Below are 72089 nucleotides of genomic sequence, written 5' to 3' on the forward strand. Positions count from 1 at the left end.
CTGGATTTGGAAACAGTAGTGGCAATCCTAGCCATTGGAATTTTTTTTTTTATCTGGTCAGATAATTCATAGAGATATTGGGTAATCTGATGCAGCACCATCTCCTGATTGGTTACAGCTAGTTCAGATATGATGTCTGCCCATTGGGTAATCCCTCGGCCAAATCAAAAGGGTCTTAACAAACTGTCATGGTTCTAGTATTCTATAGATCTGACATGGGGCCCAGGGTATTAACTGAGGAGTGCAGGAAACAGGGAGGCTTCAAGATACCATGACTCATAGGTAATAAAGGTACTGGCAGACCAGAGAAACTAGGCAACTGGAGCAATGTAAGAACAGGAATTCAAGCCACTGGGCAGCCTCTCACCTAATGGTCCAAAGAACCAATTAGACCAGGGAACTACTCCAGTGACAAGAAGAACCTGAAATCAAATAGTATAGTACTGACAGCCAATTAGTTGCGGTGCGGCCTTTGGGCCGGTAGCAGCCTGTGGGCTGGGTGAGGCCTTTGAGCCTATTAATGGAGATGCGGCCATTAGGCTGGTAGCAGTCTTTGGGCTGGATGAGGCCTGTGGGCGTATTTGTTGAGAAACAGACTTTGGACCGGTAGCAGCCTCTGGGCTGAATGAGACCTGTGGGCGTATTTGTTGTGATAAAGCCTTTGAACCGGATGCAGCTTCTGAGCTGGATGAGGCCTGTGGGCCTATTTGTTGTGATGCGGCCTTTGGGCTGGATGCAGCCTCTGGGCTGGATGCTGCCTTGAGGGCAAAGAAACTTGGCAAGAAGACACTGTGGTGCACCAGTGCTGCCGGGATGACACCAGGATTGCGTACTCCAAAACACCCAGGTGCGCTAAATGCCGCCAGGATGACACAAACAGCAGGTAGTGCAGGTGCGACCTGTGCTGCCTGGATGACACAAACGGCAGGAACAATGGAGCTGGCTGGATACTGGAACTTGACTGAAACAGGAGACCAACACAAACCGGAAACGTGATTATGCTATCACTGGCATAGAGAGAAGGGCGGGCTGGAATTTATCAGAAACAGGGCCCAAACAGAGCCAGCCTCCCTTGATGACTGACCAGTTTGCACCTGGGTTGTGAACACACAGGAGAATCACTTAGTGAAACCTGACACTGCATACAGAAAGGCAGTAATTAGTGCATAGGCTCAGCAGCAACCAAGACTGGAACTGCAAACAATATGCTGCTAAGCATAGATCCAAACAGGAGGAAAGAGGAGATTTCAGCGAACACTTGCCCGGCATTTGCAGTGCGACGACTTGTGACAGGGAAGAACTAATGAAGCTATAGCCCTAGTACAGCTCTGACACAAGACCTGGACCATAATCCGGAAGAGGAACTCAGGATAGAGAGACACTTCAGGCACACAAAGTACTGAACACCTAAATGCTAAAAGACTGGGGCCTGATCATGCCCTCCAGACCTGGAACCCCAATGCTGACTGTCAGCCCTAGCCTAGATTATGCAGTAACCCACTATAGCCACAGAGTGTAGTGATACTTGCAGCACAGTCCAGATGATGCCCGCAAGAGTGGAACATAGAGTGGAATCCACACAAGTGATAAGATGTGTGACAACAGCAGATGGTATGCACCACAGGTACACTGTCAAAACTGGAGCTGGAGTTGGAAGCGGTCTCTGTGCAGCGTGGGAGCCACAGCGCTGAAAGATGGTAAGCAGTGATAGATGGAATGCAGATGATGAGCAGTCTGTGTGTGGTGTGGAAGCCTCAGCGCTGAGATGGTGTACAGCTGCGATGGTAAAAAGGAAAACAGATATAGCCACAAGCGCTAGAAGATGAATATATAATATACAGTATACCACTATAAAATAAAAAAATGAAAATATTAGTGTTCCACGCTGCTGTTTAAAGGTAGCCAATGACAAGAATAACAAAAGAAAAAAGATAACAGCGCTGTGGGCAACAAAGATAAATAAATGAATAAATAACCATGAACCAAATAAATAATTAAAAAGAAAGACAGAAAAAGAAAATCAGTTATGCCATAAAAAATTATTTCAATTTATTAATAGATACACTGAATATATATATATATATATATATATATATAACCAAACATTGATGCATATAAGAAATACACTTGTGTGAGATCACCAAAAAGATGTTAAATAGTATCTGCAGTCACATATACTGAGTGGTAAATCAGTATCACTCAATATTGCAGAACTGACACAGATAATAAACAAATTGAATGAATGTTTAACCCTGTATGGACTGCTAAGACCATGATTCGTGACACTGGCCAGGTTTTAAGTGGGTTAGAGTCCCTGTCGGACCTCCCGCTGGTGTTTGCTGGGCAGAACTTTGGCTCCGGGAGCCTGTTCTGGGCTTTTTACTGGATGGATTTGGATGAAAACTTCACAGAGTGGTAAATTGGATCCCAGAAAACATACTAGAGGGTTAAGACCCCGGTCAGACCTCCCATTGGTGTACACTGGGCAGAACTTTGACCCCTGGGAGCCTGTTCTGGGCCTTCCATCTGATGATTTGGAGGAAAAGGGTTGGCAATTGCCTGGGATGCCTAATGGAGTGGTTGGGGTTCTGGTCAGACCTCACAGCGGAGTGCAGCGGGCAGAACTTTGACCAGGGAACCTGTTTGGACCCAGGGAGCCTGTTCTGGGCCTTCCACTGGATGGATTTAGATGACATCACATAATAAAACTTGGAGATCTAAATTTGAGCAATGCCGGGTACTTCTACTAGTATATATGTGTCAGATGGCCGGTGATATCTCCATAAACCTAATCTGTAACATATATATATATATATATTGTGATAGAAGCACTGGAGAAGTGTGGAATGGTTTCAATATTTATCCCAGATGCCTGTCTTAGAAGTCTGTTAGAAAAGCAGACTAGTAATGTCGGCTTTTGGAAAAGTCAGTTTGGGTCCTGGGGGTGTGGATGTGAGGAGAGGGAGGGCTCCATCCACAGGCCACTCCAGGTTTTGGGCCTTTTAGCCTGGTAGCAGGCTCATTAGGGCTTCCACCAGGAACTGGCTGATTTAAGCTGGGTTTGCTTGTGGCTGAGTGTCTCATACTTGGGGGAGCTGGCAGTCTAGCCTGTTCAGAGACACTTGGTTAAAACCCTCTAAGTACTGTGCACTTGTTTTATTGATGGTAAGGGCAATAGGCCCTACCATTGTTGTGGCAAGGGAATCTGCTGTGTAGTTAGTGCCCAGCCGGGCTAGGACTTAAGTTTATGCTTTTGTTTATATTTTTGTGTGTGGCACAATAAAGACTGGCACTTACCAGTTTGTATGAGATTCCCAGACTTGTCTCCTGTTTCTATGGCTGCTGTGTGTAAAGAGGGAGTCCATCTACCCCTGGAGAGGGACCCCTATCACAACTGTGTCACAATATATATATATATATATATATATATATATATACATTTGAGATTAGGTGTATGGAGACATCAATAGTACTGGCACAAGCATCAACATTGAACAAGCGGCAGTGAGAGGCGAGACCAGGCAAAGGACAGAAGCCTGGTATGGAAAGCAGAGTGCCCTATTTTATATCCAGTGACACAGTAAGACCACTGTATGGTTGAGTTTACCTAACCAATGACTCTACAGAGCCTAATTTTTGTGGGGGTTTTTTGTCTATCAACCTTTCGAGCTTTGACTGAGAAAACATATACCTCAAGTCAGGAGCATTTTAAGAGAAGAAAGGGCAGTGTGCCACCATTTTCCATGTGACTTTTGCTGCCCATGTATAGCGATATATTATTATTGTTATTTATTACCAGTTATTTATATAGCGCACACATATTCCACAGCGCTTTACAGAGAATACTTGACGATTTACATCAGTCCCTTCCCTAGTGGAGCTTACAATCTATGGCCCTCATTCAGACCTGGATGCAAGTGGCCGTTCGTACGTTGGGCGAACGTAAAAAAATATTTAAATTCAGGCACACGCTCGTATGTTCGTTCGCATCAAAATATCCTCCCCAAACTCAGGCGACCCCTCCTCTAACTAACGAGCGTGCCAAATAGCGAGCGTACATCCCCGAAGTGGTTTGAAGGGAACGCACGCACTAGTACTACCCGGAAGTTGGACTGTCACATTTCGATTAACTGCTCGTTTATTCTGCCTACCTCCCTCAATCGTAACATGCCAATCAATATATCAATTAGCTTAATTGTTTTTTTGTTTTTTTACACAATGCAATAAACTTTATTTATGTCCGTGTTTGTGTTTACCCGCAGAATACGTACGGCTTAAACATTCGCTTTTAATTGTCAAAATACATGTTAGCCCCTATTAAATAATTGTTCTATTTGTTTTTATACCCGCATATTTCGTGGAGTTCATTTCTTTATGTAAATTTGCTTACGCATGTCACTGCATCAAGCCTATCATAAGTCTCCACAGATTTCTGGCCCTGTCGAACACATGACTCATACACTAACCAATAGAATTGCTCCTGTTAATTTCCAAAATACATTAGCCAATCATAAAATTTGGGAGCACTTTATCAAAAATGATTTTTAGGAAAAACTCCATTGCCATCATGAGAGCCTCCGCATTCACCAGGCGCGAGCTGCTGGTGCTTACGGAGGTGATGGATAGGCGGATCACCGGCCAGCCTCCACCCATCACCAACCGCGAGAAGCGATCCGCATATGCGGAGGTTCGGGCCCGCCTGCGCTCCTTCGGCTCACGCCGCCATATCGGGCAGCTGGAGCGCAGGAGGTCGGACCTACAACGGCGGACGCCCCGCTTGCTGGCATGCTTTCGCATGCAGATCGCTGAAAGTAAGTTTAATGGATTGTGGTTTTCATGTTTGTCTTTGTGGCCCTAACTGCATGGCCCTGTTTTCCCTGTATTTCATATTTATTAATTCTCCTCATATCTGCATGGCCATGTTTTCCCTGTATTTCATATTTATTAATTCTCCTCATATCTGCATGGCCCTGTTTTCCCTGTATTTCATATTTATTCATTCTCCTCATATCTGCATGGCCCTGTTTTCCCTGTATTTCATATTTATTCATTCTCCTCATATCTGCATGGCCATGTTTTCCCTGTATTTCATGTTTATTCATTCTCCTCATATCTGCATGGCCATGTTTTCCCTGTATTTCATATTTATTCATTCTCCTCATATCTGCATGGCCATGTTTTCCCTGTATTTCATATGTATTCATTCTCCTCATATATTTTTTTTTTTTGGGGGTGCATTTGAAATTGTTTTTGTGCGCGGATTTGTGTGGGAACTAACCCCAATTTGTTTCCCATCTTTAAGGGGCCCAGCGAAGACTACGCCATCAGCGTCCGGCCAGACGACGATCACGGCCACTCTCCCCAACCCCCAGCCAACACTCCAACTCCACTCCTTCCCCTATTCCCCACTCCTCCCCAGCCTTCCTACACCCTCAGCCAGATTTTTCTGGCCTCCTTCCCCTCCGTCCCAATTCCCCCTCTCCTCCAACCACCCCTCTTAGAATGACCCCCTCCCCGGAGTCGGTCATTACCCCGCCCCGATCTTTGGGGAATGGACCCACCTCCGAGGAGGACGATGGAGGGCCTTCTGTAGCTGGCGTTGGGTCTTCCGGTATGTTTTTTTTGTGGTTTTTTATCGTCACAAACTGTTTGTATGTAATCATGTTTTTTTTTTGTTTGAGTTTTTTTTTTCAGAAATTTTTTGGTTTTGGGCGATTGCCGTAACCTGTTACTGCTGTTTTCAACATACACATAGCACACCTGTCGGAATTTGGACATAGGCCTTGTATTTTTGCCCTACACCATTTTAGTTTGATGAGTTTTAATGCAGTTTTTTTAAAATGTTTTTTGTGGAGTTTTTTTTTTAAATATTTTTTAATGTGGTTTCACTATTGTTGTATTAATCCCCACACTTTTCTCACCCACAGAGGAACAGAGGCTTCGGGCCAATTTATCCACCTGTGTGGCCCAGATGCACTCCAATATCATCGGGGTGCTGGTGGTCCTTGACTGTATGTCGGTCCTCCTTAGGGAGTAGTTTTTTATTTTTTGCCCATTCTGTAAATAAATTGTTTTGTTTGAAGTTACGTTCTGGCTCATTCGTTTTTTCAAAACCACATATTGTTTACCCTGACATAAGTAGAGTGTTCCTGCAAGGATTTCAAATTTTTGACAATAAGAGTGTGTGTTGTATTTTTATGTCCAACAGCCACAAGAAACACCTAACAGTACCAATCTGATTTCCCTTTTTTGGTGTAGTCACAATTAGATATTTCTACATTTTACAGGTTCCTAGTTGGTGTGCAAGCAGCTTAGGGCAATATTACGAAGCAAAAGAATTGTACAGGCTTCCTTTTGGTGTTGGTTTGGACCCTGAATAAAGAAAACATATTTTCTCAAATGGCGTCAGTACTGGATTACCCCTTAGTCAAATGTGATGTGTGTGAACCTGGTTACACTTGGTGGTAACGTTCCCAAAAAGGGACAACATTTCACTCTCAAAACATTTATTATCAACATAACTGAAAAATCAAAGTGGTTACTCACAAACAAAACACACAGTGATAATCTCAAATACAACACATACCAAAAAAACCACATCACATCAAAAAAATCAAGAACTGGTTGACGAAGGACCATGCCAACATGATTCCACATATATGGCGTTGCAATAAGGGTTCCAGAATATATCCCCAAAATATCCACATACAGGTTTTGTAAGGGTAGCAGGAAGTAGTCATCGTTGGAGTGCCAAAGATTATGTAAAAAACAGAAGATGGAGCAAAAAATTAGCCAAAAATTAGATGTTCTCAAACAAACCCAACCACATTAGGTATCAACACTGTTTTTTTTTTAAATAATTACCTAAAAAATCTGGCCACCACATCATCGCGTATGGCCCCCCCACATACTGACCTCCGACCAACCTCGGGGGGGCCATCCTCAGGTAAGGCATCCTCTGGCTGCATTGGGACCCCACTCCTTATGGCGATGTTGTGAAATATCCCACACAGGACCACAATTTTCGAAACCATATCCGGCAAATACATGAGTTCGCCACCAGAGCGGTGGAGGCATCTGAATCAGCCTTTTAAAAGGCCGATACAGCGCTCCACCACTTGCCTGGTGGCTGTAAGTGCGGAATTATACTCACTTTGTGGCCCCTGGTGTGGGAGCCAAATAAGGAGTGAGCAGCCAGGGCGTGCAAGGGTAGCCACTGTCTCCTGTGAAAATGAAAAGTCAACATCAGGCTCACTCTGTATGAAGCTTAACATTGTTATGTACTAAAGGTCTCCACTTACCCAGAAGCCATGCATCACCAGCTTGTAGGTTGGTTAATTTGTGCCATATCCCTGATTGCCAGATGACGAAGGAGTCATGTGCACTTCCTGGTAATTTTGCATTCAGGGACAGGATCTGGAGGGAGGCATCACATACCATCATTACATTGAGGGAGTGATAGTGTTTCCGGTTTCTAAATATTGCCTCCAGCCATGCTGGAGGCTGAAGTGGTATGTGAGTACCATCCACAACCCCTATGATGTGTGGGAAGCCAGCTATTTGGTAAAAATTGGCCTTGGCCACACTAAGGGCACCCATATCCAAAGGCATTTGAATAAAATGATGGAGGTGCTTGAAAAGTCCCTTCATCACTGCCCTCAGGATCCGTGAAAAGGAGGACTGTGAGATGCCCGCCACTATTCCCACCGTTGTTTGGAACGATCCTGAGGCACAGAAATGTAACACCGCCATAAATTGCGTAAGTGGTGGAATTGCTTTAGGACTGTCAATTTGCCGCTCAAGATCACTCTCTATTAATGAGAGAGTGTCTATGATGATTTTTGGAGGAAGACGGTATCGTCTTAAAACCTCATCATCTGGCATGCCAAAAAGGGTGACACGTGTTCAAAATATCTGGGGCCTTGCACGCCTACGATGCCTACGCCAGGGAAGAGATTGAGGTTGGTCGGCTTCCGGGAACAGGGCCAGAACAATCCGACCCATATCAACCTGAAATGACAACATTGGAATGTCAGCCTTTTTACCCCACCCATTAAAAATACATGTAACTTTGCCTGAAAATACCATCCATTGATGCTTACATGCCGGGGTATTGTCATGATATGTTGTAACTGCAAATAATAACTACAAAAATATGCATCATTTTATGCTGGCCATGTCATTATCACAAATTTAAGCAAGACAAAACATAAAAGGGGACACACACACATTTGGGCAAAGAGCAAAACGACGTTGCGCACACTACATCAAATTGAGGCCAAATGTAAGCAACCAATGCTCCAGGAAAAAAAAAACAGTTTTAAGGGATGAATACACATTTCCCAAAGCGCTAATTATTTCGCAAATACATGGCACAATAGGAAGTAGTAAAAATGCGCTAAATTTTTCGCAAATACATGGCACAATAGGAAGTAGTAAAAATGCGCTAATTATTTCGCAAATACATGGCACAATAGGAAGTAGTAAAAATGCGCTAATTATTTCGCAAATACATGGCACAATAGGAAGTAGTAAAAATGTGCTAATTATTTCGCAAATACATGGCACAATAGGAAGTAGTAAAAATGCGCTAATTATTTCGCAAATACATGGCACAATAGGAAGTAGTAAAAATGCGCTAATTATTTCGCAAATACATGGCACAATAACGCCACATAAATAATGTAAAAAAAAAACAGAGTTCCAATTTGTAATAAACAACGTTACATGTGGAAGGCCAACCAAAGTTGCGTACAGACAAACAAGAACATTTCCTAAACAGTTTAATAAATGAACTTACCAAGAGATAATATATAAGAAACCGGACCAAAATGTCTTTGGGGCAGAGCCAAAAGAAAACCTAAGAGAGATGAAATGACGGGAAAAACTGATTAGAAAAATCCACACCAGAATGAGAGACAAATTGACCCAAAGTTAGACTTCCCCAAACTTACCAAAACTGGAAACGACCAAAGATTTCAAAAAATGAAAAAAACGAACGGAAAACAAAGAAAAACAAAATAAAAAAAAAAAAACACAAAAAACGCAATCTCCGACACCAGCCAACAATCAACTCCAACCAACGTAACCTCCAACATTCAATAAACGCCACCTCGAGTCGAGACGCCCCAAGCCATAAATAGTGTTTCGTTTCCCGCACAAATTAAGGAAGGATCAGAGGAACGCACAATCAATGATGCGGCCGCAAAATAAGGACGCATGTATAAATACGTCACGAGACAAAAACACAATTCTGGTGTATTTCTAGTTTGAACATCACACATGGCTACAGACCAGGGAAACAATGGACAACAGTCAGGCGGTAAGTATTTCATGCATTTTAACTCAATGATTAATTAGAAACATAATATTGTGCAAGTTGTGAAGTTGAGAATTCTGCAAATTTACCCAAATAGGTGAGGAGGATGACATGGAAGAGGCTGCTGGGCCCAGTATTCCGGGCAAAGCTGCCAAAAAGAAAAGGCAGCCACAATTCACAAGAAAGGAGATGGAGGTTTTGATTCAGAAGTGTGTAGACATCCTGCCACAGGCAGACAGGAATATGAGTGCAAGCCAGAAGTGGAGAATGTGGGAAGAGGTAGCCGTGGATGTCAATAGGGTGGGTGATTATGTCCGTCTAGCCCGGGATGTCAAACGGCGGTAAGTAAACACTTGACCACCCTAAAACCAAAAACAAAATAAATTAAACAATAATGGTGGCAATTTCATCCCACAGATGGGCCGACTTCAAATATCGCCTGAAGCAAAAACTGGCGGACAGGGCTAGGCATGCAAGGGGGACAGGTGGGGGTCCCACCCCTGTGTCATTGGGGTTGACTGATTTAGAAGAGCTGGCACAGGGGTGTGTGCAGCCTGTGGAGGTGTTTGGCGTGTCCAACATGGATACGGACATGCCAGACTTTGCGGCTCCTCATGTTGTCCCAGGTAAATGTTGTGATGTCACCAACTATGAAATGTTATTTTGCCAATATGTAGATTCTAATGTGAGTCTGTTCTCATTTTTCCAACAGAGACACAGGCGGATGAGTCTGCTCCAGAGGGGAGCCTTGGCCGCAGAATTTCGGCTGGCTCTGCAGGGGAGGAACCAGTACATCCGGCTGAGGACCCTGCAGAAGCCAGTCCAGGGCAATCCCCCTCGCAGGCAGTGTCCCTCCTCACAGAACTCAATTTAAAATCGGATTTCCATACGGAGATTCTGCAGAGGATGGACGCCAGTCTGGTACGGGTGGCTGAGGCCCTGGAGCAAAATGCTGTGGCCAACGTGACCATTGGTCAGGCCCTGGAGGAAAATACCAGGGCCAACATCCGCATCGCCACTGCCCTGGAGCAGCTCGTTCGCCAGCACATGGTGGAGCCGACCTCCCTTCCTGCCGAACATCAGGATCCTCCACCTCTGGCACAACATCAGCCAATCCTCCAAATGTGCCTAGCCCTGTGCCTAGTCCAGAGGCCACAACATCTGCCTCTGGACAGGCCAGCACGATGACATCCCGGACCCGGTCTGGTGCCCTCCCTCCCCCAGCCAAACGGACGAAAAAACGGTGACACCATTGGCTACTTTTCCCACACTCCTTCTGTGCTTGCCTCATATTCCTTTCTGGCCAAAACTTCCCTCTCCTTTCTTGTGAATTGTTTTTAATTTTTGCATTTACGTTTACCCAAAAATTAGTGTTTGCACACTTAATAAATATTGTGGAACACTGCCAAAAATGTTGGAGTTCAATATGTGTATTTTTTTTTGGGTGGATACCAATAAATTTACCACAAATGTACGACTTTGTATTCTGACATTATTGAAAAAATGGGTTACTTTTAATCTGGGCCCACAAGCCAACAACGTTCCAAAAAAAAATTACACATTGCAAAAAAAGTGCTCGTTAAGGAACGTTTAAAACATTACCTAAGGAGGAAAAAACACCTTGCAAACTCAAAATGAGGGACCAAACCTAAACATGATGACATTATTGTTACAATAGTCCAAAAACGAACACATTGCGGCCAAAATACACCCCCACAAATGTACGCTAATTGATTGTGTAATCCAGACATTAGCAGCTATGATTTCCACCTGCGTTCGGTTTTGTGCTATCCAAAAAAACTGCTTTCAAAACACATACCAAGCCGGTTTTCAATCCAACACTAATTGAGTTTCTGACAAGCCGTGATTAATCGATGCAACATCGTGGAGTGCCGGGACGGAGGAGAAGGCCATCGCCACTGTGGTCGAGTTATCCAGCCCCTAAGCTGTGCGAGCATTTTGAAGGGAAAGAGGATCATCCAGTGACGTATGAGTTGGTACGAACACATTTGATGTTCGCATTTGTTAATGTATGTACGCCAAAAAAACGCCTCGCCACGCCTGCGTTTTTCCATCTCCACCCCCGTCAACGCAAAAAAAGTCCTGTTCTGTCAATCACATTTGACATGTCACTTCCTGTACGCTATTTGACGAACGAGACAAAAAAAGCTCGCAATCTGCCGTACGCACATGCGCAGTGTTACTCCGACGCATGCGCGGTTACTCAACATCGGAACGCAACGAGCGTACTACCTCTAACGAACGGCTCTGAATCAGGGCCTATATTCCCTATCATATTCGCACACACATACACATTAGGGTTAATTATATATAGTTATACTTACCTCACTGCACTCCAGAGACTGCGTAAAAGTAAGTATAACTATATATGGGTGCACAGTGTGCGGTTTGGACCCCCCTGGTCCCAAGGGCCAGTGTGCACCGCATACCATGCACCAATTATAGATACACTATTCCCTCAAGTTTTTCTGATATGCAGAAAACATTTTTCACCATTATACTGTGCCCTGATATATGCAAGCAATTAGTCAAATGGTGTATCAGATATCAGTGTGCTTTCATTGTTCTTGCAGCCACAAGAATGCACTGTCCCAAAGCCAAACTGTAATGTCCTCTGCCACTCTATACAGCCACATTGCAGCATTACTGCACAAATACAATAGGGCCTGATTCAGAGGGTGGACATTCGCAACTGCAATTTCGGACACTGCTGACTTGCAAAAATTAGAAAATGTCTTTGTTGCCATCTTGAGTACAGAGACTATTGACTTCTATTTGCTGGTTTTATCATCTATTTCATTGTGGTATAGTGTTTTTGCATGCGTGTTTGCCTTAGTAAATCTCCGACTTTATAAAACAGGGAAAACCTGTACGGGAATGCACTCTCAGCCAGACACGATTCTTGGTAAATGTACCCATTATGAAGATTTTGAAGTTGAATTGAATCCTAATAGTGAAAATGTTTGCTGCACATAAAAAAATGGTTTACAACATGGATGCAAGTTGAGTGTAACAGTTTGTGTCATGTGCAACTAGTAAACCCAATGCATATGCTACTGGTGTCGACAAGAATATATCTCCAGCTATGCATATGTGATTGCATAATCTATTTTTGCATGCACTTTAGTAAGTGTAATTTACTTTCTACTTAATTTAATTTGTACTTAATTTGCAGCCAACTACGTAACTGCATCAGCTACATAATGTATACGGATGTGTGACATTCTTCCCTCCTCCCCAGAACACATTGCAGCACTTACCTGCCTGTAGCGAGTCCCTGGTCACTGCTGCTCCAATCTTGGCTCCATACTGTACAAATAGAGCAGTTTCACATCAGCCATCTTGGATTCCGGGGAACCGGCTGAGATGCAGTGACTGGAGCAGTAGTGATAGCAGGTAAGTATAAAATGATACTTTGTGGAGTTGGGGAAATGCGTATTACCACTTTTATTACTTGCAAGATACCAGCTGGACTTTTGCCCACAGATCGGAGAGTTACTGCAGGATAAAAGGATGGTGAAATTAGCTCCAGATATGGCTGCGTGAGAGAAATACACAAAAACTGGAAGGATACATCCATTTCAAATACAGCCTACTCTGATACCAAGGATGTGGTAAAAGTTGTTTTTAAAATTACATTTGTGTTAATATCATGGCCATGATGGACTGTTAACCTATAAAAGCTAACATTGAGTACAGAAGCTCACTTTTATCATCAATGTGACTGCTACAAATATTCAAAAGTTGCTGAGTGCTTATCCCTAAGGAGAACTGAATCACAGCTAATAGTATATGCCTGCCAATTGCCGCACATTTGATATCATTGTGTTTGCTATACATGTTTCTGCTTGGTGGTCTTAAAGGAGATCTGAACTGCTGCTAATATTATATATATGCTGCACCCAAAATAGTATTTGCTGCATATGCACATCTAAAGGAGATCTTAATGCACATGCTGATGAATATCTGTTTTAAAGGAGACTTGAAGTGCTGCTTACATTATAGGTATATGCTGCATTTATAAAAGCACTTATGCCAAAGGAGTTCTGAATTGCAGCAAAATATTTAACTTTTTTTTTTTTACTTTTTTATTTTTATTTACTTATTTTTATTTTTTTATTTTTATATTTTTAGCAGAACAATAATAGGAGAATAAGGGCCTGATTCAGAAGCGGTCGCAAGCGCTGATCGCTCATGACCTAGTCAATGTTTGCCCACCGGGCATGTACATGACGGAGCCTGCTCCGTTGTGTGCATGCGCGAGACTCGGCTAGCGACGGGTACTCCGTCACTCTGTGTCTCGCACCAAAGGGGGCATGCTGTCGATGGTGATTGACAGCTCGTCCCGTTTGGTAGGCGTGGCCGGGGGGGTGGCTTCACAAACGGAGGTGTTCCCAAGCGAACGCCTGCCTTTTGTGGGTGGTCCCACTGACATCACAAGTGATGTCAGTGGGAGAGCTTCCGGCTCTATTAGAGCCAGAAGCTCTCTGGGGCTTGCAGCCACGAGACCCTACCACAAGGGTCTCGTCGCAAGCCCGATGGTCGCGATGGTCTTGACCATCACGACCATCATCCTTGCCACTAGCAATAGCTGTGGGTGCGCATGCACAGCTATGCGAGCGGCCAGTAGGCCGCAGACAAAAAAAAACGCCCAGATTCAGAGCGAGCGCTCTGAATCAGGGCCTGAGTGTGCATATATACTTTGTTTTATATCCAAAAAGTTATAAATGGTATAAAAACATTGTGTGGAATAAGTAAGGGGGTGTCCAGTAAGTTTACATATAGAGAATTTAACATACGGCTCTGTTGGAACACAAAAATGGCCTAATTTTAATTAATTTTTACTGTCATAACTTATTGCATTTTTTTGTTTTAATGATTGGTGTAGGTTGCCAGCTGATGTCTTGGGAGTGATTTATTAACTGATATTTAAAAGGAAATAAATACATATATTTTACTGTTTGCCAGCGCTTCCTTATATATTTTTTAAAATAATATATGACTTAAAAAAAAATGAGGATCAGACGTATGAAGAGGTGTTATGGGTAAAATTGGTAACTGTGCACGTTATGCGCAGGGAAGTGATCAGAATGACAGGGGCACTATGTGCCCCTGTCATTAGCGGCGCCACTATCCCCAGATGGGGACAGAAGTGGGGATGCAATGTATGAACAGTCACTGACGCTGACCGTTCCAACAACTGCTGCTATCGATTTTGACAGTTGCAGCTGTGATTGCTGCACCACATAACACTGTCCCAGGCTGTCGTTTCCCACAGCCTGGGATTGTGCATACTAAAAACAATAAAAAAATTTTTTATTAGCTGCATGTGCCGCTGGGAGTTTCTGACCGACTCACTGCAAGTGTCGGTCAGATTCCGATGGAGGAAGAGTGTGATTCACCTGAGAGGTAAGTTAACACTCTCCCTGTTCAGCAAAAGATTTTTAAATACATGCGAGCAGTGCCTGGACCTGCTTCGCATCGATAATGGGTGAAGCAGGCACAGACTTTACCTCCCGTCAGAAGGCACCTTCATGTATCTTCTCTTATGTGTTTTGTATTTGTTTTTTAAAATGTTCCTTTCTTAAACTGTGGTTTTTTGTTTGCATTTTTACTTAGTGAAATACTGGTGTCAACAGGCCCCAACAGCTGACGCTTTGAGCAGCCCTTTAACAGCGCTACTGGCAACAGGGTGGCATTCCAGGCACCCTGCTATCCCGATGCAGGGGCCATGGGGCAGCGTAGGTGCTGCCTCCAGGCCCTGCTCCCTGGGTGACAGCACCATTTGTACACCCCTCCCTATGGCCCTGCACAGTACGACAACTTCTGTGACATCACAAGTTGGAGAGAAGTGGCTTGTATGCTGAAAGAGTTGGCTGGCTTGCTGGTCCGAAGAAAAAGTAGGTTAGGTGCATAGAACATTGTTTTACAAGAACAGACAAGTTGGACAGTTTATTGAATGGATGAAAGTTGGTCTAGTGTATGGCTAGTGTATTGCTAGATTAACAGGCAAGATTTAAAGGCAAAGATAACTTGTATAATTTTATATTAAAATTGTACAATTCATCTAAATAAAAAAATCTATTAAAAGTCTAAAATCTGCAAATAAACTGCATGTGGCCCAAAACTGTATTTAAAGGAGACTAAATAACCAGTCAAGGACTTTTGCATGTTAGACTAAACAATGGAGCCAATTGAACTATGCATGTGCAGAACTGTGTAATGCATCGTGTCCACCAAACAAGATCTAAATCATATTGGGAAAAATACAGGGATATATGTATCCCAAGTCTATTGCCAGATTGAATATTTCTTGAGATTGGAGGTCACAGCTTTGTGTCCTCATATGTAAACAATATTTAATAAAGCAAAAAATTGTAATATAAACTATATATTGTTTTATTTATGCTACCTATATTGAGCTACATATTATCCAATAGACCATACAGCTATCACTTTACTTTTTCTCAATGCAGGCATAGGTTCTGATTGTAGCCTGTATTCCTGCAAGTTTCATGATACATACCCATGATAAGTAATTTCTTATTACTGCAATATGTGATGATAACAAATAATGCTTGTCAGGGCTAAAATGTGGAGCATCGTCAATATGCCTTAGAGTAAGAAAGTGTCCCTTTAAATATACATGATTTTTTCCATATTCATGGATAAGTTCTGAAGCCAAAGAGTGGGCATAGTGGGCGCCAGCATCTATCTTGCCTCTGGGTGACTAGGATATAGTTACACCAGTGCCCCATCATGTATATTCAGTGACAATAATATACAATTAATTTCAGACTGTGTAATGGTTAGCATTACTGCCTCACAGCACTTAGGTCATGGGTTCGATTCCCAATATGGCCCTAATTGTGTGGAATGTTATATATACTCCCTGTGCTTGCGTAAGTATTTGGTTTGCTCCCACACTTCAAAAAATATACTGGTAGGTTAAATGGCTCCCAACAAAAATGAACCCTAGTGTGTATGCCTGTGAGCATAGACTGATGTGATTGACCAAATATTCTCTGTAAAATTCTGCAGAATATGTGTGCACTATATAAATAGCTTAATAAATAATTAATAAATAAAATAAATATATAATATACTGTACTTATATGATACTGGTTAATAGATGCAGCTATTTTTCTTTTAACACATATGTACCTTTTTAAGAAATAGTGTAATTCTCTATAAAATGTATCCTCTGTCTATTGTCTTTTTTTCAGTTTTTGTTTAACTGCAAGCAAGAAATGAATAGATCTCAGCCTCTAGCCAACAGAACACGAAACCGACCATGAAGATGAGTCAGGGCAGAGCATAATAACTGTCCCTGACAGGAATAGAGAAAACAGATGAGCAGAAGGAGTTACTGGAAAGCGACGGTTCTGTTCCTGTTGACTGTCCCCATCATGCACGTTCTATTGTCACTGTATGTAACTTATATCACATAGACTGTACAATAAAGACAGGCAACATGCTGTAATAAATCGTGTGGGATTGCAACGTCAATGCTGTATTATAGATGCTCACGGGCAAAGGATTCTAGTGTACACATAGTGCAGCACTGTAGTTTCTTATGAAAGCTAAAACACATGCCTGCTATATCTTTCATAAGAAAGTTCAGCAATAAAAGATGTTAATAGATAACAAATTTTAAGATACTTTTTGCCACAAATATGTTTTTACACATATAAATTATGTATACTGTTAATAAAAGAATTTATATCAATGTATACCAAACATAAACATAGTGTACACCCACTCACTTCATGAAATAACCCCTTAATCTGTAATACAAACGCAGTATACTGTTCTGTAGTATGGCATACTGTATATGCATTAATTGTTTAATATTCTACAACACCTTTGCTCCTTGAACTGATCCATGGACCTTACCCATTGATTGGTTAAAATATACATCAATTGCTAATGTTTTGTCTGTGATCTTAAATACTTCCCTGTAGAACAGATACCTCTGTATCATTATTCTTAGAAATAGTAGAGCAATTAATAGTAGTATATCTGTGACATAATGATTATTAAATAATATATTAAATGCCATATTAGGCTTAATCCCTAGAGTAATGTCATTGACTCTATGAAGCAGTAAAACTGTCATTTCATAAGAAAGTGTGTTTCTTTTACAAGCCTGCAATCAGGTCTGACAGAAAAACACTGCTCATATATGGACAAAGTAATATGTTAGAAGCAGCTATAGCACGCAGAAGTGTCTATTGGTTGATGCGTGGTAGAAGGGGACGTCACTGCTCTGCGTACTATATAATATGAGAGCCAAGATCAGTCTCTGGTGCGCTACAGAGACAGGAATGCTATGACCCTCATTTTGTCCATCGGATGCTATGCTACAGGTGGGGACTCCAGTAACTTCTCATTCAGTTATTGGAGAGAAGCTGTGACTAACTGCAATGAGCAGCTATCGTGGGGAATCTGCATTAACGCGATAGATCCATTTATGCTTAGCAGCAACGAACTTGTGCATAAACTACAGGGCATATTATGAAATAAGCACAGTGAAATCCGGACGGACCAGCCTACCAGAATGCACACCCTGCGGCCAAAGGACACCTGACAACGTTTTCTACACCTTGTCATTTATTGTGAGTAGTTTGTGCCGTGGAAGATCTCAACTTTCGACAAGTTCAGTGGTTTATACCCCAATTGACTAACATGACTAGACACATGTGGTTCGCCTTGCCATATGCCCCAAAACCATTTAGGAGAACTGATGTGGCCAACTCATCTGACATATTCTCTGCCTTCTATGGCTTTCCTAACATCTCATCACTTTTCAATGGGGACCTAAACATCGACGATATTGGAGACTTTGAGAACAACACGAAGTATGAGGCAGAGTCGCAGAGCTCCACGGTGAAAGCTCTTCTGATAGTTGCCTACTCTGTCATCATTGTCATCTCTCTGTTTGGGAATATCCTGGTTTGTCACGTCGTTATAAAGAACAAGAGAATACAGTCGGCCACCAGTTTATTCATTGTGAACCTGGCAGTGGCAGATATAATGATCACTCTCCTCAACACCCCCTTCACCCTGGTGAGATACCTATTACTGTGCCAGCTCACCTTTGACAGGCGTTTTAGTGTAACTATCTCTGACATAAACTCTGGCACTGTGCTGTTTAGATTATTGGTACTGTGTAAAAAAAAAACACGTTATGTATTTTTGCAAAATAGATTTTTATTAAGGGTAAGTGGCACTAAAAGTGTGTCTCATGCTGTTATGATTCGTGCAAGTTGCCAGTGCTCTATGCCATGTGGTTATTAAAGTAAGATCCCTGTGGTTGTTAAGTGCTAATCAAGGTCTGCCTCAGCATCACTGATACAATAATGAAATAACTACTGTGCTTCTCTGTATGCTCACGTTTATAGCTTACAGTACCATGGACAGCACCACACATGCCAACACAGCCTTACAGTACCATGGACAGCACCACACATGCCAACCCAGCCTTACAGTACCATGGACAGCACCACACATGCCAACACAGCCTTACAGTACCATGGACAGCACCACACACGACAATATAGCATGGGGTCTCGGTCAGATCTTCCCATCGTCAAGAACATTCACTTGCTTTTATTTCAAGTGTCAATAGTAGCTAATTTCACTTTGTAAACACATGTAACAGATTTTAGAAATCTATCAGAAATAACCTAAGAGATATTGGGAAATGTGTTACAGTGAACCTCTGTTGGTATTTTATGATGATAAAGAGTTAATACAATTCAGAATTAATCTAAACACAGGCAATGTTTGTAAAACTAATCCAGTAACTGAAAGGTTTTTCAAATTTAATTGCTAGATGAAAGTTCTCTAATCTTGGTTATTTATTAATATCCATAATAGCTAAGAACATTTGCAATAGATTAAACAGTGGGTGGTAACATGAATCAGTAATTTAGTCTCTGAGCAATTATCTGCTTATAAATTTAGAAGATGCAAATACAAACATTTGATCTTTATAGAATCACAACAGTCTATTTATTTTTATGTCCAAATTCAGATTCTATAGACCAGGTATGGCTTTTCAAGACAACACTTTCTTCTTATCTTCTGGTTCTTTAAAATGTATTTTCTATAAATTGAATTCATTTTTATGCAGTGCTTCAGTTCAGTATTGTTAGTGTTTCTTATTCTAAGCTCAATTGTGTTTATTCAGTTGAGGGATGAATTTTGCAGCTTTTTTCTGTTTCATGTCGTTGTAAATGTGTACACTTTCCAATCATGACATTTTATTTTAAATAGATTGCTTATCTATAAAAGTCTGCTCTATTTATTCAAGGATGTACACAGTATGATAGCATGTCCATTGTGATGCAACTATAATGTATTTTTTTTTTGTTTATTTAAAGTCTTATACAGTAGATAGCATATGTGTTGTTTTTGTGATAGGTAATAACTAAAAGGAGTTAATTCATTTGACTTTTCTGTATGGCACCTTTAAATGATACATTCATAATTCAGAGATGAACTACTGTAGGGTTTAAGGTGTTTGAGATCATAGATTACTAAAAGTACCAGGCGTCATGCATGTGTTGTGTATCCTCATATTCTTATGTCCCTATGTCAAAGATTTTGTGAAGATTGTATATTTTAGCCAAGATACAGTATGTTTTAACTACTCAAGTCTGGAATCATTTAATGATTGTGCACAGTCCTCCTACACTAAATAAGCACTAAAGTATTTCGTTTTTTAAATTTTAACAACTGGGATTACTGTTGATTTGAGTAATTTAATGAAGCTGTTTCTATTAGCCTTTTACCCAATTGCATATCTGCTTTTACATTTTATGTAACTTTTATGTTGTAATTGTTTATATACAATGAAAAGATTGGACAGGTGCAAGTGCAAAATCTCGCCTCTCCTTTTGCATCTCAGTGGATACGTATGAGCATAATTACATTGTTTTTCAGAAACATTAAAATGGGATTACAATTTATATGCTAGCTATCCACAGGGAGTACCTTTGTGCTCTAGGTCATAGGTTCTCAAACTTGGTCCTCAGGACCCCAAACAGTGCATGTTTTCCAGGTCTCCCCACAGAATCAAAAGTGATATAATTATCTTCACCTGTAGATCTTTTAAAATGTGTCAGTAAGTAATGACTGCACCCAGGCCCACCAAGAGCTGTGGCAGGCCCCAGTAATAGGGGTGTGTGGCCTACTCGCGGGAGGCGTGGCCACACCCCCTTGCCGAGAATTTTTTTTTTGCAGTGTCGCAAAGCGGCGCTGAGCGCTGGGGAGGGGGGCGCTCTGAGCCCCCTCAGCCCGGTGCAAAGCCAGGGGGGGTGCGATCAGTATGATCGCTACCCCGCACAGGCATAGGAGACTGCTGTGACTGCTGCTCAGCAGCCACGAGCAGTCTCCAACTGCAGCTCAGCACACGCTGTGTGCTGGGCTGCTGTGAGGGCGGGGAGTGGCGCCAGACCCGGGCCCCCGCCGGGCCCCTCAGGAAGCCCAGGCCTGGGTAATCTGTACCCGCTCACCCCTCCTCTCAGCGCCCCTGACTGCACCTGTGAACCTGCTGGGTGACATGGAAAACGTGAATTGTATGGGGTCCAGAGGACTGAGTTTGAGAACCTCTGCTCTAGGTGTAAAACTATATCTATAGTTGGTTACAAAAGACATGATCCTGCTGCACATCTTGAGTGCCATCAACTGGGATTATGGTCCAATTCTGAAAGACACAGAGGTGACCAAATTGGATGAGATTTGACTGATGAAGTGGTTGGATCACATTTGGATTACACCACCATTCACAAGCCAGTAGCAGTCATTTTCCAACTGCATATATCAATATCCCAGATAATTATCCAGTTGACAAAATCACCAGTGATAGTGCAGCAATTGTGGCGACATTAAGCACTGCCATATGTATTTATATTTGCTGGATTACCTTCTTATTGACCCCTTTACTGTGAAGGATGAGTGGGGCTCATGCTCCACATATACCTTAAAACTTTGTTATATGAATTCCACTAGTCCTCTACAGTGATGGGTGTTCTAAAAAAAAAGGATCTGCTCTCCACAGGCACTGAGTTCTGGTGGAGAATTGCACCAAGTCAAAAGGGAGGTTTTTGTGAAGTGGAATCACATTTACTGATTAAACAATAAACCAACTGTACAGCAAGTACTGCAGGGATGGTAGTTGAACTATATTCCACCTATTTTCCCTAACTAGCACTTAAGAGATGGGTGACTATAATCATTTTGTGAATGAGACGCACATTTTGAGCGATAAAGATGCTTAGTGCAGCATACAACTGTGAAGACACAGTATATGAGGACACATCTATATGTGAGTATCCACAAATGATAAAGATTAATCTATTCTTTCAATTTATGTGGCCTTTTAGTAGTTATTTTCTGTTGATCATCTGTGGTCACCAGAAAATATCACACTTTTCTTGTGAAAAATAAAAATTTTCATAGAAGATGGGAGGGCACATTGTACCTAATCTCCCCCATACTAACACAAACACACATGGGGCACCATTGTTTGAAAGAAGGGCATCCCAAAATAGTTATTATCTGACAATAACTAAAACACTGTACAAAATATAATATTTTCCACAGTTCTTATGCCCAGATCTACCCTATATTGTGTTAAATAGATAAAAGGGTCCACTCAATATGCTAGGTTTTCTAGTTTAAGAAATGGTAGGCCTTGTTAGTATACCATATTATTACTGTACGTTATAAGCATTTAAATCAGGCAAAAAATTATAAAATAAAAAATGCATTATAATATTCAAGCACAGATTTCATTATGAAAACCTCTGAGTAGACGCATGCTTTTTTCTGTTACGGTGGATTAATGCCCAAGCAAGAACCACAAAGTATTACTCTATGTTATTAAAAACAAAATAATTAGCAATGTTAATGTTGGGATTTAAAGAGTGCAAACATCAAAAAATGGGATCAGCACAGGAGTGAGAAAACCATCAGCAGCAAAGCGGTAAAGATTTATTTGCTTATTTCACACTATTTTTTTTATATAGTATTTAATTTATCACATCAGCTCAAGATCAGACGTAACATTTTGCATATTTGTACTTCTATTAATCTTTGCAAATCTTCACACTCACCTTATCCATTATTTTCTACAAAAGTAGGTGAAAATTAACATTTTCATCTACTTTTGTAGAACTTGCCATTCATTATAAAGGTAACACAGGAGACAGATGTATCCTCGTACATCTTTGTTGTAGTCATGCAAAAATCCTCTCTTGACGCGCCAGTTCCTGTGAGACTCTGTTAGCGCCAGGCATATTTTTTGCCAAAAATTAATCTAAGTCGCAATGTGATGTGAATTGGACGCACCAGGAGATTGTGCTAATTAATTTGATATGCGACACTTGTATATCTGTGTGTGACTGAGTCTCTGAAACAGCATACAAAATGTTACGATGCACAGGCTGCAGATTATTTCCACACCAAGTTCCGTTGTGCTTCATTTACAGATATATGTCTTACATATAAAATTAATCAATGCAGTCTCCTGGGGGTATATTTACTAAAGTGAGAGTTTTTAGAGGTGGAGATGTTGCCCATAGCAACCAATCAGATTTTACTTAACATCTATCTAGCACCTTCTAGAAGATAATAATGTAATCTGATTGGTTGCTATGGGCAACATGTCCACTTCTAAAAACTCTCATTTTAGTGAAAATGTATCCCCTGATGCTAGCAGAGTTGCATTAACATGCTGTCAGGAACTGATTCATTGCTAAGCATTGCCCGCCCATGAGCGGGAGGAGCTAGTTCGTTCCCCTGCCTTGTTAAGCTTTTCTAAGCAGCGCCACTGCCAGCAATAGTATGTAGACTGGCAGTTTACACATGCAATGATTTCACGCCGCACATGCATACCCACTTTCCCTGTGTGTGGTGTGCCGAGAGAGAAGCTTTCTATCTCTGTCTTATGTGAGGGTTCCAGTCAACTAGATAAGCTATTAAATTAAGGGTGCAAATTATTTTAACATCTTTTTATTAGAGCAAGTGAGTACAGATACAGGAGTCAACTTATTTTACAACATATTGCATGTTACAGTACATTTCAAAATATAAAACTTTGTAAAGAGACATGTCAAGAGGACATATTTGTAGGACAACACAATTTTATAGTTTGCAGGGGGCACCAAACACCCTGGCACTGGCCCTGTGTTAACCATCCCCTGCCACTTGTCCATTAACTCCTTCCCAGGAGATGGGATTTCTTCCCATCTCCCAAATTGTGTTATCCCAAGCAGGGACAGGAGTCCTATATAACCTGGGCCCCATATCCGGTGTGTGTGACTCCCTTCAGTGGCACAGCATCTGCGCTCTCAGGAGCTCATTCAGACCCTCTCGCTATGATTCGGACGCTCGTAGCTGACTGATAGTTGCGATCTGCGCATGCAGTGACAGGAGAGGCCGTTTGTGGGTGGTGACAGGGGCAGGCCACTAGAAACGGGGGAGTGGAGGTGCGAACGCAGGTGTGCCTGAGTGTCTCAACGCCTTTACGGAGGTGTGCATAAGTAACAGGCAGCGTCATTGTACACATCACCTGGTTGAAATACACACTGAAGTGATCGCAGTGCTAGCGGCAGGGTATGGTCTACTTTAAATGCTGCAATCGCATCCGCTGGTGCTCGATGTACCAATAGTTTCATGCACTTCCAGGAGATGACGTGCACAAGTGGGCGTCTTGTGAATGGTTGGTGGGCGTCTGCATACACATAGTGATCACATGCTAAGACATAGTGGGCGTACTTATGCATTGATGTGCGATCGTCTGCCTTGCTGGGCGTACATTGGATTTGCATTCGCATCGAGCGAGTGTTCGCATCTAGCGAGAGGGTCTCAATTAGTTCCTCAGATCCCTCCAATAATATGGCCTCCTGCAATCCCAGGAAGATATTTGTGGCCTGATGCATGTGTCACCTATTTGCTATTCTGCAATCAGCGATAATTATTTATTGCACATTGTCAAAAAATAAACAAACTCCTTAGTCATTTTTTTTAGCAAAAAGGTAACATCAGAGAAAAACTGTATTTGTAAGCCCACAAAAACCTTATCTTAGTAGAAAAGTTACTGTATAAAGCAATTCAGCAAACTTTTCCAAAAATTCCCCCCCAGGAATAGAGAATATCTATTCACACCAATCCTGACAGAAAAGGGAGAAAGTATAACTTATCCTATAGTACTTACACTTTATTGTGATCCACTAACTAGTATATTGTAAGCAGAAGCTTGACTAGTGGCTGCAATAACAGCATTTGACAAGTGAAGCACTTTCCTGCTCTGTTCTGACCCATGCTTTAATTTATGTTCAGTGCTGAAAAGCGCAACCAATTATCCTCCAAAAATGTTTAAATGCTAATATTTATTAACAATGAATAACCCCTATTTTATGAATAATGAGTGCTGTTTTAAAAAAAAATATTGAGCCATGTTAGGTATAACATTATTTTCATTTGGGATAAAGAAATTTAAATTTTAATTTGATCTTAATATGCAAATACATTTTTTTCAGAAGAATTTGTTTTACTTTTACAGCAGACCCCATAAGTTGACTAAAGCACTGAGAAAATCAATGACAACATATAAATGAGGCACAATACAAAGTCCTTTTTGGTGATGCAGTGCTCCTTGATTTATTCTGTCGTGTTAGTTTTCCACCAAAGTGCAGACGGGATGCAGTCATAATCCCGACAGCGGGGATTCCGGTGCTCAGAATGCTGGCACCAGAATCCCGACACCTGTTAGAATTCCGGCGTCGGCATCCTGACCACTGGAATCTTAAAGGTAAGTAGTGAAGTTAGGGAGAGGGCTAGCGTTAGGGGTTAGGGTTAGGCACTAGGGGGAGGGTTTGGCACTAAGGGGGGAGGGTTAGGTTTAGCGTGCGAGGAGGTTAGGTTTAGGCACTGGAGGGAGGTTAGGTACAGGCAACAGGGAGGGAAGTTTAGGGTAGTCAGAGGGGGAGGGTTAGGTTACCGATCGACAGGTGTTGGTATGCCAGCATTGGGATTCTGACCGCCGGGATCCCGAGCGCTGGCATCACATACCCAACCTGTACAGACATGATGGGGGACTTTGCAAAGGAATAAAATTGTGCAACTGACAAAGGAGCCAATATAACAATGTGCACAATTTTGCCCTGATAATTTTAATTTGTTATCATTGTTGTGACAATAAGTAAATGTTATATGGAGTAATTAGTCTTCCCAGTACTCAGGCTCCAAAGAGAGGCTGTGCCTGCAAAGGCTACAAAGTTCAGACCCGACTTAACAACTGCACATGTAAAGCCAGCATGTGTGAGCTGTGGTTGGATCCATCTTTGAAAAATATTGGAATGTGTAGCTCATAGGCTACAACGGGCTATTGATGGCTAATAGTTAATGGTGCCAGATCCTGAATACCTAAACTTTTCAGTACTTGGAAAATAGGTATTTTTGCAATACTCATACAAATCTTTACTGTATTTTTGGACTTAATAAATAGGGCCCAGGGAGTTGGGAGAAGCAATGTAATTTCTTGCTAAATGCAGGTTTGCAGCACAGGAGCTGTTTATAAATAAGATTCCATGTTGTGATTTAGGTTTGTTAAATATGGCCATTAAACAAACCCCAAAACATCAGCCCTGATCCAACATATGGAAAGACATCATAGTTACTTTTGGGAAATGTGGAAAACCTGACAAATCAGATGGTACCATAGTTAAAAAACAAAAATAGCTTGCTACAGTAGTTATAAATTGATTCCTACCTGATGATGATAAGGCTGATAATGATGATGTACATGTTGAACATTCAGGGACTAAAGCTGCACCTGATGACAAACTTTAATCATCATTTAATGTTTGTAAAAAAGGAAAACCTGCAATCCACCCATGGTTATCCAGACTCTTTCTATGCTACTACTGAAAAAAATCACTTTCAATTTTATGCACACTCTCCGGCATTCACTCACTCACTCACTGTGCTGCTGGGAGCTTTTATTTTTCTCTGCAGCAATTACTTTTTGAACCAAAACAGATTTTCTGGGGCTTTCTTCAACCCTACCAAAGTGGGAAGAAAAGGTTTCATTAAATATCTTTTGTAATGAGAACAACATTGAAAATGCAGTCAATGATTCATAGGTTAGTGACATTACTTACATTTCCTATGTTTACATATGTTTTTCTTCCCTTACAATTGTGCCACAATCAATGCACAGATCAAGCCCACTCATCAATCATTGGGCTGGGTAAACTTGAGAGGTTCGTTCTATTCTTTCAAGCTCAATTCAGAGCACTATTTACTGGAACCACCTCTGATCCCTGATCATATCACGGTATCTGTAACTATGAAGGCTAATTACTGTATGTTTCATCATAGCTTATGCAGAACACAGTATATTAATCTGCTTGTGTGAATTGCACTGTTAATAAGTGCTGGTACCAGTGGGGCACTTAGCTATGGAAAATTAGTTAAATAGAAGAAGAGAAGCAATCCCTTTTTAGCAATATCTCAGTTTTGCAGTTTGAATTGAGCATGTGTTTATTTTTACTCAGCCTCAGCAGCAATCATTTAGAAATGTTCTAGTGTTCATTGTAATTAGCTGATGTATTGTTGGGTCTGATTCATTAAATGCTAACATGAAGATATCTATACTAATATGCATCACACACTTTTAACCCATCAGTGAACTTTTGTTGACAGGATACCAGAACATGCTTTGCCTAATATATATATCCTATGTTTTATGAAGATGTGCAGTGCAATTCTATGACAGGTCAGAGGGAGGCAATCTGGCCAGGAATGGGAAAATAACTGCCCACATTATCAATGCTATACAGACAGGGGACATTTTTTTAGCCAAATGGCATGATCTGGAAACTCCTAAAGTGACAAGAATATACAGTACCTGACAGCTTCTCAATAGCCCTCGACCCACCCACTCCATGCTACTGCAATAGTATTGGGGCACACAAAATAGATGTGACCCAGTCGCACAAGAACTATGTAACCCAATATATATAGTTCTGAATATCCTCACAATATCTGTTACAAAAGTTGGAGATTGGGGGGTGCTACCACGGACATATCTATATGAATGGCAGAAGAACAAAGAGGAGAACTGAAATATCCAAAAGTGGTGCACTAGAGAATCATTGTATCAAAATAGAACTTTTATTGTTAATGAATTAATGACATAGTATTCAATAAAAATTAAAAAAACTGTGAAAAGTGGTTAAAAAATAGAAAGGATGTGTCAAAGTATGAAATCTGTGAATAACATTATGTTGTGGTGCCCTTGCAACTCCACCAGATGTCACATTAAAGCTTATTTCACGGCGTCCTTGTATCTGTGTGTTCTATATCTGTATCTCACACAAACCAATTAATCAGATCTCTTTAACTGGTCAGAATAATAGTCGTTGTGCTTCTATTACCAGATTATATATGACAAAAGATTATCACCAATTGATTGATAAGCCAGTGTTTATTAAACTATATCAGAATCGACAGCTATTCAAAAGTAGTTATGATTATACTCTTAAATAATTCACAAAGATCTCCAAAAATCCTTATTACATTAGACCCTTGATCTCAATGATAACAGGGATCTGTGTATCCTGAGTAGGGATGGCCATCGACCATCAATGATTCATAATCATCGATGGTTTATGGCCGATGTCTAATGCTTTTCCCATCAATGGGAAAGAACCAAATGGTTTCCTTCCATCGATGGAGAAGCATAACTGAATAATTTTTTTTTTACATGGTGACGAGATACTGAGCATAGCTCCGCCCCCGACATCGCGAAGCCAGAGCCCCCATTTCTGATTGGCCCATGGGCCAGTCAGTCATAGAACAGGGATGCCCATCAGTTGGGGAAACCATCGATGGTCATCCATTGCATAGTTGGTTACCATCGATGGTCACTTGCTATTTTGCCATCAATGGTTACCATACCGATGGCCATCCCTAATCCTGAGTCTAACATGTGGGAGCCCACTAAAAATTTTCCCAATTTCTCCATGAGCATATCTATTAATACACACAGTTTTATGTTATTTACTTATACTGTAGGTAGTTTTCACAAAATGCTGCCTCTCTTATAGTGAGTATACTTTCTTTGTATACTCAACATTGTTTGTGTCCTTACACAGTGGTCCTTATTCTTTGGAGTCAAAATAAAGTTATTGTATTTGTCAGAAATCTCATCTTATTTTCTATTCAAAGAGGCATACACTCTGCAATACTGGTGTGTCTGGAAAGTGGATATGCAGATTTATCACCCAGCGTCTTAATCACGTATTTCATATTCTTTATCTCACTGGTGAAATTATTAATGGGAAGAGAGTATGTGAATTGGAAATATCCTATGTGGATGCCTATTCTTGTTTTTATATTGTATATTCAGTAAATGTGATATTCTGTTGACACAGTCTCATCCTACTTAAATAGCCACTGGTATATATTGCTCAACAACCTACATCTAGCATCAAGGAGCACTGTGTTAGTTTTAATTTCTCTTTCTATATCTGGTGGAGTTGCAAGGGCGCCGCATTTCGTACTTTGACACATCCTTTACATTTTTTAACCAGTTTTTGCTGTTATTTCATTTCTATTGAATACTATGGGCCTGATTCAGAGTTGGGAATAGAGTGAGATATCTCTCTCAACTGATCATCTTGGTGAAACCATGCTGCACTGCAGGTGGGCAGCTTTAAAATGTGCAGAGAGATTTAGATTTGGGAGGAGTGTGTCCAAACTGACATCTAAATTGTAGAGTAATAATAAAGCTGTGCAGTATTAGTGGGCTACATGCAAAAGCAGCCACTATTTACCCCACATGTAAAAAAAATGTATGTATTTACAACCCTTGCATTGCAATATGGTTTGTTCAGGTTCACAGTTGAGAGAAATGTCTCACTCTATTCCCAAGTCTGAATCAGGCCGTATGTTATTAATTCATTAACAATAAAGGTTATATTTTAATACAATGATTCTCTAGTGCACCACTTTGGATATTTCAGTTCTCCTCTTTGTTCTTCTGCTATTGGGGCACAGTAAGACACAAACATCATTATTGATGCACTGTGCGATTCACGTTCATTTGCTCTGCTGGTCAAAGGGAAATGTGACATTTTTTATCCAAAACTCTGTTAATTAAAGAGGACAGAAACAACCAGTCCATGTTTGCAATTTGAATATATATTTTAAGATCACATTGACTGAACCATGATTACAACAGTATATCCTTTCATACAGTATAACCAATAAGAATGATGGAAAGTCATAAGGCCACATATTTAACTAGATTTCCTAGTGTCACACTTAGGGTCTCATATTGAGTAGCAATACGCAACTGTATGGCTGCAAATACCTATTGGTGACATTTGCTTAAATGTGAATCCAACAATATAAACAGTAGGGATATTATAACCCCTCTATACTGCATGTGGTACTGTACTTAAAATAAAGCAACTGATGTTTAAATGTGCTTCATAAATGTATATTTTAATAAGAGTTATTGTTTTATTCATGTTTTATTCATGTAAACAATAAAGAGTCTTCTGCTCAAAACTTGATCACAGAGTTGTACTTTCCATTATATTCACATAATAACTAACTTATTACTCCTTTCATCTTTCTTTAGGTTCGTTTTGTGAGCAGTACCTGGGTTTTCGGCAAACTCATGTGTCATGTGAGCCGCTTTGTTCAGTATTGCTCCGTCCACGTGTCTGTGCTTACCCTTACAGCTATTGCCCTGGACAGACATCAGGTAAGCAATGTGGTATTGAGTGTTTCCTTTGTAATGACATTTGATGGTGATGAATGATGACACTAGTTAATTCTGCGGTTCTAGCATGTACATTAATTGGTTTTTATGTTGTCTAGCTAACTTAAATAATAGTACACAAGTAATCTGTAACGGCTTCATAGATACACAAGTAAATTTTTAGAAGTCGGTAAATGGTGTTCACTAAATTTCTTGTACAAGACAGAAGTAGAAGTGTCATAAAATAAAAGTAGTTATTTATACACTTTAGTTTCCCCAGCAACAATTTTACTTGCATAGAAATAACATTTGATTAAAACACTTTCCCCGGCCTGGCATGACCAGCAAGTTTCTAGTGTGTATCACTGCTCAGAGTAAAAAAGAAAAAATCAGATCAATGCTACAGCACCAATATATTGTGCAACATTCATGTTATTCCCCAAGATGTCTGCTAAGCTGTGCAAATTAATATAAAGAAGAATGGGAAACTGGAAAGTGTCAGCGAGTGAATAATAAAAGAGCCCCAGGAAAGGATAACCAGTGCCACCTGTCTAGGGCCCTGGTATCAAAATATCCTCATTTCCATTACATAGCATGCTTGCATAACCCTTTTATTATTCCGTGCCAGGCTAATACAGACAATAACCAGCTACAGTGCTGTATGTATGACATCATGTATGGGGGCAGGTTGTCTTAGGTAACCTGTGATACTCAAACTGTTGAGAAATAAGAAAATTTAAATTAGCACTTATAGCTCTGCAACAGAGTGATTTTAGAACTACATGGTAAAGTAGATGCTTGCTTGAATTTGTAGTGTCACAAAGTAATACAGGTAAAAACAGAAACATACATTTATTAGACGTACACCAATTGTGGAGTTAAGAAACATTTTTTTTGCCACTTTTCAATATAAGAGTTTGTAATCGTTTTGTCCAGCTCTGTGCATTTGTTTTATTCAGCCCTCTACTAAAGCCATTGTCTACAAACTATTTCTCTCTTGTTGTAGGTTATTATGCACCCACTGAAACCCAGAATGTCAACAATAAAAGGAATTATCTGTATTATTGTCATTTGGTTCATGGCAAGTGGATTCTCATTGCCACATGCTGTCTACCAGAAGCTAGAACAGTTTTATATTGGGTAAGTTTGCCAAATTTTAGTGACGTTCATTCAGAAGCAAAACTGATTTCAGTTACCTTCATTTTTAATTCATTTTGAATTAACTTGTTAATTTGGCACTCTGAAGTTACATAAATTAATAACTTGGTATTTGGTTTAAAACAGTCTGTGCTTGGTATGTCATGGCTTTGGGATGCGCTGCTGCACAGTGATTCAAAAGTGATCCAGTCCTTGTGCCAGTGTTTTTTGTACCATGACACATCAATGGTGGAGTTTCTATGGAGGGGGAAGAGTTGGAGGGAGTGAGGTGTGAGGTCCTTCTACCTGTATCTTACTGATGTTTCTTTCTAAGCTATTAAAACAATGTATGGCTCTGTCCTGGTAGGGAATACCTTGCTTTTATCCATTAAACTATATTCACGGGCAATAAAGGGTTAATACCGGGAGAGTTACTGTAAGGTGTGTAAAATGAAGAAACTTTTTTTTGTGAATTATCACATAAATTGCATCATCAAGTCTGCTCACCTTCAAACCTCTTTCTCATCTCCCTGAATTAAGGTAGCAAAAATATGGTTTAGGACAACAGAATACTTGCTGTACATGGAACTTTTTATGGAAGCTTAATCCAACAATAAACTGTAATTTATTAGTCTGAACCTAATTAAATTATTTTCATAGATTTGTTTTCATAGTGCATTCAATTTATTATGCAATTCTGTACATTAAGTTTTATATTTCTGTAGCAGTTTCCATGTTTGATAAGTACAAAATATAACCTATTAATAGGATCAGGCGCAAAAAATATATATTTTTGATATATATAATATTATAATTCTGATGATCACTATTATGTATCAGTGTATATAAATAAATTAGCTGCTCCCTACTAAACAACTATGCATTATTGCAAAATACATATATACAAATAGAATGATGAGTAAATCATTCAAAGAGAGTGCATAAAATATCATACACAATGTATACAAATTAATTTGTTAATAAAATCATATAAAACATGTACAGTACTGTGAAAAACACATTATTGTTATTTATAAATACCCACGGAGAAAACCTGTGTCCTAGCAAAAAATCTGATATTGATCAGATAGAATAATCAAATCTTCATGGAACATGTTGTTCCTCTATTTAGTAATCCTTTGGAGGAGAGCGGGACATCAATACACCCCCTTATTGAAGACTTGTAATCAATAGTGCCAAATGTAAACCAGTATATTTGGGTGCATGGTCCTTTAAATTATCCGGACTCAATATAACATTCCAGCCAGCGCTATGCTCTACCTCCTCTCTAGTTAGATTCTGACCATGCGACTATATCGCCAGCTGATCGCTTACCCCAGCCAGGGTCTGGTTTCTTCTGCTGGTACTAAGGATTGCTGCACTCTCCCTCCCAGGTGCCGCCTGGTGGGTGGAACCCCATGACAACAGCACCAGAACCCAGCTGTGGTAAGAGATCAGTTGGCCACATAGTCACAGGGTCGGTATCCAACTACAGGGGAGGTGGAGCATAGCGATGGCGGGACTGTTACAGTACTGTAAATTGTAAAGAAATTAAGGTGCGCCTGTCAGCCAAAAAACAATGGACAATACTTCCAAACTGGCAGCTCCTAACAAGCAGGATCTGCTACCTGCTGGACAAATATGGAACAAGAAAAAAATGTGTAGGAGCGCTTGTTCGCAAAGATAAACAATAGAGTATATATGACAAATATTTAATAACAATGTTAAAATTGCAAATAACAGCAATATCACAAATGAGTAAATAAAAGAGTGAATAACTCTGTGCAGAATTCAGACCGTCCTAAACTAGGTGCTCATATGGCCATTCTGATAAAAATGAATGTCCTGTATAAGTCTATATAGAAGAATATTCCAAATTCATAAAGCAATGTTATTACTGATGGATATAGAAACAATGTGTCTTCTTTCAATGGAAACAGTTCTCACAATTTGTTACCCCAGTATGAGTGAATTAACTGCTGTAGGGAGCCGCTATCACTGGAATTAGAAAAGGATGTCCCACGGACACAGAGTCCAGGTATGGATGGAGCAAACACTCTAACTGCTAAATAGCGGGAGTACGACTGGCAAATGAATGTTATAATTACCGTCTCATTCTCCTATGTCCAGTAAAGATGATGTGAACGGATCTCTGAAGAGTGGTAATGCTCTACCACTCGTCAGCGGTAGCATGTTGCTGGATGGCTATGACCCAGGTAGCTCCGTGCTCTGTATCCGGCTGGCTGTGTCACTGATAGTGCAGTTCAGTCAGTGTGTGAAACTCATGGAGGACTCGCGGCAGGCTCCCTGCAGGGGGGAAGAACCAGTGAACACTCCAGTGTGAGATAGTGGTCTGGCAACAAACAGGATGTTCGTTGACGCGTTTCTCCGGGCACAAAGAACCCCGGTTTCCTCAGAAGGTGTAACATCCAGTGTTCCACATGGAGTTTAAATAGCTGTGCTCATAGGTTTTAATTAAATGCTGTTTCTCAGCTGTTTTTCATGTGATTCAGCTGTTTGGTCTTTATCTTAACTGCTGGATACTTTTAAACACAGTAAGATAGACATTTCAAAGAGCAGCAATCCATGTTTATATAATTCATATGTTTTTTGGTCTGCACATAATACATCATAATGAAAAATATATAAAAAAATGAATTCAAGTAAAATTAGACCAAAAAGTCTGTGGACCTCATTCAGAGCCGGTCGCACAGAGTGTGCGGTCGGTCTGAATGAGGGGAGGACCTCTTGAATTTTCAAGACATCCTCCTTTGTGGTGGTAAGGCTGTGGGTTAACACCCACAGCCTTACGACCGCCTAAGGTGATGGTCGCGATGGTCAAGACCATCACGACCATTGGGGCTTATGACAAGACCCTAGGGTAGGGTCTCCCTTGTCGTAAGCCCCGGAGAGCTTTCGGCTCTGTCTGAGCCAGAAGCTCTCCACTGACATCACTAGTGATGTCAGTGGGGCCGCCCCCAAATGGTAGGCGTTCCCATGGGAACGCCCCGTTTGGGCTGCCACACCCCGGCCCGCCTTCCAAATGGGGCGAGCTGTCAATCAACATCGACAGCTCGCCCCCTTTGGATCGAGACCCGCTACGACCGGCGCTGTCGGTCGTAGTGGGTCTCACGCATGCGCACACTGGCGCCGGCGCCGTCGTGCGCATGCTCTGTGGGGTGCCATCGACCGGGTCCGAGCGCATAGTCGCTAAGGACCGGGTCTGAATGACCCCCTATTTGTGTTACTCAGTTAAATAATCTTTGCAAATGTAATCTTTGTTTTCAGTATGCAAAATATGAGGTCAGAATCCATAAATGAATATATCAATGTATATATGAATAACTGTGGATGGGGAATAAGTATATATATATATATATATATATATATATATATAAGAATAGCCAATGTTACAAATAGAAATTATAATAATGTTCAAAAAACAAAAATGAATGTATATACACACAATTGATTTGTATCAAAAAGTGTAAAAAATAATAACAGAGACAATATTAATATTGCCATATCAATGATATGAGACATTAAACGCATGAAACATCACACGAATGTTATTTGATCCACTTTTCAAATGTATAACTAATCAGAGAGGTACAGATTCTTAAGATAGAAATATATCCATCGTGTGTGGACTACAAACGGAGAAATAATGAAAGACTGAACAAACAGACTAACCGTGTGACCTAAATAGACGTATTGAAAATGGATTTTTATATTCAAGAAATAAATAAATAAATATGGAAATATAAACAAAGTAATAAATCACCATATATTAAGAGATATTCATATCAATATAGATATAACTCTTAGCTTCACATCCCATATCTTACAGACCTAATCAACATGATGTGGAAATAAACCCAAAAAGGTTCCCCTTGATGTCCTATCAGATGTACAAAGCTAATTTCTGATTCCCGGCAACCCAGTGGGAACACTGATCCTGACTGAAATCGATATTGCCATAGGAAATGAGGAGGGGAGGGGAAAAGTAAATGATGATGATCTAGATGATAAAAAAGTGTGAATCATAAAGAGGCATGTCTAATATATAAATAGAGGATCAAAAATCCAGTTCAATGGTCTCATTGAGTCCATCTGGAAGTAATGTATGGAGGGTATGAATCCAAAACGCTTCTCTCATACATAACCTTTTGTAATGGTCTCCTCCCCTTTGAGTTATAGGTACTTGTTCTATAATGACTGCTCTCAATAACTCTGGGTTTGCTTCATGTTCTTGTGCAAAATGCTGACCTATGCTATGCTTTGTCATGTGATTAATGATGTTCCGTCTATGTTCTAAAAACCGGAACTTGAATTTTCTAGTGGTGCGACCCACATATTGTTTGGTACAAGGGCTTGACAAAACATAGATAACATAATTAGTCTCACAATTCACAAACATACCCATTATAAACAACTTTTCTGTGGTGGCTGAATGGAATTTTTCTCCTTATTTGATATGTATTTGCACGTAGTGCATCTAACATGATTGCACTTATAGCAACCAATGGGTTCTGGAGCCCATGCTATGGTGTTAGAAATGTTAGTATGGGTCTCCCTTTGGGTAAAGTGACTTGATACTAATTTCCTATGTAAATTATCAGCTTTTTTGAAAATCACAATGGGTTTATTATCTAATTCATTTTTTAAAGTGGGATCTAGTTTCAAAATCAAAAAATTGTTAGAATGCTCCTGATCTTGTGTGACAGACTATTCTGTTTTGACACAAAAACAAGAGATTTGTCCACTTGTCTTTTTTTTCTAGTGTTTTATCTTTTTTGGACAATAATGAAGACCTATCTAGTGTTAGGATTTCATTAAAAGCTTTATCAAGCAAGTCCTGATGGTATGCTTTTTCTTTGAAGGAATTGATTAAAGGTGTAGCTTGTTCTATAAATTTGTCTTTTTCTGAACAGTTTCTCCTGAATCTACGTAATTGCCCTTTAGGAATATTCTTGAGCCAGCTTTTTTGGTGATTACTATTGTAACTGATGTAATTATTGCAGTCTACTTCTTTTTGGAAGGTTGATGTACTAATTTGGTTTTCAGTAATATTTAACGTGATATCTAAAAAATGAATAGTGGACTGGTGATGAGTGCTAGTGAAAGTGAGGTTGAAGTCATTGTGATTAAGATATTGGATGAATCGAGAAATAGACAAAAGATCCCCTTTCCAAATGAAAAATAAATCATCTATATAGCGTGTATAGAGGACCAGGTTCGCGCCGAAGGGGCCACCCCAAATATACTCCTTTTCGAATGTGCCCATATAGATGTTAGCATAATTCAGCACGAACCTGGTCCCCATTGCTGTGCCAAGGACTTGGTGATTAAACAAAAAATAAGTTTGATTTAGAATAAAGTGAATGGCATGAAGGATGAATTCACACTGGTCCACTGACATCCCTACAACTTCCCTGAGGCTCAGATCTACCATAGTCATACACAAATCATGTGGTATGTTGGTATATAGTGATGAATCATCACCAGTAATGAAATGGTAGTCTTCTTCCCATTTTATCACTGATATTTTTTCAAGGAAATGTGTTGTATCTCTAAGATGAGACTCAAGTGAACCAGCATGGGGTTGTAAAAATTGATCAACATAATGTGAAAGATTTGCAGTGAGGGAACCCAAACCAGAAATGATGGGATGACCATGGGGATTGTGTTGTGACTTGTGTATTTTGGGGAGGTGATAGTAGGTGGGCGTGATGGGATGTGCAGGATAAAGAAACAAAAACAGATCTTTAGTGATAGTGCTTTTCCATAGAGCATTCTGCAATAAATCAAACAGTTCAGATTGAAAATGTATAGTAGGATCTTTTACAATCGTGGTGTAAAACTTAATGTCAGAGAGTTGTCTGTTAGCCTCTGATAGGTAATCTGAAGTATTCTGTATCTCTATTCCTCCCCCCTTATCGGCTGATTTGATGGTTATTGACATATCTTTCTGTAATTCCTTTAGGTCACATCTTTCTTGTTGTGTCAGATTATGACAATATTTCAATTCAGTATGTGCTTTAGAACACAATAAATCAAATTCCTTCAAAGTTTTTTGGTAAAAGGTTTCGATTGTAGCACTCTTATATTGAAGTGGAAAAAATTGTGATTTAATTTTACAGTCTTTAATTTTGAGATTATGAATTGAACTAGAGGCACCATAAACTGGAATAAAAGTATTAACTTGATTAGCAACATAGTCATCATTTTCTTCTAATAGAGAAAACAGATCTTTTAGAGGAATGTTGTCATCTTCTGTTAGCTTAAATAGGAAAATGGTATAGCATCATCAGTAATTATGGGAGATCCCTTTATTTTGTGTTTCTTTAGGTCTTTGATAGCAAAATAACGCTTACGACAAAGATTCCTAATAAACCTATTCAATTCTACAAAGAGATTGAATAAATTAGGGCCAGAAGATGGCGCAAACTTAAGTCCTTTTAGTAATAAATGTAATTGTTCCTCAGTTAGTTGTTTATTGGAAAGGTTAAATATCCCTTTTGCGGACTTCAACTAAGATGTTAATTCCATCTTTTGTGATCTTTACTGAAAACCAAATTAGTACATCAACCTTCGAAAAAGAAGTAGACTGCAATAATTACATCAGTTACAATAGTAATCACCAAAAAAGCTGGCTCAAGAATATCCCTAAAGGGCAATTACATAGATTCAGGAGAAATTGTTCAGAAAAGACAAATTTATAGAACAAGCTACACCTTTAATCAATTCCTTCAAAGAAAAAGCATACCATCAGGAATTGCTTGATAAAGCTTTTAATGAAATCCTAACACTAGATAGGTGTTCATTATTGTCCAAAAAAGATAAAACACTAGAAAAAAAGGGATAAGTGTACAAATCTCTTGTTTTTGTGTCAAAACAGAATAGTCTGTCACACAAGATCAGGAGCATTATAACTAACAATTTTAAAATTTTGAAACTAGATCCCACTTTAAAAAATGAATTAGATTATAAACCCATTGTGATTTTCAAAAAAGCTGATAATTTACATAGAAAATTAGTATCAAGTCACTTTACCCAAAGGGAGACCCATACTAACATTTCTAACACCATAGCATGGGCTCCAAAACCCATTGGTTGCTATAAGTGCAATCAAGTTAGATGCACTACGTGCAAATACATATCAAATAAGGAAAAAAAATCCATTCAGCCACCACAGGAAAGTTGTTTACATGGGTATGTTTGTGAATTGTGAGACTAATTATGTTATCTATGTTTTGTCATGCCCTTGTACCAAACAATATGTGGGTCGCACCACTAGAAAATTCAAGTTCCGGTTTTTAGAACATAGATGGAACATCAATAATCGCATGACAAAGCATAGCATAGGTCAGCATTTTGCACAAGAACATGAAGCAAACCCAGAGTTATTGAGAGCAGTCATTATAGACCAAGTACCTCTAACTGAAAGGGGAGGAGACCATTACAAAAGGTTATGTATGAGAGAAGCGTTTTGGACTCATACCCTCCATACATTACTTCCAGATGGACTCAATGAGTCCATTGAACTGGATTTTTGATCCTCTATTTATATATTAGACATGCCTCTTTATGATTCACACTTTTTTATCATATAGATCATCATCATTTACTTTTCCCCTCCCCTCCTCATTTCCTATGGCAATAACGATTTCAGTCAGGATCAGTGTTCCCACTGAGTTGCCGGGAATCAGAAATTAGCTTTGTACATCTGATAGGATATCAAGGGGAACCTTTTTGGGTTTATTTCCACATCATGTTGATTAGGTCTGTAAGACATGGGATGTGAAGCTAAGAGTTATATCTATATTGATATGAATATCTCTTAATATATGGTGATTTATTACTTTGTTTATATTTCCATATTTATTTATTTATTTCTTGAATATAAAAATTCATTTTCAATACGTCTATTTAGGTCACACGGTTAGTCTGTTTGTTCAGTCTTTCATTATTTCTCCGTGTGTAGTCCACACACGGATATATTTCAATCTTAAGTATCTGTACCTCTCTGATTAGTTATACATTTGAAAAGTGGATCCTATAACATTCGTGTGATGTTTCATGCGTTTAATGTCTCATATCATTGATATGGCAATATTAATATTGTCTCTATGTTATTACTTTTTACACTTTTTGATACAAATCAATTGTGTGTATATACATTCATTTTTGTTTTTTGAATATTATTATAATTTCTATTCGTAACATTGGTTTTTCTTTTATTCATATATACATTGATATATTCATTTATGGATTCTGACCTCATATTTTGCATACTGAAAACAAAGATTAAATTTGCAAAGATTATTTAACTGAGTAACACATATAGACTTTTTGGTCTAATTTTACTTGAATTATTTTTTTTATATATTTTTCATTATGATGTATTATGTGCAGACCAAAAAACATATGAATTATATAAACATGGATTGCTGCTCTTTGATATGTCTATCTTACTGTGTTTAAAAGTATCCAGCAATTAAGATAAAGACCAAACAGCTGAATCACATGAAAAACAGCTGAGAAACAGCATTTAATTAAAACCTATGAGCACAGCTATTTAAACTCCATGTGGAACACTGGATGTTACACCTTCTGAGGAAACCGGGGTTCTTTGTGCCCGGAGAAACGTGTCAACAAACATCCTGTTTGTTGCCAGACCACTATCGCACACTGGAGTGTTCACTGGTTCTTCCCCCCTGCAGGGAGCCTACCGCGAGTCCTCCGTGAGTTTCACACACTGACTAAACTGCACTATCAGTGACACAGCCAGCCGGATACAGAGCACGGAGCTACCTGGCTCTTAGCCATCCAGCAGCATGCTACCGCTGACGAGTGGTAGAGCATTACCACTCTTCAGAGATCCGTTCACATAATTTTTACCGGACATAGGAGAATGAGACGGTAATTATAACATTCATTTGCCAGTCATACTCCCGCTATTTAGCAGTTAGAGTGTTTGCTCCATCCATACCTGGACTCTGTGTCCGTGGGACATCCTTTTCTATTTCCAGTGATAGCGGCTCCCTACAGCAGTTAATTCACTCATACTGGGGTAACAAATTGTGAGAACTGTTTCCATTGAAAGAAGACACATTGTTTCTATATCCATCAGTCTGAATTCTGCACAGAGTTATTCACTCTTTTATTTACTCATTTGTGATATTGCTGTTATTTGCAATTTTAACATTGTTATTAAATATTTGTCATATATACTCTATTGTTTATCTTTGCAAACAAGCGCTCCTACACATTTTTTTCTTGTACTGTATATTGATTTATTTATCATTTTATTTGTACATATGTTTGATAAGTATTGGGAGACAGTGTTATTGATAGACAGTGTACTTAACCACTGGATAGCTCATAAATTGTTTCAAAAGTTCAATTTACAGCTGTTTTCACTGATGTTGCATTCAGATGCTGTAGGTAGGGAATAATAATAACTAACTAATAATTTTTCAGCTAAGAGATCCATTCAAAATGAAAATTCCAAAAATGGGCATGTGGTGTAAGAAGTTGAATTAAGTGGCCACTCACATAGGAGAAACATCTTTGGGGCGGATACAGAGTCACATGCATGACAGTCACAAATGTGACCTCATTGTGTCCTCAGAAATTAATGTGGATCTTAGGCCATATTTAGAGTTGGCCTCATCTATGTGGCTGAATGGGATGCAGTCGGGATGCCGATGGTCTTAATGCCGACCGTCGGCATCCCGACTGTTTAATCCCAGTAGGTGTCTAATGGCCGGCTGTGAAATGCCAACGCAGGTCATTTCACCAACACCGGGAGCCTGACACCCGGCTTACTGATCATCAGTAAGGGGGGGGTGGAGGGTTAGGTTAGAGGCTCTAGGGGGGGATTTAGGGTTAGGTACTCCCCCTGGAGGTTAGGATTAGGCTAGGGGAGGGGGGGTTATGATTAGGCACTTGGGGGGGAAATTAGGGTTAGGCACCCCTAAGGGAGGGTTAGGGGGTAAAATTAGGTTAGAACATACTTACCTTGGACGATTGGGATTTTCACCCCTGCCGGGCTCACACTGTCGGAATTTGAACTGCCGGCCACATGATTAAATGTATGTATTCCGGCTGAATGACTCCTTTATATCTGCTTGTGATAGTAGCCATCATCAGTATCAGTGTGCTTTTTCCCCAGCCCTATACTTGGTGCAAGAGATCCATCTGAAATCAGAAGGATCTCTGCATAGTCTCATCTCTGAATAGTCCACAATTTCATCCAAATAACTAGACATACCTTCAGCACATTTACCCTGTTGGCAAATGCTCCATTGGCTCCCAGCCAGGGCTGGGTTAACCATTAAGCTAAATAAGCACATCGTGGTCCTACAGTGAAATTTTGTAATTGAACATGGAAAATACAAGACAAAGGTATCTATCTAATAAACAAAGGTATGACACAATGTGCACAGAGAAAGCTCAACTCTATGTAGATCAACAGAAGTACAGGTACCATAAATGGGGAAACAAATCTGGTAAGCTTTTAGCAAATATGGCACAAATTAAAAAAGCAACTCCGTATACACTGCAGATAGTGGGACAGGAAGGAATAATGCAGAATATGGAGGAAATAGCAAAAGTATTCCTACAATATTATAAGGAATTACATACAGACCAAGAAGATGATCCGGGCCTATGGATGAAGTTCCTAAGGGAAGCGAAGATGCCTAATCTTGTTGAAGAAGAAAGGATTTCGTTTACTGGCACTTATATCGGAAGCAGACATATCATTAACTATTAATCTTTAAAAACCAAACAAATATTCTAGGCCAGACGGATTTTGCTCGGTATAATATAAAAAAAGGACACCACAGTTAACATCTTATCTAGTGACACTGTATAGTCACTTATTAAAGGGGGGTGAGCGCCATAGGATTTTAATCAGGCACGGATCATATTATTATTAAAACCTGGACAAGACCGTATGTTAACACAATCATACAGACCAATCTCTCTGTTATATCAGGAATTTAAGATCTTCACAAACATTATAGCGAACAGAGGGCCTGATTCAGAGCCGGACGCTCTGACCAGAGCGCTCGCTCTGAATCAGGGCCGTCCTAGTTAAATTTGGAGCGGCCTTGTGGTCGCTCGCATAGCTGTGCGATGCTGATAAGGCATTTTAACCGAATGTCATGGCCACATCTAGTGAGAGTGTTACAGGGGCAGAATTTTGGTGAGGAATTTGTGACAATGAATAAAATGTTATTTAGAACACCTATGGCATATCTTACCATTAATGGATTAAACACCTCTGCATTTCAGTTGTTTATGGGAACACGGCAGGGCTGCCCATTGTCGCCATTGCTATTTAATTTAACAATTGACTCATTAATCTGGAGATGTTTACTTAGGGATGAGTGGCAAGGAGGGGAACTGGGAAATTATTCATTAGAATTATCTGCATATGCAGATGATTTATTACTATATATTAAAAATCCAAAGAAAGCTATACTGGGAATCCTGACTTTACAAGAAGAATTTCATAAAATATCAGGATTCCTGGTGAACTACACCAAAACAGAGACACTAGCGCTGCATCCAATGGCCAAAAAAAAGATGGAATGACACATTTCCATTTAAATGGGGAGTAAAAACCATAAAATAATTGGAATAAGTATTACACCAAAGCCAGCTGATCTATATTCAGTATATTTTCCAGATATAATTAAAAAAACGCTATCAGATTTTGAAAGATGGAAGCATCTACCTTTATCATACCTGGGCAGAAGTAATTTAATAAAAATTATAATTTTTCCCACCATTCTTTACCTATTCCAAATGCTTTCAATATTGATGTTAGATTCTGACCTGAAGAACATGCACCAGGCTTTCAGTAAATTCATATGGGCAGGGAAAAAAACAAGAATATCACTCTATAAATTAAGTCAACCAACCAATTTAGGTGGTATTAACTTACCATGTGCCAAATTTCCATTATGCAGTAGACTGGATAACGAAAACATATACAAGAAACAAAAATATTCCAGTGCTACTAATATATAGAAAAAAGGATTAACAATGGACAGTTGGAATCGTAATTAAATATAATACAAAATTTTATGCAATATTACAATATTACACATATAAAAAAATTATACACAAGAAAAGTAAAAAATAAATAAATAATAATATATTGATTATGAAAATAATAAATACTAATGTTTAAAAGCCACATAAAAGTATGGGTGAACCATATCTGATTGTTTCTTAATGAATCCTCCTTCCAAATAAAGCACAGTCATGTACTGGCTGGTGAAAGAAATGTAGATAAAGTTTTCTTTAGGCAAGAAGAATTACCGGTATTGGATGAATGATTTTTCCACAGTCCTTGGCAACATTCAGTGGTCGATACAGGTAATGATAGGGCTATCATAATCCACAGGAAAGGTAAATAATCCGCCAAAGTCAACAGGGGTTCATGAAATCCAAGAGAGTATGTATCCAGTTAAATGGATAGGAGAGTCTCCAGATCTAGGGCTCAACACGTTTCACTGGATCAAATCACATCCAGCTTCAACAGGAGCATGCGCCAAATTTCCGTTATGCAGTAGACTGGATAAAGAACACAAATGATTTTGCTGATACTGCAATATAACAGGCCCTCTGTCCAGATATACCCTTAGCAAGTATGCTACACATAAAAACACAGACAATGGAACCACGAATAGCACAGAATCTACTAATACACACAACTTGTTTGGCATGGAGATTGGCACGACACCAAACAATGATTACTATATAATGTATCACTTTTTTTACCTGTGGATATAATACAGATTTTTCTTCTGGACTCACTTCGGCAATTTACACTAAATGGTATTTGCAGGAATTGATATACATTCACCACATAATAGATAGGACAAATAAAACTATCCATACACGCAAGTACATTAAAGAGAAATATCCACTAATTGAAATACCTTTATTTTTGAATTTTCAAATAAGTTATGTAAACTCAATAGTATCACAGATTTTTGGTTTGGGTATGGATTGTGGACATGATGACATGCTGCTCCGTTGCTCTGAAAACATAATATCCACATCAAGGATATATGGACAGATCCGTAGGGTGATAAACCTGGAAACAGAAAAAGTGGGATTAGCTAGATGGAGAAATGTATTCCCAAATTTAGCTCTAGGAGATATGGTTAAATATACAGTAAAAATTAATAAATAATTATCATCGGCATTATACAGTATACAAATTTGCACCTTAAAATACTACATTGTGCATATATTACGCCAAAACTAAAGTTCATTATGGGAACATCTGCAAACTCAAACTGTTTTAAGTGTAATGAACCTGAAGCGGATATAATGCACTGTCTATGGGAATGGTATTAAGGTAAAGAAATTTTGGACATCAGTATATGTGTATATAGGTATAGTGATAGGCAAACCACTCAAAATGACCCCAGAATAGGCAATATGGAATTATATACATAGAAACAGTGGTAATACACTATCAGGAGGGAAAAACCAGTGGATAGTCAAGATCATATCAATGACAAAAAAGACCATACTAACACAATGAATATCTCCAGACCCAATAGACATGGCATTATTATAACCCACGATATCACACCTATTCAAAATAGAATGGGTAGAAATGTTGTATGAAAAGGAAAAAAATAATTTTCCATATGGTTACCATGTAAGTATAAATTAACACAGAAAGAAAAAGGGATATTCATAAACATGTAAGCCAGACAAAATGGTGTATGGAAGAACTATTGTTGGGTCTTGCAATACTCTGATACTAATGTAGGAACAACAAATAAGCACTAAAGAAAGTGACAGGAAGAAAAAAGGTGAAGTAGATAATCAGTGTTGGAAATAAACCATATAAGATGAAGAGAATTGATATAAAGGTGGTAATAAAAATATCAAATATGATAGGATGTATAAGGGAAAGGCAACCAGAAAATATTGTTAGGATAATTGTTAGAAGGTAGATGGTATGTAAACCTGTTTGGAAAATAGTTTATGTTTGTAATATGGAGTCTTGTACTAAAAAAGATTCAAAAAAATAAAATAGGCAAAATAAGCACATGCTTAGGGAACCCCCTTCCCTAAGCATGTGCTTATTTTGCTTATTATTTTTTTAAATCTTTTTAGTACAAGACTGCATATTACAAACACAGAATTTTTAAATTGCCAAATTTACCATGGACTATACAGTGTAAAACTGCAAATGGGGCAGCTGAACCAGGTTTGGTTTCACAAAAAGGGGCTATTTACAGAATAATAATAATAATAATAATAATAATAATATAGTAATAATAGAGGTTAATGATATACATTAATCTTGAGCATACAACAAAATAGGAATCTAGTAACTGGTAAACAGCCACATGGTCGAGGCTCATGTGATCATTCTTGTCTTGGTCATGTCAGGTGTCCCATTCAGTTGCCACTGAGAGTGAGTGCAGTGGTGCTGAATACAGTGTTGCCAGATGGGGCGGGGGGGTTCTCCACATTTGCTTAGGACCTCAAAAGATCATAGTCCGGCCCTGCTTCCAGCTACACATATTCAGCTGCAATTAAATAAACGGCTGAGATGTGAATGGCCCATACATGCTTTACGTTGTGTATGCTTGGCTATGGAGCATTGAGAAAAATAACAAGATCCATCCACTAAATGGACTTGCGTGTAGCTCTGATTTAGCCCCTTTATGTGATATTACCACCCAAGAGAACATCATGAGATATTACCACTCAACAGAACCTCACAGAGATGGGGTTGCTTGTTTATGTAGACACAGATGTAATTTAAGGTGGGTACACACTATAAAGATATATCTGGAGATCGAGTGATCTGCAGATATATCTGCAGATGATGGTCGTTGATACACACTGAACAGCCATCATCTGTGTCTGGCTGCGGGTCTCGGCGGACAGGGGGCATGTCTGGGGCATGCCGCTGTATGTTTACAGGCAGTCTGCAGACTGCCCGTACACATCTGCAGAAGGACAGATATGTCTGCAGACATATCTGTCTTTTGACTGTGCAGCACAGCCAATGCGATATGTCAGTGAATGACGACATATCGCGGGTACACACTGGCCGACGGGCAGCAGATATATTGGCCGATCAATTGATCAGCCAATATATCTGTCAGTCTGTGTTCCAGGCATTAGTAGTGTAGGAAGCTTATCTCGCACACTTCAAAGCACTAGTGCAATTTCATCAAACTCTCTGAAAACAATGTACTGCCCACTTTGAAAAATGTAAGTGCAAGGTTTTGGGGGGTGCTATATTGATATTTATTGTCACTAAAGTACATAAATAACTTAAAGAGTATACTCATGTTTTCAAGTTGATTTGTTACATGACTTTATATCATAGCCACATTTTACTGACAATAAGCAGTTAATGTGACAGAGCGATTCTGACCTTGTACACTCATCATCCAGTCTACTTTTTTTCCAGGAACACTGTGCGGATGGTTTGTCTTCCAAGCTTCCCATATCCTGCAGACCTCTTCTGGAAGTATCTGGATTTGGCCACATTTGTACTTCTTTATGTACTGCCTTTGATTGTCATTTCCATTACGTATACCATGGTTGCAAAGAAACTTTGGCTTCGGAATGCCATAGGTGACATTACCATGGAGCAATATTATGCCCACAGACGAAAGAAAAAGATGACCCTCAAGATGTTGATGCTGGTAGTTGTGGTCTTTGCTGTCTGTTGGTTCCCACTGAACTGTTATCTTGTTCTGATGTCCAGTAAAGTCATCAGCAGCAATAATGCTTTATACTTTGCTTTTCACTGGTTTGCCATGAGCAGCACCTGCTACAATCCATTTATATATTGCTGGCTGAATGAGAGCTTCCGCTCAGAACTTAAAGCACTGCTGTGTGTGTGCAGGAGGAGAAGCCCGGCTCAGAACCATGCTCTACAGTCCATTTCACCACCCTTCAGGCATGCCTGGACTGAAAACTGTCCTTTCAAACAAGGCAACATCTCCCAGACTGCTGCCTCTGCCACAAATATTAACTCAGGCAGGACTGACATCTCAAGTGTGGAACCCATTGTTACAGTCAGCTGAAAACATTTTTAATGTGATGAGATAGCAAAGCAATTCAGTCATTTTCTATCATCAGAGGAACCAGGAGAAGTAGGATTATATTGATTCCTTTTTCTTGTTGTTTCAAAAAGTAGTTTTTCAAGTATGTATTTATTCTTAAAGACTCTTCTGAAGCACATAAAATATAATTATGCTATTGCTGTATAAACTATTTTCAAAGGACTATGTAAATTGGTGTTTCCATATAAGTAATGTTCTAAACAATGTGTGAAATAATTTACTATGTATTTGACATGTAAGAGAATATGAAATACTGGAATTTCTTCTATTGCATAAAAATAGAGGATACATCGATGACATATGTGCTTACATTCTTAGGGATATGTGAATGGGTAATTATTCAGGTAATGATACAAAACAGTAAAATATGGAAAACAAGTTGGTCATTCTAAACCAACTTGACTTGAAATTTTACTAAACAATAAAATTAATCATGTTATTTAGATCAGTCTAGATCAAAATCTTCTAGGCTGAACTATATAATGTGCCTCTTGTGATCTGTTAAAATGCAGGGTAATTTGTTTTGCCTTAGATATTGTCTAATGGTTGTCCTTAATGTTTGGTTCACAATGTGAGAGAAAAACACAATTACAGATCTGGCAAATATCTAGTTATTAATAAAATGTACTTTCATTATGTGAAATTTATGGTTGAGTCCCAGAATGTCTGTTTTGTACAAAGCAAAACAAGAAAACTCAATTTAAAATTTAGGCTTTGCTGGAAACAAGAAGCAACTGACTTCTTGTTTCTTATACTTTAATTCCTTCAAAATATAAATAAAATAATAGTAGAGATCTAAAGGCTATATTAGAACATATTGTAATTGTTCTAAAAAATGATCCTGCAAATAGTATTAACAAGCATATGATCAGCTTCATTCAGTTATTGTGAAGACCTCAACATATCTTAGGTCACTCAAATTATGTTATAACTTGGTTCCTCACCGTTTTTTTGGATATTTATTATAAGGTTTGATTTTTATTGAACCTGCGCAACACCTCTAAGAAATTCAATCAGTGGGGTTTACCTGATGCCTTATACTAGAGAAATGGGCCTTACTTCAGAGGAGCTGCAAGGAAAAGTCTGTGAGAAAAGGCATCCACAAGGGATTAAACTAATTGATTCTGCACTTTATGTAGAATCAATGGGTTCGCTTATGTTAACCCTTGGCTTACCAAGCTGGGAAAATGCTTATTGAATAGCATTTCCCCACGCTGTGCGGCTTTTTGAATTCCCCCATAAGGCTGTAAACTGAAAGCACCTGGTTTTGTTCTTTAAATTATTACTGCTTTAAATCTACAGTCTTAAAAGCCAAGATTTTGCCTCTTCACAGAAAACGCACACTATTACATATATCCCTATGTATGTTTAATATTCATGCAATGTAATTAACACAGAATTGCTTTTTTGCTATTTCCTGTGAGATCTACTGCTACTGAAAAAGACAGAATTTATGTACTTTGAGGTCACACAGTAAATAAGTAGCAAATTGTGTTTATTTTAAACTACAAATTGGTGTCATTCAAAACACACAACTAAAGGAAATGTTTACAATTATGGAGAAAACAAAAGGGATTGTGGTTAATGCTTACTTTTTTCTTAAGACTTTAATAGTGTTTGATAAAAAGAATAATATTTAAAATGGAACATAACATCACAAATGTCAAAATGATAGAGCTGAAGATTACAATCATCAGTAAACTTTAACTAAAAAGAGAGCTGACCAATATTTTATTTAAGAGTGACTGGAGGGATGAGAAAGGACACATCGGGTTATGACTTGCTGCTATGGAAGGGGACGAGTAGGGAGAGCTTAAGACCTGAAAGGACCAACAATAAATTAGTCCAACCAATTGTATTTTTCAGTTTTAATGTGTTGTGTGTGTATATGGCTGTTAAAAGTTTGAATGTGAGGTGAGCATTAAAGAGAGAAATCCAAGGCATATATTTACTAAAAGTCGATTTTAATCAATTAAAATCGATCAACATCAATGCTGCGCTTCTGGGGCAAATCACACATTTACTAACAGAATTTTTTTTTTTTTTACATATTAGTAAAAGTGTGGTTTAGCCCCAGAAACACAACACTGAAATTGATCGATTTTGATAAATTTTTGTCAATTTTAAATCAATTAAAATCAACGTTTAGTAAATGTACCCCTAGGGCTCCCAACTTTTAGTAAAGGACTTAGATAAATTATGTATTATCCTTTTCATAAACTGCATTTGGTAGCTTTGCCAGTTTGTATTATGAATAACTTTCCTAATTTCCAATTTGCTGTTAGCTGACAAGTGGTGGCCAAGATAATATGTTGAGTTTGTTCTGATATTGAGAGATAGAACTCCAGATGGGAGGAGGAAAAACCTGGATATCTTTTTGTAAATGCAGAGATATGGGTAAATCCATCATATGTGAATGAGCAAGCCATCTAATGGGCAGCTTTTCCAACACCCATCTAATAAATCTGGATTGATTCTAAGCAACTTTGTGGACACCTAGTAGCCATATAGTGTCATAAAATCCTTTACTTGTTTAGCTATCAGAACCGAACTTGATGAGAGCTTCACAAACCCCATTTCTATGGAATGTGATATGTTCTCTGATACTTTGCTGTTGTTATGACCTAATCTCAAGGAGTGATACAGTAGGTCATTAGATGAAGATTGGCACAATTTTATACTAGTAAACTCAATAGCATGGATGCAGGATGCATAAGAACAAACAGATGAACATTCTGTGACTAGAATAGGCATGATGTCATACCTTCGTTCAACCACTAGTCCACTTTTTAGTAGAGCAGTACTAATGATGTTTGAGCACTTAGTAGAAGTTGAAAACTAGAGCAGGATGAAATGCTGAATAGCAAGAAAATAAATTTCCTACAAAACAAGAAATAGCTGCTTGGCAAGATGGCCGACAACTTGACCAGGAAGCATGGAGTATGGAAAACAGAAGGTAGTAATAAAAGTTTTTTGAAAAAGACAGCACAATCAAGTTACTGGAACAAACAATTGTCATGGTAGGCAGGATAATTAGGGTCACACGCAAAAGACCAGGCAAGTCAACAAAGAATTGTCAGGGTCACAATCAGAAGTCAAATTCCAGATATTAAACAGGATAATCATTGTCACAAGTAAAGGTACAGTCCAGGCAGCAAACATAATAGGGTCACAAGCAGAAGTCAGATTCCAGACAGCAGACAAGATACAATACAGCTCAGAACAGGAGCACAGCAAGACAAGCTTTTGAATTGCGATAACCATATATAGAGGAAAAAGGGGGGGTTGGGCTGCACATCCTAATCTTAAACATAATAAGAGGTACAACCATGCTGAGACGTGTAGTTAGAATGCAGAAGAAAGGAAAATGCAGCTGCACACTCTAAGCACTAAGGGGGTCATTCAGACCTGCTCGTGAGTGGCAGTACGCACTCGCAAGCGGGTCGATGTTCCCCCACTGCGCATGCGCATGACGGAGGGAGCTCCATCGTGCGCATGCGCGAGACCCGGCGAGTGACGGGCTCTCCATCGCTCCGGGTCTCGCAACAAAGGGGGCGTGCTGTCGATGTTGATTGACAGCATGCCCCCTTTGGTGGGCGTGCCAGGGGCGTGGCGGCCAGACGGAGGCATTCCCATGGGAACGCCTACCGTCTGAAGCCGGCCCCACTGACATCAGTAATGATGTCAGTGGGAGTGATTTTGGCTCTGATAGAGCCAAAATCACTCCTGGGCTTGCGGCAGCGAGATCCTACCGCAGGGTCTCTGTCGCAAGCCCGATGGTCACGATGGTCAAGACCATCGTGACCATCATCATGGACGCTCGCATATGCTGTGGGTGGTCACCCACAGCTATGCGAGCGTCCAAGAGGACGCTCCATTTTCAGGGAGGAGGGCCCTGATTCAGAGCGAGCGCTCTGGTCAGAGCATTCAGCTCTGAATCAGGCCCTAAGAATTCTGATGCTCATAACCAATAAACTCCAACAATTAACATGGTTTTTAAAGTAAGTTTTTTGGTACATGTTTGTCAAAAGATGTTTGCCCACCTACTGCATCACGATAAACCTCATAAGGTGGCTCCCTAACATCCCTAATACTGACACATTAAATAAATTTATCTAGGACTTACCTTAAATAGAACTAATTTAAATGTGTGTACTGCAATGTAAAGGACCCATACCAATTAAAATCACCTGTGGCGGGTGGGAGGAGTGCTAGCCCAAGAGAAGGGGTCTCACCTTCAAATGTACCTTAAATACACACATACACAGAGGAAAATATGGGGGGCTGGGCTGCACATCCTAATCGTAAACATAATAAGAGGTGCTACCATGCTGAGACCTATAGTTCTAATATGGAAAAAAAGGAAAATGCAGGTGCTCACTCTAAGCACTAAGAATTCAGATGATTAAAATATTTATAATAAACTCCAACAATTCACATGTTTTTTTAATTGTTGGAGTTTATTATAAATATTTTGGATTTGGCCAAAGATGTTTGCCCACCTACCATGTCACTGTGAACCTTATGAGGTTAACCGTGATGTGGTAGGTGGGCAATCATCTTTGGCAAAAAACATGTACTAAGAACCTTACTTAAAAAAACATGTTATTTGTTGGAGTTTATTATACATTTTTTTGACCATCAGAATTCTTAGAGAATGCTTAGAGTGTGCACCTGCATTTTCCTTTTTTAACTGCTATAACCAGCAAGGTATTTATGAAACTGCTGACAGCTGACACCAATGAACAACAGGAAAGTGCCAGTTTCAGATGACATTATAACATGTGAATGCTATCACTGGAAGGAAACAGACAGATACATCAGCAAAACATCACCAGTTACCTGGTGTTCCTAATGTATAGCAACTTCTATAAGTTATCCTTTATTCTTTCACAGCCAGAGCTGGAGATTGCATTGAATCTTATTTGTCTGCAATCTTCATTATCCAGTCTCACCACAAGGTTGGCCTTCCACAACATCTCATGCAAGTTTCTTACTGCCAATATTAAGGCCTTTAGTTCTACCTATAGTATAGTTAATAGTCCCTTAGTCTGAAGTCTGCTAGTACTGTATCTCAAAAAGTACTTTTTAGGAATGTTGAACCTGAATGTCTGCAAAGAAACAGAAAGATTTTTTGTGTGTAATATAATTCAAGTACATTATGTCACCAGCCAATCAAATGTGGGGCCATGGTGTCTGACACAAGACAAACCGTGGGTTATTGAAAGTGGGATGATGAGAGAGAAAGCACTAGAAATCTGTTGGTCTAACTCTGATCTATCACTGCAAGTAAATGAGATATTATTGGGTGGTCAGATTATTTTTGGAAGAAGAAACAGAAGGAGCCAGAGGAGGGAAGAGAGTGGACTCGGACTCTCTACCTCTACCAGTGTTTATTTCCTAGTGGACCTTGGGTTGCTCTGTAATATGCACTGAGCATGTTGTGCTGCAATGTACTAATAGATAAGGCTTAGGACTTAGCCCTATGCCAATCTCTGCAGGATTACTGCCGATATAAATTGTGAAAGGTTTATAATTGTGAAAATTTAGCCTGGGAGCGATTACAGTACTGTTCAGTTTATGAACTCTGAGGTATTGAACCTTGCATTGGTGACAATTCCAGGAGTAAATTCAATTGAAGAAAATTCTTGCCACATCTGGGATAAACAAATGTAGGACTTAGATTTTCTGGGGATTGATTATGTATCCTGAATATTGTATGTGGTGTTCTATTAAAAAAGAAAAAAAACAAGATTACAAAGTAAAAGTATTGGCTGTGGCACTGTTAAGAGAACATCATCCACATAAAGGGTGATTTCATGTTCTATGCTCCCCATCTGTATACTGTATATTTGCAAGGAGTTTGATTACTAGGGTGAAAGTCAATGGAGAGATGAAGCAATTTTGTTTTGTGTCATTGGGGAGAATAGATAAACCTGATGGCTGACAGAGTTGTTATGAGGGAAAGATATAGTGTAGGGTCCAGATCCCATCAAGAAATTAGTAATATTAAAGGGAAGGGGGGATGGGAAACCATCGCACAGGTAAATAATATTCTCTGGTAAATAACAAAATATACCACTATTCCTGTAATATAAAGCTAATGTTAGACTGGAGTCAATACGGTATTGGTGGTGCTCACTAGAGTTATATAACGATTATTCAAAAGGCAAAAAAGAAGGAAAGAACTCTGCTATGCGAGCACTCTTAATTGATAAAATTATTAAAATCTAACTTTTATTAATGCAATTTAATATAGTAAAATAGACTTACACTTGACAATACAGACAAAAGCATATAATGGGAAAAAGCAAAAAATGCAATCCAGGCTATATAGTACTAATATTAAGAGGTATAAGAACCTCCTTATTAGATGGCAAAATGTTGAAAAACATAAAGCAATTTCAGCATAACAAATGCAGTAATTTTAGTGTACCACAAAGTTTTCACATATAAGGGCCTATTCATCAATACTAAAATAACGGTTTTAAGGACATTTTCCTTAATTACCATTTTTTTAGTATTCATTAATACACTTAACACAGGAGATATCACTGATATCTCCTGGTTAAGTCAGTCTGTGTTAATTTAGAAATTAGGCTATTCGTCAAATTCCGAAAATTATGTAATTTCGTAATTTGATGGTGTTACTATACACCACTCTCAGAAGGCATATAGCTGGTTATACTTACCTGCTTTCAACACGAGCAGGTCCTCCTCGGCTCCTCCATCGCTACCCTGGTCCCTCCTCCGCCTCCATCTGCTGCTCTGACACAGACTGTGTTCTCATGGCAGAACACAGTAAAGTTTTTTTTTTTTTTTTTAAACAGTAAAGTTTAAAGAAAAGAAAAATCTTCAGATGGGAGGTCGGGGTCCGCGGCTGCAGCCTGTGACAGGCGGCCAGGTAGGTGGGAGAGGGGAGTGGAGGGGGAGGGGAGAGGGGAGAGGGGAGGATGGGGGTGGCAGACGACCACAGAATTACAGCAGCTATAATCAGTGCTGTGCATGCGCCGCTTTTGTGAACGTAACAGCGCATGTGCAGCACTGATTATAGCTGCGGTAAGTTAGTGTAGACAGGGAAAGGTATCTATTTTCTGAAAAGCTGTCATCGCAAAAATGACAGCATTTCGGAATAGATACTTATGGAGAGGATTAATGATGAATTCCTGTGTTAATTAGGTAGAACTCCATGCGAGTTCTAAACCTAATTACCTCCATCAAATTTTTAGTAGTGATGAATAGGTCCATAAGCATAAATCTCCATTATCAACACCTCCAATGTGTATTGAGCTGATTGCATAATAGAGAAAGTCAGGGTAATTAAGGCTGCTATTGACAAATTCTGCTTCTCCTCACTATAACAAATGTATTCAATTAGGAGTGAGAAATTCATGAAAAGCAGTTTGCCCATGGAAACAACAGGAGAATTGGCACATTGATCAGTTTTTCACCTCTGTTTTTAACTGTCATACTAAAAGCATCGGACACACAATGCGAGAGTTACTCGACTGATATAGTGACCAATTATTAGAGGTATAGATAGTGCATGTGACAGGCTAAATCCACAAATAATCAACGTAATTGTACCCAATAAACTTCACATAATCATGATCAATAATTAATGACTGGACACACCTTAAATTATCTTTACATCTTATGGATCGGTAATCCATATTATATGTGATCACATAGAATTCATATTGGAATGGTTTGTGAACACATTGGTCTTCATAATTCAAACATAGAAACACTTTGCTAAGGTGCTAATCTCTTGTGAAATCTTCCATATAATCACACCTTGCAACTGCTGGTATTAACACTTGTACTCTGTAACTGAAGTCTGATTACAAACAGATGTGCTAATCTGTTGTGAAATCTTCTGTATAATCACACCTTGTATGGACACAAAGAAAGTGAAGAAAGGCTCTTTGTTGGGGAACTCTTATGAAATAACATGTTTCAAATTTCACATAAAAATTAACTTTTATTAAGCTTGCATAAAATAAGAGAGGTACACTTACATAAATATAAATACAAACATACATGAATCAAAGGCTCGATATAAGAACTATCATCCAAGTTAATAGGCGAAAATAATAGAATAAATCCAATCTGCATTTCACAAAATGAGATGCATATGATCTTTTCTTCAATCCATAAATTGATGGTATATATTCATATACAAAAATTCATGCAATGTCTGTGCCAAGTGTTTATCCTATTCTTCCGAATGAGAATTAACCTACGGCACCTGGTATTCCTAGGAGGTCTCCCATCCAAGTACTAGCCAGGCCTATTACTGTATCGCTTCCAAGATCAGATGAGATTGGGCAGGTTCAGATAAGTATGGCTGTAGGTGTGTTTCATTCGGTAAAGGTAGATGTCCCCTTACACATGGTTTCCACAGATTGACATGAAAAAATGTAGGACTGTCACTCACTGGAGAGTCTGGTTAGTAGTACACAAATATGTTGAGTAAAGTAATGCATATGCATACCTTATTCATGGGATAGAAGAATGTCATAAATTATCATGCATTAGAAACAACATCAATATGTGATCCCCAGTAATCCTAATAATTCACGGGAACAAAATCATCCCTGTATGTGATGATTATTTATTTAGGGATCATAAGCTAAATCAAATATGTTGCATATTAATGATCAATGCTGGTAAGAGGAAATAATACATCAAATATCACCACTTAATCACAGTTAGAATTAACAGAATAATCATATGACTCATATGCATTGTTCTGTGCAATTGTATCAACTCATAGTGTCACCGCCAGTCATAATATGGTTTAAGGGTTAAACGCATCACATTTGCATATTGAATAATTGCAAGCAGTGACAACCATGAATAGTGTTAATATGAATACCAAAAAGAGGCATTTCCTAACAAGAAAGAGGAACATTGACCCATAACATTAAGTCCTTTTTTCCAACCATATCCTGTATAAGGTCAAGTAAGTCTCTGTTTCTTATTGTGCTTCAAGAAGATCAAAGAATTAACAATAATCACTTTAAAACATCAGAGAAAGCCTCTAACAATCTGACACATATATGATACAAACATAGGGGAGAGGAAAAAGGGGGAAATCAGCTGACCAAGATTCTATTAAATTATGCGCAATATTCAATGTGCATGTCCAAATACATCATTCACAAGGTATAAACCTAAAATGCTGTGGTCAGCAGTAAGTTTGGCAGTGAATTTATAAAATAACAGCTGTTTTATGAATCCCCATATGCGATCTCCCACATGAGCCCTTAGCGGTATGTAATCAATACAAATAAGTGACTCATCGGTGATAAGAAGAAAAATTGCTGAAACATGCACTGTGTCAGCAGAGCCATATATACGATACCAGCAGGTTCCAGTTTCCGGATCAACTGAACCTCCACATGTTGCAGATGGAATGAGCGAGGACGCGCATTTCGCCTGGGTACAGGCTTGTTCACCTCACCGTGACCACACAGTAGAAAATCCCGTTTTTTATACCTAGTTCAGCGCACTTGTAACAAATAGCAGGGAGGGTTGTGATTACATCACCCACTTTGGTGGTTCAAGTCTCACACCCACCCTCCATCACGTGTCATCGTCCTATTGGACCCGATGAATTCATATGATATCAGTTAACCAGTCAGATCATATGACCATCGCAATGCCTGATGGTCATTGTAGTTCAAAATGACTTCATAAATAAAAACGAAAATTGCAGCAAATATAAGTAATCAATTGATGAAAGGAGATGCAGGCAGATATTATCAAGATAGATAAGCATGACTGAGAGCAATGTATGAAAGGATACCAAAAAACTACACTGTAATATCTATAATTAAACCACTTAGCAATTACAGATCATTATCACATAGGACCCTGATAATAATCAAGGAGTCATCCTATGTAGATAGTATGTAGCTATATTATACTGCACATATTCTCTGTATAAAACACAGAATGTTACATATATGTATATCACTGCATATAATTGGCCCATATGTATATTAGAATATATTCCAATCTTAAGTCTGGGTCAGTTACCTAAATTAAATAGTTATCTGTAACATTATATATAATAAGTAAATGAATAAATAAATAAAAATGTCTATTTCTGATACAAAATATATAAATAATTATGTGTATAAATATTAAAACCTCTTTATTCAGCACCAATAAATAAATATAACCCAATATGGGCATAAAATGTGAAAAAAAACTAAAATTACATAGTGATAGCAAAAGCAATTAAGTGTGTGCTAGTGTGTGTATTAAATATGTCTACTATTATGTGAATATAACTTCACATCCCTATCGTTCAATACCAATAAGTGGATGTGTAACATATATCCCAATGTGGGCGGGAAATGTGAAAAAAATATATAATTGGGTAGTGATGACAACAACAAATAAATGATAGTTAGTGATACCAATATCATATTATAAGATACCAAAAGAGGTAAAAATAAAAATAATTAAAATTAAAAAAAATTAGTTCCATCCAATTGCTACTCGTCGTGGAGTGCTGGCATCTCGTTACCAAATGAAGCAATAAAGGAAAGGTGTAAGAGGACACATCTGTATGTCCAACTTTATAATCTGTCTTCTGATATTTCTGTCCCCCAACCTTCTGTTGCTACTGTCACTTCCTTTTTATCCGATCTTCATTTGCTGTCCCTAAGTTGTGATGATTTGCGTGTGCTTAACTCCTCGTGATTAGTAGAGGAAGTTGAATGTATCATTAAACAACTCCCTAAGGGTAAGGCCCCTGACTCTGATGGATTTATTTACAATTTCTACATTGCTTTTTATGACCCCCATTTTGGTGTGTTTCTTTAATGAGGCAATGAAATTGGTTTACATCCCAGCGGAACTTTTGGAAGCCCAGATAGTTATGATACCTAAGCCATGTAAAGACCCCTCTGACTGAAGGAATTATAGAACTATAATGCTTCTCAGTACAGTTGTTAAATTGTATGTAAAACTCCTCACTATTCTTTAAAATTCTGGCTGAATTTTTAGGTTGGTACTCAAAAAAACACATATAGACTGATTGTAAGTTGCATGCAAAATGCATGCAGCAGTGTTTATTGGTGGCCACCAGCATTGATGGACTTAGCACAATTGAAACCAGCAGGGCTCCTTAAACCCTACTCCTCAAACAGTCCCCCACTGTCCTAGAGAACACAGAGTTGTAGCATGGAGCCAGGGCCCTGGTGCCCAGAGAAAGTGCATAATATAATACTTCACAGTGCTTAATGGCATCACATGCCCCTTAGAACTCTCCACACACCACTCTTGTATAGCACTCTTAATTAAATATTAATAAAAGCACAATATGAAGAGAATGTTGTTTATTTCTACAGAATTATTGTGCAAAAAGTTCTAGGAAAGTAAAATTTCTCCTTGAACGTGCACCGAGGTAGTGGCATAGCAACAGCAGCAATATAAGCTTAATAAGGCATTTAAATTTTTTTATAAAAATCAGGTTGCGGTGGACTCTATTGGCAATTTAGGTCCCTTAAAGACCTACTCCCCCCCCCCCCCCGATTGCTGCCCTTGGAGCCAAACATGAAGGGGACAGTTTAGAGTAGGAGACTTTGAACCTATTGTGACAGGGTCAGCATAATTCCATGTAGTAAATGTGGAATATCCAGATCTCCTAGGTTTGGCAGAGCAAAGGCATTAGGATTGTGTAAATGTCCAGTTTGGCGGTTTCCTTCAATCAGTGCCTTGAAAGGCACCTGATTACAGACACCTGTGAGAAGCTGGTTTAATAACTGCAGAGACACTGGGGAAACTGAGCCGGATGGTGAAATAGTCGCTCAGATTATAGGCCTGGGGGTGACTAGTGTTAGGGTTCCTGGACCTGCGAGTTCACTGAAGAAATATTGCTGTATTGGAAGACTTTGTATTACATCTTGCCTGTGAAACTGCCATATCCTGTGTACCTGTGGTGAGCAATAAAAGCTACTGACAGATTCTAACCGGTCTATGTGATTCTTGTCACATTTGGTGCCCGAACAGGGACTCTTGCTGGATACTGCTACACAGCAAGAGCCCAGATACAGTGACCGGATCCACCCACAGTGGCAGTGAGATGCTTTGCAGGATGCTACCCACTGTACAGTGGCTTTTTAAGTAAGTCGCTTTACTAGCAGCTGGGTGGGTGAGTGTGGCAGGCTAACCATAACATGGCAGTTGTTAACAGTGATAATATGTCTGTGTATATGCAAATTGTGCACAATATAAAAACTGCTTAATTCCTGTGTATGGGTGAATGGCCAGGGAATGCAGTTTTAATGTAAGCCAGCTGATATAGTTTGTTGGGAATCTGGATTATAAAAGAGAATTTATAAAGCCTCCTAAGTTTGTCCATAAAGGGATAAAGCAGTGAAATATGGAGGAGGTTTTGAAAAGTTTTGCTGAAATAGCTTTAGGGCAACAAGCTCTAGCAGCAGCGTATCAAGCACAGATGCAAGAGCAACAAGCTCTGGTAGCAGGGCATCAAGCACAGGTGCAAGGACAGCAAACTTTGATTCAAGGCAACAACTGAAATACAGTTATTACATGCAGAGTTAACTGATATAAGGAAAGGTGGGCAGGAGGGAGAGGTATTACAGAAGCTTACTCCATCTGATCACATTGAAGCTATTCTGTGCACATTTGAGAGTACTGATGCACCTTTAAAATGGCCTGAGGAGGAGTGGGCTGCCATACTTGCTCCCTGTCTCACAGGGGAACCTCAGAGAGCATATGTTGAATTAAACGTGACTGAGGCAAACTCCTATCCACACTTGAAAAAGGCCATATTAGGCAGAGTTGGAGTTGGAGTGACTGGACCTAGAAAAGCTCAGGAATTTCAGGAATGGTGGCTAAACCTATCTGAAGCCAAATTAGCCAGGCTGAGTAAGGTATGGTTGCAGCCAGATAAGAACTCTACTCAGCATATAGTAGAGATGGTGACTTTGGGCCATGCTGTGCGGGTACTAGATCATGTGGTGCAACAGTGGGCCCTACAGCTAAACACGGATTCCAGCCAGTACCCAAGCCTAGAACCCAGGTCCCAGTTGTTAAAGCCAACAACCCACCTCCAGATGTGTGTTTTGACTGCGGCGAGCCCGGTCATTTGCGCTGGTACTGCCAAAAGCAGGGCAAGTTGATGGACTGTAGTGCTGGAAAAACAATTTGATCAGTGGTCAGCATGGCTGCTGGAAGCAGTTCCCTGGTGCAAACCACCTTGTTTTGTTTAATGGTGTGAGTGGAAGGTCAGGGGGTCTGGGTCTTAGTGGATACTGGCAGCAAATTAACCATCATCTCTGCCAACCTGGTTCCACCTGGGGCTTTTTACAAGAGGTGGTTACATGGCATGATGACAGCAGAAGGTGTCCCAGAGGTGTCCCAGGAGCCAAGCTCTGTTTTCCAAAGTTTGGTGGCTGTATCACCCTCCTTGGCCAGTGAGCAACCGGAGGGGAGTGAGACCGAGACACAGTGGGTTCCCATTATCAAGGAAGTGCCAGGATCAACAGAATGATGGGGACTTGATAAATGCATTTGAAAATGTTGTACAGATTAATGGTAGAGTAATCATGGCATTACCAGCAGAAGGTGTACCATACTTTGCATTGAAAAATGATTTGTTATATCGTGTAACTTATTCGCCGTGTAAGATAGTAGAACAATTGTTGGTTCCCCGGAAACACGAGCAGTTGGTGTTAAGGGCGGCTCATACACACCTGTGGGGTGGCCATTTGGGGGAGGAGAAAACTCTCCAGCGTATTCAGTTTAGATTCTTCTGGCCCAGCATTCATGCAGCAGTAAAAAGGTATTGTCAGGAATGTCCAGTGTGTCAGAAGACACCACATCGGCCAGGGTTTAGGGCACCCTTGGTTCCGCTCCCTGTCATTTCGGTACTTTTTGAGAGAATTGGTATGGATCTGATAGGGGACGGTGGAAAAATCTGCTCGTGGTCATCAATACATATTAGTGGTGGTAGATTATGCCACAAGGTGCCTGGAGGCCATTCCGCTACATAACATGAAATCTAGCACTATTGCCTGGGAATTGTTGATGCTATATACCAAAGGAGGTCTTAATGGACCAAGGTACCCCATTTGTCTCTAAACTAATGAAAGATATGTGCCGACTGTTAAAGGTGGATAGGATTACTACCTCAGTTTACCACCCGCAAATAGATGGGCTTGTTGAATGCTTTAACCAGACCCTTAAACAAATGATAAAAAGGGTGGTGTCTGAGGAAAAGTGAGATTGCGACTTACTTTTACCCTATTTAATGTTTGCAATGCGAGAGGTGTCCCAATCCTTTACAGGATTTAGTCCCTTTGAACTCCTCTATGGGAGGCAACCTAGAGGGATTTTAGGTCTGTTGAAAGAAGAGTGGGAACAACAGTCATGCCAAGAGCCTAACGTTGTTCAGTTTGTGACCCAATTGTATGGCCGTTTAAGGCAACTTGCGCCACTCGTGAATGAGCACATGGATAGGGCACAACAGTGGCAAAAAGTTGACATGACGTGACCGCAGTTAATCGGTCTTTTAAACTGGGAGACAAGGTACTGGTTCTGGTACTTACCACTGAAAGCAAAATGTATGCCCAGTGGCAAGGCCCTTATGAAGTCATAGAGGCAGTGGGACCTGTTAATTATAAGGTTTGACAGGAGGGTAAAAGGAAAGAAGTACAAATCTACCATGTTAAAACCCTGGAAAGAGAGCGCTAGTCAGCCCTCTTTGGTTGCCAAGAAAACCCCAAAATATCAGGTACCTATTGAAGTTACCCTTAATCCCCGCCAGAACAGGAGGCGGCAAGTTTAGTAGCACGGCACCAAGATGTGTTCTCTGCCGTTCTGGGAAAAACCCAAATGATCCAGCATGATATAGTTACTACTCCCGGGGTGGTAATAAAACAGAGGCCATACCGTATACCCGAGGCAAAGCGGGCAGCGTTTAAACAGGAAGTAGAGGAAATGCTGCGCCTAGGGGTCATAGAGGAATCAAATAGCTAACGGAATAATCCAATAGTTTTAGCGCCTAAGCCTTCAGGTGCTTTAAGATTTTGCAATGATATTTGCAAATTAAATTAAGTGTCACAGTTTGATTCCTATCCGATGCCCCGGGTGGACGAGCTGGTGGAGAATTTAGCAAACAGTCAGTATCTCACCACCCTAGATTTGACAAAAGGGTTTTGGTAGATTCCTTTAACTGGGGCTGCTAAGGCAAAAACAGCCTTCTCTACCCCAGAAGGTTTGTTTCAGTACAAAATGCTGTCGTTTGTTCTGCATGGGGCTCCGGCAACCTTCCAGAGGGCTATGAACAGGTTGCTGTGACCTCACAAAGAATATGCAGCTGCATACTGTATCTAGATGACATAGTCATCTTTAGCCCCGACTGGGAGTCAAACCTACCAAGAGTAGAAGCACTGTTGCAATCTTTACGGGCACATGGGTTTACTGCTTATCCTGAGAAGTGTGCCATTGGAATGGTGGCAAAATATTTGGCATATATAGTAGGCAGAGGGCAGGTAAAACCTCAGCCCACATGGCCTAAACCCAAATGTAAATCCCAGCTAAGAACATTCCTTGGCCTAGTGGGTTACTACCGCAGATTGAATCTTAATTTTGCCAGTACGGCAGCAACATTAACTGAGTGTTAAAAACAGCCCCCAGACAAGATACTGTGATCTAGAGCAGCAGAAGCTCAATGGCAGGATTTAAGGCTCGCCTTGTGTGCAGAACCTATTTTGCAAGCTCCTAACTTTAAAAAGCAGTTTATATTGCAGACAGATGCCTCAAGTACGGGATTGGGGGCAGTCCTTTCCCATCTGGTAGAAGGGGAAGAGAAACCCATCCTCTACCTCAGCCAGAAATTGCTGCCCAGGGAGCGCAAGTACTCCACTGTGGAGCAAGAGTGCTTGGCAATCAAGTGGGCAGTAGACTCATTAAAATATTATTTGTTGGGGCAGGAGTTTGTGTTGGTTACAGATCATGCCCCTTCACAATGGATGCACATGAACAAAGAAGTGAATGCTCGTGTAACCCGCTGATTTTTGTCTTTGCAGCCATTTAAGTTTGAGGTGCGGCATCGTCCGGGGAAACAGCACCTCAGTGCTGATGCCCTTTCCAGGAAGTTTGTTGGGCCTGATCCTCCAAGCAACCCTATGGTTAAGCTAGAGGAGGAGGAGGAAGAGGGTGAGGATGGCAAACTGTGGAAAATGGCAGAGAGCTGTGCACCCAGACAGATGGCACAAATAGATGTGGCTGAGGCAGATAGCCCACCTGAAAGTGTTTATCTTCACCAGAGTGGTTGAAGCTAAGGGGGGAGGAGTGTGACAGGGTCAGCATAATTCAACATGAAGTAAATGTGGAATATCCAGATCTCCCAGGTTTGGCAGAGCAAAGGCATTAGGATTGTGTAAATGTCCAGTTCAGGTGTTGCCTCAATCAGTGCCTGGGAAGGCACCTGATTACAGACACCTGTGAGAAGCTGGTTTAAGAACTGCAGAGACACTGGGGAAACTGAGCAAGATGGTGAAATAGTCACCCAGCTTATAGGCCTGGAGGTGACTAGTGTTAGGCAGAGGCAAACGCAGGATTTCTAGAGGGGGGTTTCCAAATGCTTGATTTTAGAGTGAGTGTGGCCAGTCCATGAAGAGGGTAGAATTAGCACTTAACCAGCTTTAATATGCGTCATACAAAGTGTATTGTGTGTCATAACTCCAGCATGTACAGAACCAGCGATCACACTAAGCCATTATATGCGGCATAATGGCTATCCTGCCTAAGCTGAATATTTTTATTTTAGATGTGGGCACCATTCCAGAGCATGGGAGCAAGTCCGGGAGTCTGGGAGCAGCAGCAGAACCTAGCACTGCCCTGGACATATATGTACATATTGGGCTCTATAGCAGCACATCCCTAACAGTGCGTGTTTTCCAGATCTCCTAGTTGAGGTACAGATTATTTATTAGTAGCTGATACATGTTAAAAGATCCACAGGTAGTGCTAATTATTTCATTTGTGATAGTGAGAATAACATGCAGCACTTGTAAAATTCTATTCTACTATTCCTATTGTAGTCATGGCGTGGGCTGGGCAGGGGGGTTTCCAGGCAGATGGAAACCCCCCCTGCATTTGCCTATGTTAGGGTTCCTGGACCTGCGAGTCCACTGAAGAAATATTGCTGTATTGGAAGACTTTGTATAACATCTTGCCTGTGAAACTGCCACATCCTGTGTACCTGCCTGTGGTGAGCAATAAAAGCTAAAGCCGGATTTTACCCAGTCCATGTGATTCTTGTCACACTATCTAAACAGTGAAGTATACACAAAGGCTGGATATTTACTATATATATGTACAATACAGGATTTAAGTGTTTATATGTATGTTTTATTGTATGTCAGTGTCTTGAGAAAGGAAGTTGACCTCCGAAACGTCGACCAAATAAACTTAAGTCTTTTTTTCAACCTGATTTGAAGTTTCTGAGTGCCGCCTACTTTGGATTGCTGTTTGAAGGTTTTTTGCTTAAAACCTAAAGGAGGGCACCGGACCGAGTTCTGTGCTGGAACACAGCCTATGGAGTGCCAGTCAATTTGGACATTATATACAATACTGTGCAAAAGTTTTAAGCATGTGTGTCACCTGGTCACAATGAAAACATTTAACACATAAGAAACTTATTGCAACCACAGGTTGTTAATGGAACAAACTAAAGTAAACACCTTTGATATTTACACAAAACAAAAACCTTTATGCTAGCATACAATCTGCTTCTAATGTAGCTACTGTAGCATGAGTGCCCACCAGAAGCGCTCGTGTGGGTTATGCTAGAGCACAAGCCGGATATGGTATGCGCTCCAAACACATCCCACAACCTCGGCTGGCTGCACTGTCCAGGGATATAAAATGGGCAGTGCTCGGTGAATATCACTTTAGCTCTAACTGGAATTTTTCTGCATGTCAGGGGAGAACGCAAACTTGGATTATGTTAGTAACGGACAGCAATGCCCATAATCCATAATTTATGCAAGTTATTTAAAAAATGTATGTAGGTTATAAATAAATACATGGAGAGACCTGGAGAATGACATAGCACTCACAATATATTACTACTTAATGTCATCTACGAACATTAGAAAAAAAAAGATAATATAATATGAATAAATTAAGAAATGTATACATGTAGAAGAACTAATAACCTTATACTTGTAAAATTACAATAGACTATTGAAGCATCTTTAGAGATTCCGAACACAATGGAATATATAGGTGTCAAAGAAACATATTTAGTGGATTGTTTTTCATTTGGTCCTCAGGGGGTGATGGTATCAAGTCAGTGTATCCACCGGCTTTCACATCTATGCAAAAGTAGGGCTCGAACTCCTCTTAGGGCAGGCGGAGCTACTCAGTGTATTAATTTACATTTAAGGCTGGCCATTTTATCTCTAAAATCACACTTGCACTTACATTCAGAAGCTAGTCTTGTTAATTATACCCCATCCCATTTGTGGTGTAATGCCGTCTATGGGCAGAGCCAAAATTACATGATTAAAAGAAACTTGTTATAAAGACCCCACTCCCTCCAATTCACCTTTAAATCAAGGCATCACACTGTGAGTGGGTGGGGCCCAGATTTTAATCTATCATGGATGGTTTCTGGTTACTCAGAAACTCCCCCTGCATGCACCACTGCTGCTTAGGAATGCACTGAAGATTTTGACAAAGCAGGTACAGTTATTGCAACACATTCTATAAGAGAAATCTACCTAAATCTGAATATAATGTCTGCTTAAGTGATTTTATGGTTGATAAACATTATTGTAGTATTGATTATTTTTCTTATATACAGTAGGAAAAGTTTAGTAAATGCATGGCAACAAAATTGTTTTCTATGCACGCAATGAGGAAGCACTTACAGATGTGTCATGCTGCATCTTTGCTGTGTATGCAGCAAATCGCGTCACGCATGGTGCGAGGTGTGTGCCGAGAGCAGATACCATGCACTACATTCGCACCTGTGCCACCATAGGAATGCATGGTGTGATCTTAGTGCAATCCATAGCTTAGCATATGCTGCTGCGGGTAATCGCATGGTACGATGCATGCACACATTTGTAGCGCGATCGGCAAAGATGTAGCAGGACACATCTGTATGTCTAATGTACATCCCACTGTGCATTAGGTCCTTTGTTTATATTATTACTATTATTATTATCCTTTATTTATATGGTGCCACAAGTGTTCAGCAGCACCTTACATAGTACATAAAACTAATAAGTGAACAAAAAAAAAGTAACTTACAGTACAGTGTAGGACATTATATACATTGCTGCAATAGTTATTAAAACACTCACAATAAGCAGCAGGGAGTTGGCAGAGACGTGTTAGGTGCCCTTATGAGGAGTAAGGAGTAGAAGAAAGTGTAAGGAGAAGCACATGAGGGAAGAGGGTCCTGCTCGTGAGAGCTTACATTTATATTCTTTGATTTGAGCACCCTCTTTCGGTGGATGATTCATATGTTAGAGGAATTTCTGCATCAAATCATTTCAGGCTTTATGCTTGCCTATGTGTTTTATGTACTGTAAACACAGAAAGTAGACAGTCGCATTTTTGTTTTATTTTTTTCTATTAAGACTATACAGTGGATGGCACATTCTCAATGAAATGAGAATTACTAATATACCATAGCTAGGAGCCCCATTTGTGCTTTACTGATTGATAATTTAGAACAATACAGTAACTAACAAATTCATGCTAATAAGATATGTAACTAGCTATTGAAAGGAAATTGTGAGATTGCTACTTTATGTCTGATAACTTTAACCTGTTCTCATAGCATGGGCGTATCCATATGGGGTGCTTGGTGTTATGTGCAAATGGGCCCCTGAGTCCAAGGGGCCCACACAACACACCCTGCACCCATAGATACCTGTCCTACAGAGATGCCACCTCTGTGTGCAAATAATTGCACCATCGACTGGACATCGGCCGCTCCATTGGACTTTATAGCAGCCCTATGGTTGTTCAGAATGTCCAACAGTACATGGCCACTGGTGCCAGTGGTACTGTGTCTTACGACACAGTTCCCGACACACCCACCGCCGATAGCACCCTCTAGTCACCGAACGCCTATTCGAATGGCATGGATTTTCGATCTGGTCCCCAGCTGTAACCACATGTGTAGTGTGTCTGGAAATGCATTCGCCCAATGTTTTAATTCCATCCACCTCTGAATGAGGCCCACAATCACCTTCCCACTATACTGCAATGCTAATTAAATACCAGGGTCTGGTGTACACATGTTTTGGTTGAGTTTCTTCTCTTGTTACAGATTTTTTTTACTTACACCAGCAAGGTCATACAGTGAGCTATAAATAATAACAAAAACAGACTCTATTGGAACATGCTGACATAAACAGAATGGAGTTTGTTAACCTTGAAAGCTTAAAAAGAACATTCAATCTTGTAGAGTATTATGTGCAACAATGATTCATTTAAATTAATGTAACACATCAGCCGTAGCTACACTGCTTCTTTCTTACTTTGAATGTGCTTACTAACTGTTTCTTTAATCATTTATCTGTCCACATCCAGCAGTATGATAAATATACATTTTCTAATTTTAGGCCTGATAGAGATGGGCGCTTAGGCCACCGCTGCTGCGCAATTGTATGCTACAGCTTTGTGAAAATATGCAAACTCTGCAGCTGCTGGAATTTGTTTTCAGACACCCACCGGCGGCTTTGCAAATCCAAGCAACTGTGTACTGTACAAAGATGCAACATCGGATGCAGATCAAACGATAATTGGCCTTCTGAGTAACCCTGCGGTCGGGCAGAATGGCTGTTAGAATTGAGACGCCAGAACTATTTTGACGGCATATGGGATCACAGTCACAGGCAGAGACACGCCATGAAAATGGTCGTGACATGTCTGCGTTTGAGTCACCACCTCCCCATTGCCGCCTACAAATGGACCTTGCCTGTCAATCAATTTGCAAATAAATACTCACTGAGAGTAACAGCTGTGATGAAATTTGATGCATTCACAGTATGACTAAGACACATGCACAGTATGACTAAGACACATGCACAGTATGACTAAGACACATGCACAGTATCACTAAGACACATGCACAGTATGACTAAGACACATGCACAGTATGACTAACACATATGCACAGTATGACTAAGACACATGCACAGTATGACTAAGACACATGCACAGTATGACTAAGACACATGCACAGTATGACTAAGACACATGCACAGTATGACTAACACATATGCACAGTATGACTAAGACACATGCACAGTATGACTAAGACACATGCACAGTATGACTAAGACACATGCACAGTATGACTAAGACACATGCACAGTATGACTAAGACACATGCACAGTCCACTGATAACACTGGTCAACATGATTGTTTTCACAAGAATACTGAAAAGTGACTATATAAAAAAACTGATAGTGCAGTTTTAAATTCTGAAATATGTGATTAGAATGATTCCATCAGGCATAGAGTATTTGTGACAGTTACTTTTATTTTTCCAGATTTTAGTGCTCTTTATGGCCTGTCATACACGTTTGTTCTGTTATGGAGGCTCTTGGACATCAACACCGGCCAGATGAGTGGCAATTGTTCATAGACTCATCAAAGTTAGTTTGAAGTCTGTGCTTCTAATAATGGCAATAAGTTCCCATCAATACCTGTAGCACATGCCGCTGATAAGAAAGAGACGTATGAAAATATGAATTTGCTGAAAAAAAAAATCCAGTATGAAAAATATAACTGGAATATCTGTGGTGATGTGAAGGTCACTGCTTTATTGCGTGATTCGCAACTTGGGTGCACTAAATTCTGCTATTTCTTGTGTGAATGGGACAGCAGGGATAGACAAACATATGTAGAATTCAGTCACACAGGACTACTTAGTGAGATACTAGCTCAGGGCCCCTAATTCATAATATAGAATCAAGTTAATGTGGAGGGGGGGGGGTGCTACCACTAAGCGATATGAACATGAACAAGGACACATGGAGATAAAATAATTGTAAGTGCTAATTGTGGTGCACTAACTTTAAAATGTAACTTTATTGAAGACATTTTAACATCAATATGTACATTAAAAAGCAAAAATAAAGGTTAAAATTAGAAAGTGAAAGGAAGAAGTGAATACGTAAAATACACTGGGTTTAATGCCCTCACTCAATGTCTAAATATGTGAATGAATAAAAATATTTTCAAAAGTAATGTCTCATATGTCAGTGTATTGACCTGTGTTTAATCAAAGTGCCATCATATGCTACATATATGAGTTCATGGTGTCATTCCACATCCAGAACCCTTATTAGTTCAGGTTCATAACACCATATTTGTAAGACTGGGTCCACATAAAATGTAGGACAAGACACCTGCCCAAAGTTCATAAATTATCTAGATTATATTTATATATGGGTCAGCTAGTGAATCAATATATTTAGGTAAGTATTACAAAAATATACAGATCAAAATCTTCAGTGTTTGTAGAAATTTCGAAATCTTAAAATACACTCCCAGCTTTAGATGATGGGTACACCTCCTAAGTACCAGCGTCTGAAAAGTGTTTATTATCATTGCATTGTTAGTATTCTTAATGTCTGTTCTTTGTACAAGAACGCGTCATATAGTGAACGGATATCACATTTACCCATGAACTTGTAAAATAATGGAGAATATGAAATGTCAAAGCCAGATAATTGGCTGAGACAGGATCGGTTTAAAATTAGATTGGGGCGACGCCATTTTGCGAATGGCAATGAGACGCCATTATGCGACTGGCCGCCCAGCACCATTTTAGTGAAACTCGCCATTATAAGTACATACAGCGATGCTATTATTTAGAGTCGTACGATTCCCACGCAATAGAAAGAAGTTAAAAGTCCTCACCATGTAAATACAGTCACTAAAACATATAAGATGAATATTCCTGCATAACACATACCATAATGTACTCCACAAAACACAGTCGCACAGCACTAATTAGCGTCTTTTCCCAATTCCCCAATATTTACACACTGCACACTTACATAAAAGGTTCCCTATTATTATAGTGTAATATTAAAGGTTTATTCAATAATTATTAATGTTGTGAAATATAGATTATTTGATATCTAAGGTTTAGTACATGGTAAGCAGACCGTGTTTGGTGTTGTATTGATCCACTGTGTCTCAACAGATTTCCGGTATCATCGGTGAGAAGATCGCAACATGCGTCTGCAAACTATGGACTATAGAGAGTTAAAACATTAAAATGTACTCTGTAATGTTACCAGCTTAGATTAGCATGCAGCGGGAAAATGGACACAAAGGGCGGTTGGAGGCTGTTAGTGGCTATTTGAATTGATCTGTGAACTATCCTGTAACAAAAGCACCTTTAAGAAGAACCAATGCAATCATGTCAAACTTGTCTATTGTATGGCCTATCCCTGCAAGAGTATATATGTGCACTCTCTGACCTCAGTCTTGAGTCTTCTTGCTGTGCTGTTGACGGAGGTTTCTAATGCTGATGCCGGTATCTGGGTCTGTATGATTTATTTGTGCTAATTGTATTTAGATCACAGCGTGTAACCGTCTGTCTTTATTGAATAATATCTTTTTATGCTTTGGAACCAAATTCAAAGTCTGAAGGCATTTATTTCTTGTGCGACTCATTACGCTGAATAGCGACAATTTTAGAAGGTATAGGCAGGAATCGATTGTTAGAAGGTATAGATAGGTAGGAATCCATAGAAAATATATAGACAGACAATCACAAATATTCCCAGATAGAGGTTAGTCCCTGAGAGATTAGTATCTGGATTTCTCCCTGCAAACCAACCACTTTGTTTTAATCCACAACCAAATATTTATTCAGGGGTAGGGATAGGAAGTCTCACTACATTAGAAAACACTGGCCTAAACGTTAGAAGGAATTTTTATAGCGCCACAAAATAATATCAGTAATGGATGATAAAAATGTTCAGAAATTATTAAATCCACTGGAATAAGCAGCCTGGTTGTCATTCAAAAATATCTGTTCTTGTTTTCTTGGAAATCAGAAAGCAGAAAACTATTGTGATCTAGTGAGTGATCTAGAGAATTCATACAAAGCTATGAGATGCAACATGTCTTTAAAACTTCCCTACCAACTAGACATCTTCCCAGAAAATCTAGGGGCTATCCGTGATGAGCATGGCGAGCGTTTCCATCATCAGATTTCTACGATGGAAAAGAGGTACCATGGCAAATGGAGTTCTAGTATGCTGGCTGATTATTGCTGGACCATGGAGAGAGATATCCCAAAGACAAAATATGCCCGAAAATCATCATCTACAACTTTTTAGGTCAGCCAGAATGAGGTGGACATATGTCATTTAGACTTACGTAAGTACTAATTTAATAAAACTTTTTAAATGTATGTCAGAAAAAAACCCTGCCCGATGAAAAAAATCTGGACTCATATTCAAATTCAGCACGAAAAATACATTTAGTTTCAGTTTATTTAGTTCTTTGCGCAATCACTCTGCTGTGTAAACATCCGTACTGTATCCATCTTTGGTTCAGGCCCTCTGCGGAGGTAATACAAGACTATAATATATTGTCTGTAGTTATACATCCTGTGCCTGCATAAGCCAACATCATGCT

General features: G+C 39.6%; 1 protein-coding gene and 1 pseudogene across 1 annotated transcript; one reads left to right on the forward strand and one right to left on the reverse strand.

Moving 5' to 3' along the window:
- Nucleotides 1-17665: 17665 nt before the first annotated feature.
- LOC148508623 (G protein-coupled receptor 83-like) lies at nt 17666-48054 on the forward strand. Its single transcript, XM_088444201.1, has 4 exons — nt 17666-18409; nt 30006-30131; nt 31135-31268; nt 46744-48054. The coding sequence occupies exons 1-4, from the start codon at nt 18029-18031 to the stop codon at nt 47363-47365; spliced, it is 1263 nt and encodes a 420-aa protein (XP_088300327.1). The 5' UTR covers nt 17666-18028; the 3' UTR covers nt 47366-48054.
- A 7589-nt stretch (nt 48055-55643) lies between these two features.
- LOC148508624 (5S ribosomal RNA) lies at nt 55644-55762 on the reverse strand (annotated as a pseudogene).
- Between the last annotated feature and the right edge of the window lie 16327 nt (nt 55763-72089).

Source organism: Taudactylus pleione, unplaced genomic scaffold, assembly GCF_031769625.1.
Source record: "Taudactylus pleione unplaced genomic scaffold, aTauple2 ptg000352l, whole genome shotgun sequence".
Taxonomy (NCBI): domain Eukaryota; kingdom Metazoa; phylum Chordata; class Amphibia; order Anura; family Myobatrachidae; genus Taudactylus; species Taudactylus pleione.

Bases quoted from the DNA above. Each gene is read 5' to 3' on its own strand.
- LOC148508623 (XM_088444201.1), top strand. From the start codon at position 18,029: ATGACTAGACACATGTGGTTCGCCTTGCCATATGCCCCAAAACCATTT. The intron at 18,410-30,005 runs GTGAGATACCTA...ATCTTTCTTTAG, and splicing joins TCAACACCCCCTTCACCCTG to GTTCGTTTTGTGAGCAGTAC. The intron at 31,269-46,743 runs GTAAGTTTGCCA...CTTTTTTTCCAG, and splicing joins CTAGAACAGTTTTATATTGG to GAACACTGTGCGGATGGTTT.